Genomic DNA, 72,089 nt, shown 5'->3' with positions numbered 1-72,089 from the left:
ACCCATATCTTTCATGTCAAAATTCTTAGAGAGAAATTGTTTCATCTCATGTAGCAAACCTCGATCATTGGCTGCAAGTAAAATATCATCTACATATAAAACAAGAAAACATATATTACTCCCACTGACCTTGTTGTATATGCATTGATCCATGGAGTTTTCATCAAAACCAAATGAAGAAATTATCCCATGAAACTTAATATACCACTAACGGGAGGCTTGTTTTAAACCATATATAGATTTATTAAGCTTGCAAACCAAATGCTCACCGCTACTAGAGGAAAAGCCTTCAAGTTGTTTTATATAAACCTCTTCCTCTAAATCACCATTAAGAAAGACTGTTTTCACATCCATTTGTTGCAACTCAGGGTCAAAATGAACAACTAATGCCAAGATAATACGAAGAGAATCTTTCTTAGATATAGGAGAAAAAGTCTCTATGTAGTCGATTCCTTCTTTTTGAGTAAATCTCTTAACAACGAGTCTTGTCTTGTATCTCTCAATGTTGCCTAATGAATCCCTTTTGGTCTTAAAGACCCATTTACATCCAATGACCTTTGGCCCATTAGGCAACTCTACAAGGTTCCAAAATCCATTACTCTACGTGGAATTCATCTCATCCTTCATGACATCACACCATAAATTTGACTCTTTACAACTCATGGCTTGATCAAAAGTTTTGGGATCATTTTCAGCTCGAATATTATAGTCAGATTCTTGCAAATATACAATATAATCACTAGGAATAGTTGATTTTCTTACTCTAGTAGACCTCCTTAATGCTGCATCAACATTTTCTTGGTGATCATGTTGTTCAGCTGGTTGTTCATCATTTTTAGGAATTTGATGATCAACTTGATCTACTGGATTATCAGCAACAGGTTGTGGAATGTCAATCATGTGTTGTTCATCATCCCTTTGAACTTGAGGGATATGAATTATAACCAATCTTTCACTTGATGTGGAAGGTTGAGACTTTATATAATCAATTTTAGAACCTAAGTCCCTTAATTGATCACTTCCACTAATCAAGTCATTTTCAAGAAACTTGGCATTTCTTGATTCCACAATCCTAGTAATATGATATGAACAGTAATACCTATAACCTTTAGATATTTCGGCATATCCAATGAAATACCCACTAATAGTACTCGGGTCAAGTTTCTTCTCTTGTGGGTTATATATTCTCACCTCAGATGGACAACCCCAAACGCATATATGTTTCAAACTCGGTTTCCAACCTTTAAACAACTCAAAAGGTGTCTTTGGGACAACCTTGGTTGGAACATGGTTTAATATATACATTGTCGTCTTTAGTGCTTTAGCCCACAAGGATTTAGGAAGATTGGAGTTGCTAAACATACTCCGTACCATGTCCAATAATGTTTGATTCTTATTTTTGTCACACCATTCTGATTTGGAGAACCAGACATAATGTACTGGGCAACAATCCCATGTTCTTGAAGAAACTTTGCAAAATGACCAGGTGTTTGTCCATTCTCAGTATATTTGTCATAATATTCTCCACCTCTATCTAATCTCGCTATTTTTATTTGCTTGCCACATTGGTTCTTAACTTTAGCCTTAAAAACTTTGAAGGCATCTAATGCTTCATTTTTGTTATTAAGCAAATAAACATTCATATATCGTGAATAATCATCTATAAAGGTGATAAAATATTTCTGACCACGTGCATCCATATCTGGACAACAAATATCAGTATGAATTATTTCTAATATGCTTGAACTCCTATTAGCACCTTTCTTAGACATGTTGGTCTGTTTACCCTTAATGCATTCCATACAAGTCTTAAAGTCAGCCAAATCTAGAGTATTGAGTACCCCATCTTTCACTAACCTTTTAATCTTCTCAATGGAGATATGTCCTAATCTCCAGTGTCATAACATAGAGGAATTCTCATTAATATTACACCTTTTAATACCAGTTTGAACATGCATTGAACTATAAGTGGCATAATTTTGTAAACTAAGAAGATAAAGACCATCAGACAAGATACAATTCCCAACATATTCAGAATTATAAAATAACTCAAACGATGTATCTTGAAAATTAAAGGAATATCCAAAAGGTATGAGTCTAGAAACATAAATCAAGTTTCGATAAAAAATTGGTACATAAAAGGTCCTTTCTAATTTCAAAATAAAGCCACTACTTAAAGTTAAAATGCAAGTTCCAATAGCCTCCATAGGTAAGCCTAGCTTATTGCCTGATAAAATGCTTTGCTCACTTCCCACTGGATCTACTATCCATATCCTGCAAAGAATTTGCAATATGGATAGTAGATCCAGAATCAATCCACTAGGTGTTAATATTAACACTAGTCATATTAGATTTATAACATACTAATGAGATTGATTTACCTTTCTTCTCAAGCCATTTCTTGGAATCTGGGACAATTCTTCTTCATTTGTCCCTTCTTCTTGCAAAAGAAACACTTTGCCACCTTCTTAATATCAGCTTGAGGTGGTATTTTACCATTCCCCTTCTGATTAGCTTGAGACTTAGCTGTTTTGTTCTTCCCAGAAGCAGTTGTCAGCAATGCACTCTCACCCATCTCCATTACAAACCTTTCTTCTTCCTGAACACACATGGTCGTTAATTCATTGATAGAACATTTGTCCTTATATGTGTTGTAGGAAATCTTAAACGGCCTATATTCTTGCGGAAGGGTGTTCAAAATGAAGTGCACCAAGAAGGACTCAAACATATCAACCTCCAGTTTGTTAAGTTGAGCTAAAATACCTCACATTTTCATTATGTACTCACGTACACCTTTCACACTGGTGAGTCGAAGAAAGGAGAACTTCATGATCAAGGTGCTTGCTAAAGCCTTATCTGAAACGATGAACTAGTCATCAATGGCCTTAAGCAAGTCTCGGACCTTTTCATGCTGGTCGATAGAACCACATATCCCAGTCGAGATTTTGGTTGTAATGAACATCACGCTAAGCCGGTTGGATCGCTCCCACCGCTCATATAGTGCAACATCAGCTGGGCTACTTTCATCAATGATTGAAGGTGGTTCATCTTTCCTTATAGCATAGTCTATGTCCATCTACCTCAATTGCAGAAGAATTTTGTCCTTCCATATCTTATAGTTATCTCCTTTGAGTTCGGGAACATCACATTGAATATCAGAAAAACTAATAGTTTGAGAAGCTGCAAAATCCAAAGGCTTATGTCAAAATTTGAGGCATATTAATCTTAATTGTGTCTTTTACCAATGTAAACATATAGAAAATTGAATCTTGTGACATAAAAATCGCTTGTGGGCTAAATTTTTAATTCAATAAGAAACAATTAAACCTTATGATAGAATAATCAAATTACATACTCAAATTCATACTTTAGAGGTACATCATGAAAATAATTTAATTTTCTATCGCAAATATTTATTTTATGATAAAATTGACAAATTATACATAGCTCATGATCTTGTGGGTAAACCATGAAAAATAATGTGTCATTTTATCCCAATTAATTATACAAATATAATAAAAATTCATGTGGGATAAAATTCATTATATAAAGTACAATTAATCACAACATTATGTCTAATTCCTTATATGATATTTGAACAACTTAACATATAATTTTAATCAAATTATAGATGTTGTGGCTAATCCATAATCAATCAAAATTTTAAAGATCACTCAGACATAAAACTTAACCATATGAGAATAAATCATATTATGCATTTCAAGATCAAGATATAATACAATGATGAATAAAATTTTCATATATAATTTCATAATTAAAACATAATATTATGCATTTGATTTCATATATATATGCATAGAATAAAAATTTTCCAGAATATATTCATGCATAAAGTAAATCAAAATTTCATAAATTGTAAAGATAAACAAAATAAGGATATAATATATGAAAAATAAATATATATAAAAAAACCTTTAATGATCTAGTGGCTTGTGCATATTATAGTATCTTAACAATCATGGGTTCAAAATCTAGCTAGCACAAAAATGGTATATTTTTCGTTTTTTTTTTTCGAGCAAAACACTATTCATGATCTTCAACCTCTAGCGGGTCAAACCCAACGGTTCTCACTCATTTGGGTACTAAACCATTGCCATGGCAGCAAGTTCGGGTTGGGTTGAGAGGTTGGCGGAGCTGGAAGCTCCCTTCGGCGTCGAAATAGCGCACGGAGAAGCTGCTGCAACTCTCCGAGCTGCTGACAACAACACTGAGACCATAATTAGTTCCACAATGCTTGCTCTGCTGGTCGGAACCATCTTCAGAAGAAATGTTCCCCATTGTTCCTCATAAATCTCACACACAGATTTGATCTCACATTGATTTCACACAATGTCGTTGCTGCAACAGTGAGTGAAAATTTGGTAAAGTGAAAAATAAAAGTGAAGAAGCAATGGTTGGAGAAGTTGGAGTCGTGGATGGTTGGAGAAGTTGGAGTCATGAAAAATTAAGTGACCTATCAAACTTTAATTGGTGGGACACCAAGTGAGACATGAAAATAAATGAAACGGATGATTTTGTTTCCATTTTGTGATGTTGAAATGATAAACTTGAACATGAAATACTTTATTATGGCCTCTTTAATTTTTACCTCTTGATCAATTTTCTATTGTTTCTCACAAAATATACAATGCATATATTCTATCTTATTCGTATTCAAGTGGTAATCCTTTGATTCAAACATGATGAAAAGTTATTGAAATCACGAACAATGTCTTCATGAAGTGTATATGAGTACTATCCTAAAGGATTTATTCTCGATATCCTACACAACCCAGGAACATAGTAAGAATTGAAAATGAAAGGAGTTGTGTGTTGTTTTTGTTTTGGTCTTCATAGAATGTTATATATAGGGATGATTTTACAACCATTAGTGACAAAGACAAAGAAAATTTAATTGATTAGCATGAATAAAATCAAGTTTTAATTGAAATAAACAGTCATCACATGGTTGCACAACCCATTGTCGGAAGTGTCAGGGGCAAACCAGTAAATTTGCACTATGCCAAACTCATGTGTGTGAACTTTCATTCCTTACTAGTCACGTAGAGAGCTTATATCATAAGTGTTAGCAATTTTGGGTCATACACACACACACACACATATAGTCCTTGGCTGCATGGATCTAGTGCTTGCATTAAGGATTGAGAAACCCCCTTCTCCGGCTGATTCCAATACCTCTAAATAGGGGAAACTTCATGAGAACTGGGATCACTCAAATCGCATGAGTCATGAGTCTTATGATCATTAAGCGCGGCATTCCTGAGGTCTTTAAAGGCACTGTTTCAGATGATATAATTAGTGCCAAAGAATTTCTTGCTAAAATTGAAAAGCGCTTTGCAAAAAGCGATAAGGCGAAAACAAGTACTCTTCTTTGGAACTTGATTTCCATGAAGTATCAAGGAAAAGGAAATGTCAAGGAATACATTATGGGAATGTTAAATATTGCTTCAAAATTAAGGGCACTAAAGCTTGAGCGGTCAAAAGACTTGCTTATTCATTTAGTGTTAATTTCTCTACCTTCACAGTTTAGTTAATTTAAGATCTCTTATAACTATCAGAAGGAGAAATGGTCTCTTAATGAGCTCATTTCATACTGTGTGAAAAAAGAGGGAAGGCTGAAGCAAGAAAGGAATAAAAGTGCTCATGTTGTGAGTACCTCTAAAGACAAGGGCAAAAGAAAAAGAACCGAGGAGCCCAAGAATGAAGCTGCTAAGGGTCCAGCTCAAAAGAAACAAAATCAAGGTGACAATTGTTTCTTTTGTAGTAAGACTGGATATGTAAAGAAGAAATATACCAAATATCATGCTTGGCGTCCAAAGAAGGATATGTTTCTTACTTTGGTCTGTTCTGAGATCAATTTAGCTTCAGTACCTAGAAACACTTGGTGGTTAGATTCTGGTGCCACTACTAACATCAGTGTTTCAATGCAGGGTTTCCTAAGCTACCAGAAGCCAATTGATTCTGAAAGATGGATCTTTGTTGGAGATGGTAAATCGGTGGAGGTGGAAGCTATAGGGCATTTTAGATTATTATTATGTACTAGTTTTTATTTGGATTTGAAAGACACTTTTGTTGTACCGTCATCTAGATGGAATTTGGTTTCGGTTTCTTATTTGGACAAATTGGGTTATTTATGTTCATTTGGAAACAATGTGTTCAGGTTGACTTTTAATTCAGATATTGTTGGAACTGGTTCACTCTTGGTTAATGATAATCTATATCTACTTGATACTGTAGCTTCTTATGGTGAATCCTTTAATGCAGAACTGTGTGGTACTAAGCGTAGAATTGATAATACTAACTCAAGAACATTATGGCATAAGCGCTTAGGTCACATTTCTAAGAACAGAATTGAACGACTTGTGTCAAACGGAATCTTGAATTTCATTGATTTCACAAGCTTTGATGTTTGTGTTGAATGCATTAAAGATAAACAGATCAAAAGCAAGAAATTAGGTGCATATAGAGCTACAAATGTCTTGGAATTGATATATATAGATATTTGTGGGCCATTTCATACACCTTCATGGAATGGTCAACAATATTTTATATCATTCATAGGCGATTACTCCATATATGCATACGTGTTTCTTATAGATGAAAAGTCACAATCTCTGGATGAGTTCAAAACATTTAAAGTTGAAGTTGAAAATCAACTCAACAAAAGAATAAAGTGTGTCAGATCTGACCGTGGTGGTGAATACTATGGCAAATATGACGGTTCAGGTGAACAACGTTCAAGGCCTTTTGCTAGGTACCTAGAGGAATGTGGAATCGTCCCACAGTACACCATGCCGGGGTCACCTAGCATGAATGGTGTGGCTGAAAGACGAAACATAACTCTTAAGGATATGGTAAGAAGCTTGATTTGTCATTCTAACTTACCAGAGTCACTTTAGGGAGAGACACTAAAGATTGCAGCTTACATTCTAAATAGAGTGACAACCAAGGCAGCTGTCAAAACACCTTATGAGCTTTGGGTTGGGCAAAAGCCTAGTCTGAAACATTTTCATGTATGGGGATGTCCAGCTAAGGCAAGGCCTTATAAGCCAAATGAAAGGAAATCAGACTCCCGAACAGCGAGCAATTACTTTATTAGTTATTCTGAAAGATCCAGGGGCTATAAATTTTATGATCTCAAATTAAAGACAATTTTTGAGATGGGAACTGCCACATTCTTTGAGGATATTGAGTTTAGGGGGAAGAATAAGGTTAGAGACTTTGTCTTAGAGGAAGAATCAGTAACAATTCCAGAACCAATTCATGTAGTTGCTTTTGATAAAGCAAATTTGGAACCTCTACAAGATATTGTTATTGAATCTCCCACTCAAGATAATTTGGTTGTTCATGAAGAACAAACTCAAGATCCTCAAGAACCTATGCTTCATGAGCTAGTACCTTTGTGAAGATCTACAAGAGAAAGGAAAAGTGCTATCCCAGATGATTATGTGGTATTTCTCCAGGAACATGAGGAAAATAATGGTATGATGGAAGATGACCCAGTCAACTTCCATTAAGCCATGCAAGATTCCAACTCAGAAAATTGGATTGAAGCAATGAATGAGGAGTATAAGTCCATGCAAGACAACAAGGTTTGGGAACTTGTCCCATTACCAGAAGGTGTGAAACCCATTGGTTGCAAATGGATATTTAAGACCAAGCGGGTTTCCAAAGGTAATGTTGAGAGGTATAAGACTCGTCTTGTGGCGAAGGGCTATACCCAAAAGGAATGGGTTGACTTTAAAGAGACTTTCTCTCCAGTTTCATTGAAAGACTCTTTTAGGACAGTCATGGCTCTTGTTGCACATTATGATTTGGAGTTTCATCAAATGGATGTCAAGACGGCATTTCTCAATGACAACATTGATGAGACAATTTATATGGTGCAACCAAAAAACTTTGTGTTAGGAGACCCAAAGAATATGGTTTGTAAACTGACAAAATCCATTTATGGGCTAAAACAGGCATCTCGTCAATGGTACAACAAATTTCATCAAGTAATTCTCTTATTTGGTTTCGAGATGAATCTTGTTGATGATTGTGTGTATCACAAATTCAGTGGGAGCAAGTATATTTTCCTGGTCTTATATGTTGATGACATACTGCTTACCACTAATGAAATAGGCATGTTGCACGAAACCAAGAGATTTCTATCAAGAAACTTCAAAATGAAAGATCTTGGTGATGCCTCCTTTGTATTAGGAATTCAGATACACCGAGATCGATCTCGAGGTATTCTAGGATTATCACAAAGAAGCTATATCGAAGAGGTACTTAAAAGATATGGCATGTATGAATATAAATCTGGGGATACTCCAGTTGCTAAGGGAGACAAGTTTAGTCTTAAACAATGCCCAAAAGGAAATTTGGAAATTCAAGAAATACAGAAGATTCCCTATATATTAGTTGTAGGGAGTTTGATGTATACCCAAGTATGTACGCGTCCGGATATAGCATACATAGTTGGAGTATTAGGCAGATATTTAAGCAATCCAGGAATGGATCATTGGAAAGTAGCCAAAAGAGTTATGAGGTATTTGAAGAGAACAAAGTGTTATATGCTCACATACAAGAGGTCAGATCAGTTGGAGATCACTGGGTATTCTCACTCGGATTTTACAGGATGCCTAGATAGTTTGAGATCCACTTTGGGTTACATTTTCATGTTAGCCGGTGGTGCGGTTTCTTGGCGCAGTGCCAAGCAAACCTTTACTACTTCATCCACTATGGCGGCAAAATTTGTGGCATGCTATGATGCATCAAATCATGGAATATGGCTAAGAAATTTTGTCACAGGGCTACAAATTATGGAAGGAATTGAAAGACCACTTAAGTTATATTAAGACAATAAATCAGCTGTATTGTATTCTAACAACAATAGGAGCTCGACCAAGTCGAAGCATATTGACATCAAGTTCCTAGTTGTTAAGGAAAGGGTACAAAGTGGACAAATTTCCATAGAACACTTAGGGATAAACTCCATGATAGCAGATCCTCTTACTAAGGGACTTCCACCCAAGGTCTTTCATGAGCATGTTGCTCACATGGGTGTTTTACAGTTCGAAGAATCTTTGGTTGTGTGGGAGTTAGTCACTTTTATGTATTTTATGTTCTATGTTAGATTTTATGTATGCATACATTGACTTTTGGATGTATTTGGTTATATATATATGTGTGTGTGTGTGTGTGTGTGTGTGTGTGTGTGTGTGTGTGTGTGTGTGTGTGTGTGTGTGTTTATTATTCAGTTATTACACTTTGTACATTAGTGTTATTAAATGATCTCATTGAGGTAAAGTAGGATCAATCATGCTACACATTTTATTATGAGTCTATGTCATTTGATTCTGTTAGCATTAGTGATCATTGATGAGTTTAGTTGTGATTGATACAATGAAAATTACTTTGGTTCTACATGCGGATCTAATCAATGGACAAGATTTTTGGAATATGCTCAAGGCATGTAATGGTAAATTTTGAGCTCATAAAGTCTAACACATTCATAAGGATGGTAAGGATATATATATATATATATATATATATGTAATTTTCATGCTACACATTTTATTATGAGTCTATGTCATTTGATTCTGTTAGCATTAGTGATCATTGATGAGTTTAGTTGTGATTGATACAATGAAAATTACTTTGGTTCTACATGCGGATCTAATCAATGGACAAGATTTTTGGAATATGCTCAAGGCATGTAATGGTAAATTTTGAGCTCATAAAGTCTAACACATTCATAAGGATGGTAAGGATATATATATATATATATATATATATATATATATATATATGTAATTTTCATGCTACACATTTTATTATGAGTCTATGTCATTTGATTCTGTTAGCATTAGTGATCATTGATGAGTTTAGTTGTGATTGATACAATGAAAATTACTTTGGTTCTACATGCGGATCTAATCAATGGACAAGATTTTTGGAATATGCTCAAGGCATGTAATGGTAAATTTTGAGCTCATAAAGTCTAACACATTCATAAGGATGGTAAGGAGAGATATATATATATATATATATATATATATATATATATATATATATATGTGTGTGTGTGTAATTTTCATGCTACACATTTTATTATGAGTCTATGTCATTTGATTCTGTTAGCATTAGTGATCATTGATGAGTTTAGTTGTGATTGATACAATGAAAATTACTTTGGTTCTACATGCGGATCTAATCAATGGACAAGATTTTTGGAATATGCTCAAGGCATGTAATGGTAAATTTTGAGCTCATAAAGTCTAACACATTCATAAGGATGGTAAGGATATATATATATATATATATATATATATATATATATATATATATATATATCACGTAATTGAATGAGTTTGGGCCATTATATTATTAGTCAAAATATTAAAGTGGTCTAATCAATATATAATTATGGCTAAGGGCATATATGTCATGAAAGGCTAATTGTATAGATACCATTAATGATATTATAATTTGATAAGGGATCAAATTATAATTACCAAATTTAGGGTAACTGATGGCAGTTACCAATAGAGATTATGGTGAAGAAAAAAAGGTTCTCTACATTTGAAACATCATACAACCAATCTTACATGCATAGAAAACATGTGGTTTGGATTGATGATTGTCTATTAGAATCAAATGATTGATTGAATTCCAACAATAAGATGATAGATATAGAAACACTTGAGTCAAAGCTATTCTAGATATTGTGAGACTTTGCCTTTTGAACTACCCTTCAAAACTCAAAAACACAACAAGTCTCTAAACCTCAATTTTAATGGTAATATTTTTTCCTTAATTCCTTAATCAAATCTATATCATTCAAAAAGAAAGAAAGAAATATTTCATAAATTTGGTTTCAGAGTGAGTGAGTATAAATGACTTTGGGTAACAAATACCAAATGCTCAGATTCCAACAAAAAAATGTATCCTTTCAAGCAATCTTCACATATTCTTGAGTCAGCCAATTTTAATAGATTCTGCTTCAGTTGACACTGTTGGAATATACCTGCTTGAGAAGGAAGAGGGGGTACACAAGAAAAAGAAGCTAGCACAACCAAACTCCAAAGTCAAAGCAATACTTACGAATGATTTCGCTGCTAGTGTTCTTTTCTGCAAAAAAAGCTATACAAGAAAGGGAACAAACAGTCACAAGTTAAAATTTAAATATCTACTGGTTGCAGACTAAATCCTTCAATCAAGCCTCACACTTCTAGACTATAAATTAGATAATGCGTTTGTGCTTGATAATTTGTTATGATAAATGAATTTTGTCATTTCTATCTCTAAGCAACAATTAGTACTATTACCATTAGTCATGACTCACAATACAAAATCTGGCACACAATTACAATTGAAGGTCTATTATGCTGCTAGCAAACACAAAATAACCAGTGAACTTGTAAAATGTCGTAGACTCATAGTACATTACTCTAATCTTTGAAGTAGATAAGATCATAAGACTCTTATGTCAAGAACACGGTCCACATAATGCATGAAAAGTTATGATTATATATGGTTGTAACTTAATTCTAGATTAATTCTTTAGCAAATTATTCCTATAATTTGAGAAGGTAAAACTAAATGCTTCTATACCCCTAGCCAATTTTTGAGAACACGAGAATTTTCTGCCACAACAGAATCAACAAGATCTTCTTCAATGGCATGAGTTAATCTACTAGCACATTTGTGCACCCTTCACCTAAGGTATGAGTAATGCTCAGGGTCGTGTTTGCTTTAAGGCAAATTAGACAATTGCCTTACGCCTCCTTGAAAATTTAGGACTCGTTACTTAATATCAAGACCTCTTTAGACAATTCAACAAAAAAAAGGCCTCTTTAGACAAGAACCTTGGGTTCATTAGCATGTCACATACTCATAAATGCTTTATTTAATTAATTTAATCTTACTTACTGTTATACTTGCAAGGATGGTATGAATAATAAATATAAGAATTTTATCCTATATAAAATTAAATTGTGAACTATTTTCAACGTATTGATTGATTATTTATTGTGAACTATTTACAATATAAAACCATTTTTGGATTTTTAGTTGAATTCAAAAAATTTAAAACTTTACATGAAGACAATCTTGTAGATGTATATAAAACTGTATAAAAGAATTAGACATTTTTTTTTCAAAAGTCTAAAGTGAAAAGAATTTTTTTAAAATTAAAATTACTTAAATTCTATAATTTTATATGTGATCAACAATGTTATAAAATAGATTAAATAGACTAATTATCTTATTTATTGAGAGTGAAATATTAAAATTATTTTATTATAAAATACTGATAAATAATTTTGTAACTAAAATAGTTAGAAGATTAATATAAAAATTGATGATTAATATTAGATTAAGTATCTTTAATTTTTTTTGCCTTAAGTTCCAAAGTTTCTAAACACGGCCTGGTAATGCTAGCGCCTACATTGAAAGTATAAGTTGGTCAATATTAGGCATTCACATGAAGACAAGAGTCTAATGCTTCAAGCAAAATCATTTTCCTGTTTAAAGAGAAAAGCACAGTAGATTTATAACTCATGTTGCAACATGGCGTAAGATTTTTCTGAATAAATTGAGTGCAATTACAGCCAGTGTAACAAGATGAAGATTTTTCTGAACATCTTATAATTTCGATTTACATAATTAATTACCAAGTCATTATAAAAGATACTTCCTTACCAAAATATTTTTCAGTTTCTTGCAATGATTACTAATGAGTGGCTAAACAAAGGTGAGTCATGAATATGAAACAAAGAGCAGAGAACATAAACCGCTCTGGTGGAGTTCGTACATTGTGTTGTGTGTAGAGGACCAGTTATGGATGTGAATTTAGATTTTTTTTTATTAAAAAATATTAATTATTAATTTGTTAAGAAGAAAATCGAATTCATGATTTTTTTTCTTTTTAACCACCAAATCAATTTTATACCACAGGATTTACATATGAAAATCAATTAATATCAAAAGTCACGTAGCCTATCATTCCTTCACAGGCACTGCAGACTGATACACATGGGGCTCTCACAATAATACAGAGGAAATAATGATATGCTTCCACGATGAGCCATGACTGTGATTTTTCAGAGTGCCGTGTCCTCGTATGTACATATCAAACAACATATCCATAAAATAAAAATAAAAAAAAAAAACACGTCAGTGATCAAGAGTGCACGCCCATTATTTTATCGTGGAAAAATCAATACAATTTAAGGGTCAACCTTAAATTAAGAGTTCAAAATAAATACCACTACTCCGACAGAAATTCCTAGGCTGTTTGAATTTCCATTTGTTCACAGTTGAACACCAATGACCAGTGAAAGTGGGATTGCCATAAAACAGTCTTACTCTTTAAGTGCCATAAAACATTCTTACTGGTTCAACATGCTTTCATTAATGGTTCCTACTGAATTTTCTAAAATGCAAAATCAACGATCATATGGACCGAGACATCCGTGCACCGTTAAAAGCAAGGTGAATGTTAGACAAAACCTTGAAGGATTCTAATAATAAAATGAGATTGTTGTTTTAGTTTATCATATGTCTACTACCACGAATTCCACCATGTGAGATTACAAGTTACAATCATCTTCAAAAGTACAACAGTCAAATTTTGCTAAAGGAACAGTAAGGACAATATAATGTGACATTCTCCGATAATCCAGACAGGATTCAGAGAGAGTTGAGATTTATGTGTGCACTAAAAACAAGAAATTGAAGACATGTAATCGGTATCTCTCACCATTTGGAAAGACCCCTTGTCCCCATATTATGCACAAGACACAGATTTACTAATCCTTACAATATCCTTACATTTTCTGGAATCTTAGATTTACTAATCCAAACACAGATTAAATTAAATTTAAAATAGCATAATAAGATTTAGATCAAACTTTTACCGGTGGGAGTATCACTCTAATAGTACCTTAGAATTTCTTCCTGACCTCAATCTAAGCTGTAAATTTCCTGTCCAGCTATCTCTACGGCCAGCACCATGGCATAAAAAAATGACTCTTAAAATATGACGGCCACATAGCCTTTCCAGTATTATAAGTTTGTAGAAGCCAAAAAAGCAACCATATTAATTAGATTAGGAAAAACAAAAGGTTATATGAACAAAAGGTCAATTACACAACTAGTTCTCTCCAATATTGTCTGGCACTGGCGGCATTTACTTAGGGTTCAAGTATTCTGCATCAACGGTCATAAATTCTTCAATCCATCAAAAGGTTCATGGGGCTGTTGTATTGTAGGTGGCTCACTTTTATCCTTTTTCCACTGTTTGGTCCACCACAACGGTAACTTTTTCATTCACTTTTAGAGCATACCAAGAACAACTTTCTGCTCACTTTACGCGTTTGTTTTTTCTTCTTCTAAAAAGCTTTCCCAAATTGACACACAGATCATATAAAAAATAAACGAATCAATAAATAGATAATATTTCTTATAAAAAAACAAAAAACAAAAACCCAACCCATAAACAAAAAACGTGTCATAAAATATGTGTTTATCACATAATCTGATCAGAAAAGGATGGGAGTCGCCGGAAGAAGTTTGCAGGGATAGACGGCATGTCGTCGCGGAACCTCGGGTGACGCAGGTAATAGAACCCAGCCACCAGCACAACGCCCCTAAACGGCACTGCGTAGAACAGTAACGACATCACCAAACACAGCACCGCGAATAGCCCCGTGGCACGCGGGTCCCGCCAGCTAAACAGCGCTTCCAACCGCTCCCCCTGCGCCGCCATGTCACCCAGCAGCGTCTGCGCCCTCCCCGCAAGCGCGCGCACCCTGTCGTACCTGATCCGCACCACCTCCGCGGGACGCGTGGTCGGAAACCCGTCGAACTCCTCGTCCAGCTCATCCAGGCTCACCATGTCCACGTACGACATCCTCGGATCCATGTTCTGTGGGACCCTCTGCCGGTAACGGAACCTCAGAAGCAAAATCAAGAAAGCATACATGAAGACTGTTGGGAGCACTAGGTATGGACACAACACAATCGCTGAAAGCAGCACGTGCACCAGAACCGTCGTGGGAGGGTGCACCCACGTGCGAATCCCATCGACCCAACCCAGTAGTGTCGCCACACGTGACAGGCATCCCACCACTCTGAACCAGTTTGCCTTGCTCCGCCGCATGCTCCACACGTGCGTGTCGGAGTCCAGCATGAACTGCACCACTTCCTGACCCAACGCCGGTTCAGACCGGGCGAGGCGAGCCGTTACAATCCTCATAGCCGTTTGGCGTAAGATGTCTTGTTGGGCCGGGCCGAATGGGCGAACGTAGTGCATTCTTGGTAATATTGGGCTTGCGTAGGCCTGCATTAAACTCAACCACGAGGAGCATGAGAATCTCACTGCAATCTCTATCTCTCCCATTCTCTTGGCGCCACCTGGCAGCAAAACGGTTAACGAGTACGAGTTTACGTACACCCGGTTGGTGTCCAGTGTAGACAACCGCACACGAATTTTCCCCACCCTGCAATCTCTGTTAGGTTTTCCATCTTCCCCTCGCTTGTATCTCCCGTTATCAAACACTCCAATGGTGAGAACCGTGCAAGGATCGTATACATCCCACGTGTACTGTTCGTTCCACCGCGGGTTGAACCGGTCCATGATTGTTCGGGTTCGGACCCACTTGGGTCCGTATTTGGCCACCACGTAAGCGTCCGTGGTGCCACGTGTCCCGTCCTTGGTCTTCACCGGAAGAAGGTTTGCCGCGCCGCGAATCCCAACTTCTAGCAAACCAATTGGGGGCTTCGCGAGTTGCTTCGCCGAGGCTCGAACGTCGCTTGTCACGTGAGCGGCTTCGTCTATCACGTGATACCCACCTTCTAAGCATACTCTGACGTGGATCCTACCTGTGTACTCGTCTTCGCTGGCTAGGTTGAACCATCTTGACTTCGAGTCCGTTCGATCGTCTGTTCTACGTTCGATGGATGACACGTGGACTTTCGCGTGGCCAACGGTTTTAGAATTTGACACGTCCTCCACTGTCACCACCAGAAACGGCTCAAACGGCTCGGCTGCTACGAACACGAGGTCCTCGTTCCACGTTGGGTTAGCCGAGCCGGGTGAGGCTCTTCCTGTTTTGAATACCTGCGCGCCGAGCTGAGCCTTCACGTAAAGCTCTGGATTCCGAGCCTTAGCCTCGGGTCCCTCCGAACCTAGCTGCAAGTCCTGGGTTTGGATGACCGTTAGTCTAAGATACCAGAGCTTGGGAGAAAGATACACTTTAGCTCTTGTCTCCGGTATCAAGCCGCCGGAATCGGACTGCCAAGCCTCCTGAAAGGCCTCGTCGGCCTGAGTCCCGATCCAAACGGCGAGCATGACGTCATTTGCCGGCGAGGTTTCGGATTCGAGAGTGTACCACTGCGGAGCCAAAGGACTATCCGGAGGAACTCTTTTAGGCACCTCTTGCAGATCAAACGACACCGTTCCGAGAGAACTCTCGCTTTTCTCATCCCCTTCTTTGACCTCCTCTGACCAAACGGAAATCTCCAATGACGTCGAATTGAGGCCTTCTTTATCGAAGGCGAAAACCTGATCCCAGTCTTTGCCTTCACTCTCGCTTCTTGTCTTCACGCTGTGAGTTCCAATCACAAGCTTCGAGTAAACGGTCGAACCGGTTTCCGGTTTAGCTCGCTTCGCCTTCACAACGCGAACGTATAGAAACGGCATACGATCAACGAGGTCGTAGGCACTCCGGCTCCGATCGCCTCTCAGAGATCGCAGTTCGTGATCGCTAACGTTCAGATCCGCACGCTTTTGCACTTCTACGTGCTTTTCCTTCGGCGGCTTTGGCTTCTCTGTCTGCGCAATCGGTGGGTTCTCAACCTCCGGCGGCGGCACCGCCGCCTCCGGAGCCTCCTCCTTTGGTTTTTCTTCTTCTTTTGATTCTTCTTTAGGTTTATTCTCATCTTCTTTCTTTTCCTCGTCTTGCGTTTCCTCTGCCTTATCTTCTTTCTTCTCTCCTTCTTGCGAATTCTCCGGCAGCTTCTCCTCCGTTGCCGGTGGTGCTGACTCTGCTTTCTCCTCTCCGGCGTTCTCTGTTTCCGGTGGATCCTCCTCGACGTACCAAACCTTGAGACCGAGCTCTCCTTTGATCTGAGAGAACACGCTCCTCTTCTCTAACGGATAGTACACAATCGCTTCTGAACCGGATTTCACAAACGTGCTTCCGGATATCTTGACTTTGCCGAGAAAAGTGCTTCGTTTCCCTGTCCTCTTGTCGTTGTAGAGATTCACCTCCAGCGTTTCGGAAGTCATGGAGTCTTTGTCGTGGACGATGAACTCGAGCGTCTCGTCCCATTGAGGATTGAGATCTCTCGATTTTGTCTTCGTTCGCCGTCGCTGGCCGTCAAAGTCAACGATCGCGTAAGCACTCGCGGTTCCTTGACCGTCCTTCGGCATCAGGTTTTTCGCGTTGCAAACCTCCACCATCAGCCTCCTTCCAGAACCTTCCGCCATAGATGAATCTCGTGTAGCTTTTGAGAGGAAAGAAAGTGGGAAACAGAGAGGTTTCTTCTTCTTCTTCTTTGTGCGTTAGTAACGTGTGTTTCTTGTTCTTATTCGTTACTACTATTAGGTTTAGTGGAGAATAGTGAAAATGAGTGTAGATGAGAGGGGGAAAGAACGTTTTAAAGCGAGAAAGTGAGGAGCGGGGACACGTAGGACGTGAGTGTCACGTTGCGGAATCTCGAGGCATGACATAACTCAACGGGTGTTTTCTGTGGTACATGTTCCCTGCAGTCACTCTACCACCGTTGGATTTGCTCCTCTTACACTCCCAGCCCTTGATTTGCTTTGTCAGAAAAAATAGAGAAAAAGAAATGCAAATAGAGATAGATAGATATGAGTGACTGCAGAGGAGGATTAAGTGCAGTTGCAATAGTATTATTTTAAGAAATTCTAAAAGGACTATTGTATAAAAATTTTAATCAATTTGATGAAACTTCTCCTTGAAAATGTACCTGCCTTTTCTTTACTACATAACTGACTGCGGAAATTTGAACGTAAGAACGTTTACAAGCTAAGTGTATGGTTGCATTGATGGGTTTAACTTATCTTAGTGGGGCTTCTGCACTCTGCAATCAGTTCATTTCAATTGAAAGGATCTTTGTTTCATGACTGGTGTCATATTAATATTGGCTTGTATGCTGGAAAGAAAGTGACGAATTGGAAAGGCCATAATGAATTGGAGAACTAGAGATAAGGGAAAAATTAATTTGAATGAGATTTACCTTGTTTTCCTTTTTTGAAACTTCATATTTTGATGACTGATATGAGATGAAAAGTGATATGAATTAACCTCAACTTTTGGATTCTCTTGATAGAATTTTGTTGTTTGATTCATTTAACTAAATCCCAACTAGTGGGGAGGAGACTAATTGTTTTTGTGGTTGTCTACTATGTCTATAAAAATCTCTAGATTGTTTTCTGAGATCATGCAAGATTTAGGTGCATAATGAGAGTTTGCATGAGTCTTTCATAAGACAAAGAGTGAATTAGTGGCTATTTTGTTGACTAGTTCGACAGTCTATGTCAGAACATTGAGGCCAACCTATTGACTTCATTTCTTATGTTCTACCAAAAGTTTTTGGTGATGAGTTTAAAGAAAAAGACTTATAATTCTATGCTTCTGCCTGCTGATCTGGATACTGCTGCACGTACTCTGACTGTAATACTAAATAACCATATCTATGAAAAATATAACCAAACAAATTGCAAAATTCAATAAGAAAACTCACTTAATTTTGCTGAATTTGTCATAAAAAAATATATAAATATGAATATTAATTAGCTTGTTATTTATGCATTGAAATAAAAGGGCCTCAGTTACAAAGGCCAACTTTCAATAATTTTTTTGCAGCCTAGTAAGCACCACATCTGTCTAGTGGCTGAGAGGAAACATGTTTCATGTTGATTGTATCCCAGTTCAGGGCTCATTATACTATAAAATGATTGTAGTAAATAGGGAATGAGTAGCAAAATAATCTTTAAGACACTCTGGAGTCTGGTTCACATCATGTAATTAATTTGTTTGTAGAATCTGGTTTCATAACCCTACTTCTAACTTAGGCTCCTTTGAATTTTATTTTACACATCATTTAATTTGGAGATTTTTTTCAAACCTCATAGGGTAGGAGATGTCTAATTTGGATAATTTTATCACAGTACCATGTGCTTGTTTGTGTGAGTCACTGTAAATCAACTTCAGGATATTGTCTACAATTAATTAATATTGTAGCCAAAGATAATCATGAAATTCAGTTCCTCTGCATATGATTCTTTATTTATTTCTCATCAGTCTAAATCCTCTGTTATTTTTTGTTTTTGTCTTTTTTGGTTTTGCACACACTGTCATGTCCATTGTTTTGATAATAATAATAATACGAAACCCACTTGCAGCAGCATTCTGCAAATATGAACGTTGCTTTGTTTCTGTATATGTTTCATGATAGCTATCTCGATCGGGCAATGCGTAGAGGAAATCAGGAAAACATTAAAGAAAAAAGTTCTGAACTTTAATGTGCTCTTACATGTTACTATTATATGTCGGTATGCATTAACCGCTATATGTACGGTACTGAAAAGATGCACCCCACTATTATTTAATGCCACTTGGCAAAAGAAAATTAAATGGAGTTGCAGGATTATGCTTATGTTTCAATTTAATGTTCGTCAGCGTCTAAGATGGAAACTGGAAAATTTTGATCTATCATGGTCCTGTTATTAACGGTCGGATATAATCATGGCTGGGATAAATTTAATTTAGTATCTACAACCGATTATATATATTCTGAAAATACAATCTGTCGTACTTTCATTTCGTTAAAATTGCAAATTAATCACATAAGTAAGACTCGATTATGCGGCTTAAAATAGTCTTATTCAGTTTTGAACTCAAGAACTCACAAGAGAAAAAGAATGAAAGACGTGGGAGAGATTTATCTGTAAAAAACTTGTAATTATGACGAAAAAAGAGAGAAATTCTAAAACCATATTAGACCAATAAGGAGAAATAAAAAGATATTCAATCTAAAATAAATCAACAAAACTAAATCAAAGTAAAAAAATTAACATTATACAAAATATCTTTAATATATTTATATGACCAAATTTTATTTTGGTCTTTTGTTTTTAAACTTTTTTTATTCTAAAAAATAATTGTCCTAAAGAACTATTTAAATAACTTTTCAGAGCATGATTTAAACAAATTTGGAGACAAACAAAAGAAAATATTCCTTAGGAACCAAAAAGTTAAAAAAAAAAACATATTGGCAACAAAAACAAATTAGAGAGGACTAATAACATATTTAAATTTAATAAAGAGTAGTCAGTTGTTTCCTACGTTAATATTTTTTTCATATAAATAAAGTTAAATATGATTTTAGTCACTTAAATTTGGAGCGCTTTTGGTTTTCATCCCCAATTAAAGATTGTTCTTTCATGTCACTCAAATTCGTAAAATATTATTTTAGTCCCCCAACTTCACTTTTGGGAGACAAAATCTGCTTTTTTTTTTAGTCCCTAAAATTTTCTTTGGGGGATTGAAAATAACATTTAACAAATTTGAGAGACTAAACAGATTTATGAAAGCCAAATCCAAGATGTATAAGCATATTCTTCCCTTAATGTCATTTTTCTTATTCCATTTAAATGGGAAAACGAGAATTACGGAAAGGGAAACTAATCTCAAATAGAAGGGAATGTTCAATTCTCTGGGATTAAAAGAAGCCTACAGATATACAAGGGAAGGATATTGACATTTTTTCTCAATACACTATAAATATGCAATACATGCACTACAACACTACGTTACAAATTCGTCGTTATGATACTGTTTGAGCCCGTGATATTTGTCTTGAGAGACAGGAGTCTAGATTTAATCTCGCTAATCAAATGGAATATATCATGCTTCCAGGACCAAGATGGTTCATTCAGAGCACGTACGGAATTGAGACAGACAAGCAGGGTTCCACCTTCATGTAAAAGAACCTGCATGCATAAACAAGAGACATGATTAAAGAACCACCGGAAAAAAAAAGTTTAAAAGAAGCAATCAAGCAATTAAGGTAGTGGTATCACTCAAAAGCTAAAGGACAACAAGTTTAAAAGAAGCAATCAAGCAATTAAGGTAGTGGTATCACTCAAAAGCTAAAGGACAACAAGTTTAAAAGAAGCAATCTTACGGATGTAATAATTTACAGGAATTAAAGCCAACAAGTTAAGCTGAGTATACTTAAATGATAGAGGTAGCACCTATCAAATTCGATTTACTTTTTTTTTGCCCCCGGGGTGGGGAGTTTTCTCGGCTAAGTGATACTGCTATGGCCACAGCCCAAGTGGGCAATCTTTACTAAAATGATCATGATTCGTGAGGTTTGTTATCACAACCAGTAAAAAATTCTTGCTCAAGTCATCCACTACATTATGACATAGTGCCAAAAGAAAAAAAAATGTTCTACAGCAGAATGACAGAAAGATTCAGCATGAAATTTAAATTGAATTTTCATACCGTTAACCACAATGGCAGAAATCCCAAAACTGATGGAAGGGAAGCCATGAGAATGGACGTCAATGCTAAAGCTACATTTTGTTTAATCTGCACGTGCATTCACATATAAGGCAAAATCATCCAAGAGTGACAAAATTATGTATTGTAACTGTTGCTATTAAATTACCAGTGAAGTTGTTTGGCGAGACTTGGCAATACAAAATGGCACTGCAGAAATGCTTTCTCTAAGCAACAATACATCGGCAACAGCGATGGCAGTTGCACTAGCTCGGTGAGCAAGAACTATCCCAACAGTTGCAGCAGCTAGTGCTGGGGCATCATTGATGCCTTCACCGACCATAATTAAGCCTCCCCCTGTCACAGAAGTATAAACAAAATGTCTTAAGAGCACATAACGTATGTGTAAAAGACATCATGCAATTTAGTCAAAATATTATGAAGGAACCTGGTTAAGAAAATAGTCTCATCATAAAAAATGACAAGTGTTGTAACTGATCAACAAAGGTACAATAAAACAAGACTTGAAAGTGAAGCATGAAAAGGTAATATTATAGGCCATAGTTATTAGAATCTCATGATTTACGATTTGATACAAATCGGCAACCTACAAATTCATATGATACATGAATGTCTGTGCAATTTTGTATCATCAATATGAATCACACGATTCAATGATTTGTTATTTTTTCTTTTCTTTTCTTTCACCAACTCATGAAAAAATTGAAAAGTCATATAAGCTTAACTTGTTAAATGAAAAGGAATTGAAGGAACACTTCTAAATTTATCCTATTTGATTATTCCACTACTTTATTTGTCACTCACTTGTTCAATGCATGTACTCTATTTAGCTAATTAATTGCTTTGTTTCCATTCTTCTAAAATAAAGGCTTCACGAATCCCAATATAACTAATAATTTTCTTTTATTAGACTTTTGTTTTTTTTTTAATCTATTTCTGGTTCAAAAATTTTACATCAAACACTATATATCATCTATACAATAGATTTGGAAGTAATTTTTTCATTGTCCCTTTATCTTACGATTCAATACAAATTATGATTCACAATTCAAAAATTAGAAGTGATTCATGATTCAAATATCAATTTGGTAACCTTGTTTAGGCTTCAGTTCTGCACAATTTACTTGTACAGTTGAAGCAAGAAACTGCAAGAGGGCACGCACAAAACTTGTATTGTAAAGGAACAATTAGTGTGCAAGTACAAAAACAAAAATTATAAACATACGTATGCAGAATGCAGTACAAAAGTCAGTCCACAGTCCAAATATAATATCCTTGTTAATTGTTTTCAGAGACATAAAGATAAAGAAATGCTAATCAAGGAACTTACCCATATCTCTTGAGATATCCTTTACATGACTCAGCTTATCTTCAGGCTTCAGGTTGCAATGAAACTCATTGATGCCCACACCACTTGCAACTCGCCTTGCACTAGACTCATGATCACCAGTTAACATCATCACACGTAACTTTGCTTCATCTTGCAATTCTTGAATAACATTAACAACCCCAGGACGTGGCCTATCCTCTAGATGAATCAATGTTACCTGCATCAAGAGATCAGTCACTTAGGTTCAGGTGGAGTTGAGAATGAGACAGGAGCATATCATATGAGCAAGGCTCAATGTGTTTTATTTGGGAGGAAGGGGAGGTGGGGGGTAAACAGGGCAAAGGAGTTAAAAGATTTGGCTATGTAGCCTGCTTCTCTAGCTGGATAGGTCTATGAAAATGCTTAAAGCATTACCACTTCTGCCCTTCCCAGAAAAAAGATGAGTAGATAACAATATACCTTCTGATTAACTGAAAGGGCAGCATGAACATATTCACTTCCATAAGAAGATGTATTAACAGCTTCCTTGATCTTTTCTGACTCATCTTCAGATTGACATAAAGAGGTGATGAAATCTATTGACCCAAGTGATGCTTTCAATAGTTTAGCACCTCCAGTTCCTGACTATAATAAAACAAAAATAAACTTGAGTCATTCTACTTGTCATTTCACAAATAAACTATATGAGAAGAAAAGATATGGCTCAGCCAGATACTCAAGCATCACAATTATTCTATTTCCCAATATTAGTAATGAATAGTGGTAAAAAAGGACCAATTTCTTCTCAAGACATTTCACCTTTTTTCATCGTGTGGGAATTAGAATTAATTCCCATTTATTTACTTTTATCCATGTGGGGTGAAAATAAATGTTTGTATTCAGCTACAAAGTTTATTTTTTACACAGTAGAAAGTTCTATTTTTTATTAATGGGAATTCTGGGTATGATTTTTTATTAAGGTCTTGTTTGGGTAACCTTCTCCATAAGTACTTGTAGGAGAAGAAAATAAGAAAAAATGAATAAGTTTCTCCCATAAGCTAAAAGTAGCCTTTATTCAGAAGTTAAAATCAGCTTATGGATAAGCTAAAATAGAAAGCTTCTATAAAAATAGCTTATGCACAAACTAATCTTAACTCGGGGGAGAAACTTATTTCATTTTACCTTCTTGTGTTCTTCTCCTATAAGTACTTATGGAGAAGTTTATCTAAATAAGGCCTCAATTTTAAATCATTAACTAAACAACTGTATCACATGACATTGGAAGTAATATTCCATATGGGATTTTTTTTGTTGTCAAATCACCAATTATATCCTTAAATGGTTACTAGACACCCATGAAGAGGCACATTACAGAACTTATATGCTTTTAGCTGAAATATTATTAAAAATGGGAGTATATAGGTTGGTCCAAATTAATATGGAATTACTGTCTTGTGCTCATTTTACATATTGCCCCTAGTTAATGCTACGAAGTTCAGTTCAAATAATCTATGCAGCTTCAATATTTCTTAGTCAATGTAATTGTGAGATTATGTTTTGATATTATTCATGATATTGTGTTTATTATTAGAATATTTTATTTCCTATTAATCAGTAATTGATTGATGTTGTAATCAATATTGATTCCTTTTTCCATATTATAAATAGCATGAGGTGTGGTCTACATTGACACACAATATTACAGTAAAACACCGTTATATGGTATCAGAGCTTAGGTTATTCTTGACAGAGGAATAACGAAAGTCGTTCTCCACCTAGGACCCATTGTCACTAGTGGACCTCTCTGCTAGTCGTCCTATTTCTAGCGACCTATTTCCATGCCCCCGGTGGACCTTTATACTTGCCGAACATTTTCTAGAACTTGCTTCCGCTTTACTCTCAGTTTTTGGCGATTCCCCCCTGTTTCGGCACATTTCCGGCAGCTGCCACTGCCACCTTTGAAGCTCCAACAACCTCTCCGACCGACAAACCCACCATCAGGAGCGCCCGCAGCTGATCTACCGAACACCATCAATGGCGCCATTGTCAGACACCAAACGCGTCCTCACACGCATTTCCTAGGCTTGCCAAACAGCATCAGCTCCAGAAGTTCTACCGGCACATCTAGCCGCCATTCTGGCTGCGCTTCCAGCAATCAGTTCGCCCCTACCTACCCCTAAAGTTTGGGGTCATTCCATGTTGATTTAACGGTTCTCCTTTGTTTTCCTTTTCCACACAGCCCCTCTTCCTGGGGAATAGTACCGTGCGGCTACTCTACCCTGGTTTGGAAGGCTTCCCGATGCCTTTTCGTCAGAGCCTACCTTCAACCCCCGTCGCCCATCACTGAAGACCATCACATCGTCCCCATGCACAGCCAACTCAAAACACCACTGCACGCAACCCCATGCAAGGTCCTGGCACATGAAGTTCATGCACATGATGCGTGACACATCTCCAGCTAGGGTCACCCTAATCTTCTCTCCCTTCGCCTCAAGGCATCCCTGGTGGACCTTTTTGCTTTTTTCACGGTTGAACAGTACCCGTTGCCATCGCCAAAGACCGCTATGTTGTCCACCTGTGCAGCCAACTCAAAACACCGTTGCACATGGCCCCACGCAGGGCCCTAGCGTGTGAAGTTCACGCACACAATGCATGATGCATCTCCAGCGAGCATCACACCGGTCTCCATCATCACTGCAGGCCAGGTCTTCTTTTCTATCGAGCTGACCACATTTGTAACAAGCTTAGTTCATATCACACATATGCTCCGGCTTGAGCGGGAGTGTGAGATCATGTTTTGATATTATTCCTGATATTGTATTTATTATTAGAATATTTTGTTTACTATTAATCAGTAATTGATTGATCTTGTAATTAATATTGATTCTCTTTTCCATATTATAAATAGCATCAGGTGTGGTCTACATTGGCACACAACATTACAGTAAAACATTGTTATAGTAATTTTTAAAAAGGGTAGTTTATTCTCAGTATCTCATGGGTTTCTTAATTACGAAAATTAGTTCTATATTTCATACTAGACTCAAGGGGTCTGATTCTTGATTACCCAACCTCTTCAAATCCATTTTTTGATTCTGTACGTTGCAATGGGTCACGACCATACTCAATGCTGCTATCTTTTGAGTTTCCTCCACCCACTTAGCCCCATGATGTATTACATTTTTCTCAAATGGCTGTTCATTCGCCTCTTCATCCTCAAGAAGAATATCCTGCATTTGCATCAACTGATGCAGCATGTGCTTAGGCTTAGAAATGCTGGACTCGCAAGAATGAGGCTGTAATCCATGATTTCTAGTTACCTCCTTCAAGAAACCCACCACATTCTCAATTACTTATCCAGTGAGTTAGACCAATTTGTTAGGAATCCAGAATAGAAAACAGAGAAAAGAAATAATGTTTTTTATTTCTTGATTTAAAATGAACAAAAGGATAAAGATCTCTCCAATGGTTTCCACTTTTTACGAGAGCTAATGCTCAGTTTTCAGTTGATACAAAACAGAATGCTGCTCCTTTCTACCCAGGGATGACAATGAAAGACTTTAGATAGGATAGTACACTATTTGTTCAGATACCTGGGTAAAAAAGAAAATGCCTTGGCTTCAACCCCAAAGTTAAGTGGATAGCAATTTAGTGTCCATGCCTGTATCCATACGCCCATACCTAACCCATTGTCTGCATTCAAGTAATTATCATCAATAAAAATGAAATATCTGAAAGTAAACCAGTTGGCAGGAGAGCCTTCCTAATCTACAAACATTCCTCATGAGTCATGAGTATGACCTTTTCCTTCATATATGAGACCTTTTCTTGAAGCCCCCTGATATACTTCAGAATGTGGATTATTGTATCTCAATGTCCTATAAAGGAAGATATAAGAAACAAACTTATCACACTAACTGCAAAAGAGTTACCCAGACAAGTGACGGTGAGATCCGAATCAATCTTTCGTACATCTGTGTTTAAAACTGACTCTGCTAACATGGCAGAAATTTGACGTTGGGATTCATAGGAGTTCCAACATGTAGGCATGGGCGGGTTGGGGTTGGATTTGACTCTCCCTGTCCCCGCAAAAGGCGGGGAGCGGGTTCGGGTTTATGAAAGGAGGAGGCAAAAAAGTAAAATTCAACCCCATCCCCATCGGGCTTTATCGGGTTCGGGAAAACAGTAAGGAACCCATCTCACACTTTTTAAAATTTATTTGTTCATGTACTTTAAATAAATCATAGATAAAGTTATTAATTACATCTTAATTCAAACAATATTTATAAAAATTAATAAAGAATCAATAATGTAAAAATATTTACGAACTAAATAATATTTTTATTTCAATGTATAGATTTTAACTTTGTTATTTAATTAGTATTATAATTATAATATTATTTATTTAACTATTAAATTAATTATACTATATTTTTAATAATTATAAAAATAAAATATGAAAATAATTGCATAATTAATAATTATTATATATAATATATAGTATATAATAATAGAATTATATATAAATGTATATTTATATTATTAATAATTATAAATATATACATATTCGGCCGAGGGCGGGGAGTCACATACCTAAACCTGTACCCGTTTTCCTAAGTCAGGAAAAATCCAAACGCAACCCACAGGTTCAGTTTTTATTGCCATACCTACCAACAAGCTTAGCGCTCATTAACCTTGTCTTTTCTTAAATTTCCATGGCATACTTCCTTGTCTTTTCTTAAATTTCCATGGCATACCTACCAACAAGCTTAGCACTCATTAACCTTGGTGGAGTCAGCCAAGATCTTTTATTAAAAATGGTGACAAAAAATCCTCCTTGACTTGAGTGAAGCCACCGATCACTACATGTAATGACAATGTTGTCGACACTCAACATAGATAATGAAGTAAATGCACCCAATAGCGAGGTGGCGATTTAAAATTAGGTAATTAACCTCACTCTGAGTCATACCAAACTATTGAACAATGGTGCTAAATCTACAAATACATGCTCTAGAGATTGTTTAAGACCACTTAACATAAGAACCTGTGAAGACTACCAAAAAGTTTTGAAGACCATAATTACCCTATTTACATTATTACTTTATTTACATTTTTTCCAACAGTATTAATTTATAAGTACAATATATTTTCACTTAAATTTATTATATTAAAAAATTAAAATATATGGGTCAGACGTGATGTATGTACTAAAATAACCAAACCTGCACTCATTTTGGCGACTAATTCCTTCATTGTGGGTATTCTTGTAGGTGCTAATCAAGTTTGAATCCAATTGTGTTCCCTACTTCTACACCTTCTCCTAAGCTAATTCTATGTCCTACCCTCTCTTATTAAATAACTAACTAATTGTTCTAACTTTTAACTAACAATAACTATTCATACTCTACTATAACTAACTATTGATATCTGGGAATCTCTAACATGGATCCCATTATAATATATAGTCAGCACTTGCATTAGCATCAATATATAAAGAAAAACAAATGCAAAATAATGAAACACAAATCTTTAAAAAAGTGCATGAGCAAACAATTGGAGATCTCTATGATAAATGTATGCAATATGAGCTTGAGATACTGACAATACATGACCATGTATATTACAAAACCTGACTTTGTCAAGCAAAATGAATATTTAAGTAATGGGTTGAGCAAAACACATAATTACAAAATACCTCAATGCTGTTAACAGTAGCAGTAAGGCCTCTACCAGGAAAGTATTCGAAACTTTCAACAGAAACAGATGGGAGGTCTTTGCCTTCACTATGGTCAACCACAGCCCTGCAATTCATTTTACAGAAAAGAAAATTGCATAAGGACAGAGAAGAGATAATCATGTTTAATATCATGCTTTATTTATACATTCGAGATGGCATAACTGAACATTCAAGAATTGAATTGTGTTGTGGAGAATCTCAACAACAACAACAACGCCTTATCCCACTAGGTGGGGTCGGCTACATTGTGGAGAATCTCATTGACAGGAATTAACATTTAAAGAGATAAGTTGTAGATATTGCAAATTGATTGCAATTTCCTAATTGCATTTGGATAGTTAGCTATTGTAGGTTAGAAGTAATTTCCTCATCCTCCCCCTTTTTACCTCCTATGCTAATACTTTCAACAAGTCTATTAGGGGCTCCTCAATTGTGTTAATTTGTAACAAGCTTTGTGCATATAACTTGAGGAGGATTGATAGTAGTATACTATAGTGGTACTGGGCTTAAAAGCCCATTAGTATAAGTTGTATACAAATATATTCTTGTACTCCTATTTTCATTAGACAAATAAAATTCAATTTCTAGAGAACCAATAACAGCCACAATTGTAACTAGTAAGAAGAGGGTTCACAAAATAACAAAACTACAGTCTATTTAAAATCGTACCTTCCAATAGGGTGAGTGGTACCCTTTTCCATTGCTGAAGCAACAGCAAGAGCTTCTTTTTCACAGGTGGGAATGCAACACGAAGGAACATTTGATTCGTTGTTTCTAACATGATGACCATAAATGGGCTCAATTGCCTTGAATACGAGTCCACCAGTGGTCAATGTCCCTGTTTTGTCAAATGCAATAGTATGACAAGAAGCAAGAGCATCCAGAACATGCCCACCTTTGAGTAATATCCCCTGCAAATTGAGGCAACTGTCACACCCACAATGAAAGAAGCATCCTTGGAATAATTTGATTAACTTTCTACTTCACTCAAACCAACAAAAAAACCATCTGAAGGACTTAATGGTGAAATCAAATTTTTCCATTCCATTCACCTTATTATTGACAAATCTCATGAAGAATCTTTAGTCTGGCAGTAAAAATAGTTTCATCATCTTGAAGACAATACTAGTTTCCTTGTTATAACATCAATCATGTTCATGGCTTAGTTTTTCTTCAATCACAACTCATAAGTCTGATCAAGTTTTAGCTCACATTTGGTGCTTGAAATTATTACTTAGAATAATGTGGGTGGGGTGATTGGCATTAGAAAGAAAACACTCTACTCCATATACAATAACCGATATACAAAGCTTTAAAAGATTGTTCTTTGCATGACAATTAATTAAAGTTCTTTCCTCTTTCTCAAAATGTATAAATAGAAATTTAGATGTTAATATCATAATGACCTAAATGAGTAAGATTTCATAACATTATTCACAAGATCTTAAACTTTGGTTAAGGGTGTAACTCAACCATAAAACCAGCATGTAAGGTGATTGTCCAAGTTTTATGAGGGTTACATTGGCCATATCTTTAGTCTATGTGGAACTAAGCATGCCCCCTCACACTCAGCAAAATGAAGATGCTCTAAAGAAACCGAAACTAAGGCGAGACACGGTGACTACAATTAAGGCGGCTTTCCAACACACCCTGTTACACCTAGGGCTAAGAGCCTAGAGCATGGCAATGCAGGTGACCCAACAATAGATCTAAGATAAGCTTTGATATTATCTTAGAATTTGGGCTTAAGACCCTACCTCAACCCCACAAAACCAACTTGTAAGGTGAGGATTGTCTAAGCTTTATAAGTTCTATTTAAGTCATATCTCTAGGTGGTGTGAGACTAAACATGCCCCCTTAAGACTACAATTAAAGCAACCCAAAGAGACCAGAATTAAGGGCTAAGGAGGGCTAGGGCCTAGGGGTAATCACAATTAAGGCAACTTTACAACACATCCAGTCACGCCCGAGGCTATTGGCCTGGAGCATGGCAATGCAAATAACCCAAAAATGGGTCTAGGATAAACTTTGATAACATCTTAGATTTTTAGCTTACGGCCTAACTCAAAAATCTTACTTACCAGTAAATTTAGGAAATTATAACTACAAAATCGATGCAAGTATAAGATTTTCAAAAGGTGTGGGATTATAATTTTTAAAATTATAATACTGAATACAAAAATGAAAAACATGAAATAATATTGACAGTGCAAATACTTCATAATTTAAACACTAGGATAACACTTAATTCTAGCAAAACGAAAATATAAAATTCAAAGAGCAATTTCATATATGATGTTAAAATTTAAAATATATTCTGACGTGTAGTTAGATACCCCCAAGTAGATAACTGTTACCTTTCTGGCACAGGAACTGATTGCTATAGCATATGCCAATGGGGCCACAGCCAAGGCACAAGGGGATGCTGCCACCATAAGCCCTAAGGCTCTGTAAATTGAACCTCTGCAAGCTACATCAATCAGGCACTAATAAGCGGAAATACAAAATGTTACATCATATATAGATAAGAAACAACATATTTTAGGATACTACATCCTTTTAACAAGAAGATTGGAGAAAACGTGGGCATTGAGAACTTTATAAATTGGTGAGATTGTAGGATAGCATTAATAAATAGGAGACTTTAGTACCACTTGTTAAACCTAAACCATGATACAGCCCTTGCCCAAGTCCATCAAAGACAAAGAAACAATAGGGCTATGCCCATAATAGGGCTGGTTCTGAAGGAGCAGGGAGGGCTGCATGCGTATGAAAGGAGGAATATAGAGGGAGATGGAATTGGAGGGTCTATCCTCACAGCAGAGAACAAGACAAAAGAGGCTGCTAACAACCTGAATAGCTGGTGCAATATGAATGAGGAAGGAAAAAGTGGAGTGTTTAAGGCATTAACTGAGAAGGTAGATAAATGTGAGTAAGAAGAGTGAGAAAGGTGTAGAAAAGAATTGAGAAATGGTAAGGTTTTGGGAAGCAGTGAGATATTCTGTGCATGTGCAGAATCTCCCTTGTAATCTTTTTTCTTTTTACTGCACTTCATTTGTGATTTCAGTAAGCAGAGGCTATCTCTGTTATTTCTACTTTAATTCGAAGTTTCTATGGAATTATTATAAAAGGAAAGTTGTGAATGGCATATCTGACCCAAAAAGAAAAACAAAATGACAACAGGATAAAAACATAATTAGTTATCAAATTTTAAAATTTATTAACTATATTATACAGCAACACTACTAGAGTAAAAGAATTCAAAAATTACCGGATGTACTAACGAATGGCCACTTAAATAAAAATGGCCCAATAACAGCAATAGCAATTGATAACACCACAACAACTTGGCTATAACGTTCACCAAATTCATCCAGCCACCTTTCAAGTTTAGGTTTATTTGACTGTGCTTCTTCAGTTAACTGAACAATTCTGCTGAGAGTTGATTCCTTCCAAGTTTTCATTACCTGTGATCAATTAATTTTGTATTATATGGCATGTTTCCAACAAAATCACACTTTAAACAAGACAAGCACCTAAATGACATAATCAGAAACAAGTGTTGACCAAGACAAACTATTACTGACAAACTAGCAATAGCAACAAAGCATCACAATCTCTAGTAAACCCATGCATATCTATGAACTTGACTCATTGCCCTAATTTTCAATCTTCATCGATGAAAATGAAAGACTAGGTGTGGTTAATGTCATGTGAAACTTGTAATTAACCACCAAAAATATAATAAAGATATCTATTTCCATCTGAAACATACAACAACTCTCACTAACTACCTATTAATAACCAACTTGAGCATCATCACAACCACTCCTACCAACCTCAGAACTAGCAGTTTAGTGTCATACTCCTAAAATAAAATATACTAAAACAACCAATAACCATAAGTGTAATAAGATTAATTATACAATTGCAGCCACTGCCACCATATTATTACTATTGCTTCCCACCCATTAACACCACCAATTTGACCTTGTTCTCTTAATTGTATCATCCATCACCATCATGAGCGGTCACCAATTCACCATACTATATCCATCACCACCCAAAGTAAGCTATTATTGTTGTCACTGCCTTTTCTGTTGTCATACTACCAATATAATTACCAGTTTACCGCTTTTCCAATGTAAATATAAATGCAAAGCTTTTAAATTTAGTAAAATATACAAAAATTGCTGAAATTCCGAAACATTGATGTACAGTTCAACATACCTCCACAATTATCCTCCCATCTAAGTTCCTTGAACCACCAGGAATTCTATCTCCAACTTTGGCTTCCAAAGGTTTGACTTCCCCTGTCAAGTGCTCGATGGTAATTGTGGCACTGCCTTGGAATACTTCACAATCTACTGGCACAGACTAATCACAACACCATCCCCATTACTTCAATAATCTGCTGTATAAAACTTGAAATTCCAAAATCGTGCATGTATGAGTTTGTATGAGTCTATGTTGTGTATTAGAATATACTTAAGGTTTGAAGAAATTAAAATATTCTTCTTTTTGCTCTTTTAGGGGGAAGGGGCAATGCGATAGAATCCTTTATTAAAAGAGAAAGGAGACATAGAACATGAGGACCAGGAATGCTCTTGAAACAACAAAAGAAAGAGACATTTGAACTTTTTAATAAAAAATAATATTGTAAGGGAATTGACTGAAAACAACTGCTGAACCATGTGAGAAGATTGAAAGGCAATCTTTCCAAAACAAGTTTTCCAATATTTGGTTCGTAATGTTTTCAGAACACAGTGATACACTTTGGTTAGACAAGTTGTGTGTACTCTGAATCAAATTAAGCTGCAAAATCAGTTTGGTAGTATCAATATCTTTCTATGCGTTAATAATTATTCTATGGACATTATAAAAAGAATTGGAATCATAATTTATTTATTAGTTACTGATTCATAACGCAGCAAAGTAACAAACCATATATATGCAAAGGTTAACTATGTCCAAGCCACCAAAAATTGTAATGAACACCAGTTAATGATTATAGTACAAAATGCTTATGCAGTAGAAAACCTCAAAAACATCACAATACAACAGTTTCATTGAACCAATTCAAACTTAGAAATTAAAGCGAGACACAAATTTACAAAAACCTACCTCGCCGGTGCCAACCAGAATAAATGATCCTACAGTCACATCATGCACGGGAACCCTCTTGTATGCCAAGTCAAACGTATTGGGGAGTTTATCATCATCATTGGTATCCAGAACAAGGGCGAAATCTGGATTATTTTCTTTCAACTCCCTAACATCAACCATCGACCGGCTGGTGAAATACTCTTCGGCTACAGAAACCATTCACACAAGCAAATCAAAATCATTGCACGAAACTTTAACCTACAAAGTTCACTAATTCAGCAAGTGTGTGAGTTGCATCATTAGCTCACCGATATGCGCGAGGTTAAACATGGCAAGAAGCAGGCCTCCTTCCAAAGAGTTTCCCATGAATATCGATGCAAAGGCTGCCATAGCCATCAGAACATGGATGTTCACCTTTCCGCTGCTGATTTCTATGAGAGCGTCAAGTGATGCAGAAACCTGATAGGAACACACATGGTCACATCCAGAGTGTAATGGAGATATAAGGTTGGCTTGCTGGTAAAAGTAGGAGAGAGGGAGGGATAGGTCGGGGGTTGGAGTCCACCCGCTAACTAAAACTAACATATTAACGAATAACATTTTCCCGAATAAAAAAAAAAAAACCATGCAGAGTGTAATAATAGTATTATAGAAAGAAAGAAAAAGTGAAGGCAGTGAGAGAGAGATTGTTGTGTTGCGTACCCCAACCAGAGGGAAGGCGACGAAGATGAGGGAGTTTTGAAGAGGCTTGACGAGTGGCTTGGGCAAGGTGTGAGGGCAAATTGCGGCGGCGACGAAGAGAGCGGTGGAGAAGCAGCAAAGATGCAGGTGCTCCCTCAGGATGTCTGCCAGGTCCATCCATCTGGTGGCTTTGGCGAAAGCGATGACAGCTTTTTGAGGCCCGGTGAGATTAGCACCGTGGGAGTGGTGATGATGATGATGGTGGTGGTGGTGGCCGTGGTGATGGTCGTGGTCATGATGATGATGATTATTGGAGGATTCAGCGACGCAGCGAAGTCTGTGGCGATGGAGAATGAGGAAATTGGGGGAATATAGAGGTTTGATTGAGATTGGGGGAGGGCGAAGAGGGAGGGATCGAATTCGTGTAACGCCGGTGTAAATATGAAGAGATGAGTGCAATTTGGTGGAGGGGATTGAATAAGGAATTGCTTCCATTTTGAGATTAGAACTTGGAAGATGAGCTTGTCATCAGCAGAGTGTGTTTCTCTGGGAGGAGGGGTGCTATGGCTCTGGTGCAGTGGTTGGTTACTGGTCTGGTCCCTAGACTGGTCGCTATGGAGTGAAATTGAAAATCAACCATTCAGGTTCGTCGTTACGTGGCTACGCCATCCCCACCACATAATGTATTCATTCCCATAGTTTGGGTACGCACGCTGCTGGTAGGGCCATGGTAATTCGTAAAATATCACACCACTATTATTAGTTGTAATTGATTGATACCGTATTTTTTTGTTTTATTTTATTTTATAATATAATACATTTCAAAAGTAATTCCTGAATTAAAAATTGAAAGATCCTCCTTTCATTTAAAAATATATATACTTTGGATTTTCGTATTTTTGAAATGTGACAAATTTCATTCTCAACTTGATACTTAATTTAACATGACTAAACACAAAATACAAAGAAAAGATCAAAGACTCGAATCAATTCTAACCAAATACTAAATCTTGACCTAAATTACATTTTACCCTTAAAAAAACATTTTCATTGGCATATTTGTGTGGGCTGACCAGAAAGAATGCATTACAGTGAAATTAAAATAATGCATGGCATACTTTATTTCATTAAAGGACAGATACAACTATTTTCATAATTGTTTCTATGAATCTTTAAAAAATAAGTAACTGTCAAAATAAAATAGTTTTAATTAACAATAAAACAAAATATAAAGGGTTTCTTTTAAAACTAAAGACCCTTATTTTTATTATTTCTTACACAAATTTTTACTAACAAAAAAAGCAAAAAACAATGACATTTTATGTTTGTATGGGAAACATAGTGGTTTTTTTTCCTTTTTTATGTGCAACATGGGTCATGCCAGCTCAACCAACTTTTCTTTCAGGCCACAAACATGCCTTTTTTTGCACATCCCAGACCTGAAGAGGTCACATAATAATATGTACCTGAGCCACCAACCGCTTCCATTGTATAATAGTACTGTGTAAGCTTTAAAAATTAAAGAATGAATTAGTCAATATTCTTACAACAACAATTGAGTTTCTTCCCTGAATTTTTCAAGGGAAAGATGACAGTCTGTCAATAACAATTAAAAATACAACAGGATGAAGACCAGGGATTCTATGTTTCTTCTCATTCATCCTTCCCCTTTCCTTTTCCTTCAGGGACTTTAGGGCCATCATATGCTGAAAGAAAGAAGGTACTTTGATTTTTCTGCAAAAACCTGCAATGAGTTTGTTTATTTATCAAACCATCGTCATCAGCAACAAAACCCTATGAAGAAACCAAACAATTAAATAAACATTACCCTGTTTAGCCTGACAGGAAAAATTATGCACTCCCCAACCAAAAGGAAAATAGATACAAATTACCTGGGTAAAGTACATGTTTTAATTTATTCACTTAATCACCAAAAGGCTACATCGTCGCCCTTGACACATAACAGTATGCGAACAGATATTAAAAATTGGATTTTTTCAGTTTTGTCATTATTTCAGCTGAGAGCTATAGTGCAGTATGTCACTTTGAAAAGTAATGAAATTCCAATAGTAATAGTATCTAATTTCTAAATATAATAAACGAGCTAGGTTTCAGTTTTTACTTGAGAAAGTCAAGTAATTTCTGCTGCAAGCGATTCAATGTTTCCTCCTCAATAGTTACATATGCCAAAAGCTCAGGTAACTTAACTGCAAGCACAAAAAGAAAAACAATACATGACCGTTTTGCAAAACATATTATGAAAATTCAGTCAGATATGTTGATCAAGGGTAACGTTCAAATGCTATACTCATAACAATATAACTATATTCCATCATCCTAATGGCTAGAAATACAAATACAAATAATATATTAGTGGGATTGGAACCCAAAACTAAATTCTCACAACTAGCCAGGAAACATTAAAAGATAAGAGATGTCGAAATTTTACAGGCAAATCAAAAGTTCAGGTAACTTAGTAATCAGCAGAGAATCTATGCTTATTTAGCGGATATCACATTAATGGAATCGGAACTTAAAAATTCATATTCTTACAACTAGCAATGAAACATTAAATGGTAAGAGATGTCAAAATTTCAACTTTCATCAAGCAAAGCTGACAGCTTCCTTTAATTACTAACTCAAAACTACCCTCGAAAGAAACAAGGATGAGAAAAAAATTATATCCCAAGACAGAATGCAAGCAGAGGTGTGAATGCACATAATATCCTCCTTTCATGCACACACTTAGAACCAGCAAAAAGTAAGATCATACCAAAGAGGCGTAATAAATGTTCAGCTCCATATATGGTTGACGGAGACACATTATCCACAATTGAATCATTATATTGCTTGCGTTCTTTTTTGTACAAGAGCATCATAGGCAATGCTTTATCAAAATAACACCTTATTCCTTTCAAAATTTCTCCTATTGAATCAGGTGCCCTGTATCACAGATAATGCACATGCTTTCATAGTTAGTATAAGGTGCCCACAGCTTACATCTAATAGCTGCAACTAAATGTACAAAGATGAATAAATAACAAAAATAAATAGCAAAGTAGAAAAGGAGGAAGGATATAAAATTTTAATTATCAATCTATTTCTTACACGCCATCCTTCTTTGATTTGTATTCAAGGTACTTTGTCATAATTTCATCAACAGTTGGTGAACGGGGAAGTTTTACAAGCTGCAGGCACCCATATCACAACATTAGTCACATTTAATTTCAAGGGAAAGGAAAACATAGTGACTCAAGGGTCTCTCTTTCAGGGGGCTATGGTAACCTTTACGAGAAGCATCCATTAATTCTAACTCTACAAATGTGCATTTTTAGCATATATGAGAGGACAACAACAAAGAGTGAATTTAATAATTTTCCATGTACCTTATCTTGCTGAGTAACAGAGTCCCAATCATCAACAAGTTGTTTCTTTAATGTTGCAGGAATTTGAATCTTGACAAGCTTTTCCACAGTCCCACTGCCCTTCTAATAATTAAAAAACCACACTTAGCAGAATATTTTCAATTAAAAGAGTAGTAGCAAAAATGAGAAATTCCAATCAAATCAAATCTCAAACAAACTCGGAGGTATTTTTTCATTTTTCATTTATAAATAATATTTAATATGCCATTTTGACTTTATCATATGAAATATATAAAATGAAAACAAGGAAGCAAAAGCAATTAATTCATTATATGAAGAGAATTTCGATGCAAATGATAAATCTTTCTGGATTTTAGAATAAAAGAACATGCCAAACCTCGACTCCCGCATCATGCTTTCTTTTCTTCCCTTTCGACACTGCACAGAGATTGATGTGTTAAACTTATTAGTACATACAAATTGTAATATGGCAAGCAAATATAACATTTTAAATAAGAATTTTAAGAGGTCCAACTTGTTAATTACTGCACTTAAATGCAGGGATTAAGGAAAATGAAAAGCATGAGGGTGCTTATTGTGTTGGGCTTTAATATATAAAAAAAAAACATTGGAATAGTGTGGGCCAGGCCTAAAAAAATGAGATGACCAAAAGCCTAATTAGAAATTTCAAAAACAAAATTAAAACAAAAAATAAAGATGTTACATAAAAATGCATATAAAAATGAAAAATAATACAGTTGAGGAAGCCAAACAAATTTTATGAGAGAAGGGACTTGAATAAAATCTGTATAATTATATTCCAAATATTCAATAAATTACAATGTACTTAAATACAGTATGGCTTGATCGGATTTTTTCATTCAGACCTGGCCCAAATTATATTTAGGCTAAAACAGTGATGCCCAAATGGAACTTTTCCGGGCCAGGGTTTGGTCAGGTCTCAAGCCCAATAATAGTGTCTAATGAATGGTAATATTATTTATCAAATGAAAGCAAATATAGTCTCTAATTCTCTATACAAAAGATCTAACTAACAAGGGAGATTGTTATAGTAGGGTTTAAATAGATAAAAACTCAGGTAGATTAGGATGTACATATCTGGCTTCCATTGATAACCTAAATGCATTAAGTATCATTGCAATCACAAATATTGAAGTTGAAGTTGAAGTTATAGTAGAAGCACATTGTAAACAAATAAAATGCACCAATAATTGTGTTAAAAGCAACAAGTAATGATAAGTGATACTTTAGAAAAGGAATAGCATGGGCAAGAAAGAATGAAGCCAAACAATACAAAAGGCTTCCTTAATCTGAAAAATCTGTATACTTAACAAACTGTCATAGTCCCCTCTTATTACATACAAATTATTGGTTGTTATCGTGGATATATATTGTGTGTAAGATTACAATCCTAATTCAAGAATCAGGAAGTATGTAATAAGCAGAAAAGTGAGCAACCTTTTCAGCAGGATATTAAATCTACAAAAAAGAAAAACCTGAAAACTTAAAGCCTCTGTTACCCAAAATGTTCTAAATTTACTTCCTGAAACAATTCTTACATGTGGAATTTATTATCTGAATATTTAAGACAATAGGAACTCAATCCTAGTGATTATGAAGAAAAAGGTTCATATCTGTATCCATATGACTATATCTACATAGATATAGATGTATAAAGATGTATATGCAAAAAGGAAAGTGAAACATAAAATTTAACGAATACCATTATTCTTGACATCCTCTTTATCCATTTTAGCATCTGCAGAATCCAAAGCAAACATAAATTATCAAGTTAACAAAAAGAAATAATCTAAGTTTTCTAAGTCCAACAGTTCCATAAAAAAAGAGCAAAATTAGGATTTGATCCAGCACAACTGTGTATACATTTGGTCAAGTATTTAAAACAGGGGAAAACTGATTTCAATAGCAAAAGGTTGCATATCCTGTAACAATTTCGAAAGGACAATATAAAATGTTTTTGTGCTTATACAGAAGGTCCAGAATTAATTTTGGTCAAAGTTACCACTCACATTTTTTTTCCACAAATAGTGTTGAAGGAAATTAAACATACTTTTGATGTTATTATTATCAAAACATGCTATATTGTTTATAGTCAATACTAGCACTTTGCATCCAAGCACCTGATAAGTATAGATTTTTTTATCTTGTACTCCTTTTCCCTTTGAAGGGTCCAGATATCCTTTTACCAATAAAAACCAACAATGTTCAAAATAGAATATTCACCAAAATTTTCAGAGCTCAGTTGATAAAGGGCCTATGCGAAACTCATTAATCATTTCTAATCACTCATTGAGAACATAAAAGAAGAGCCTTTGGTAATAAATAAAAAATAAAAAATAAAAACAGAGCCTTAAGGTGTCCACATCTGCAAACCAAATACTCTGGAGAGTAATACAAAGAACTGGTGGACTTCAAACCCCCTTTGCCAAGAGATTAGTTATGCACAAACTAGATAAGCAAAAGCTTCAAGAAACTGTCATAATAAATTATCACCGTTTCAAAGAGTGCATGGCTTACCCGTAGAAATTTTGGCCTTTCCTTGAGATGAACGCCCAGACTTAACATTCTTGTCTACATTTTGCTTTTTGTCTAGGGCCTGTTGTTTCAGCACATTCTCTTCAGTATGTTTCATCAAACGTTCCTCACCTACCCATTCATCCCAACTGTTGGAAATATGTTGAACCAATGATAATGATTCTTTGTAACCTTTTGCATCATTGCTTGTAATTATAATCATTTATTGCAAAAATATGAAGATGATTCTCTGTAAAATCTATAGATCAATTATCACAAAGGCCTTGCAAACAAATTGTTAAACAAGTTCCAACCATGCACCACTTTCATTGTCATTTAAAATTAGAGTTTCAATTTGGAAAATCTGCAAGTATTAACTCTGTTTTTTACTTGTGGCTTTTTTTTAGCAATTTTGAATCACACCATGTATACAAGAACAAATATAATATTCCAGAACACATTGTAAACTGAAAGATTGAAGCATCCTCTCATTGAGACGTTGTCATTTCCTGTTAGTTGAAACGAAACAAACAAAAGATAAGAAACTCACTTTTTACTCCAGCCCTGCAAAACAGCAAATGAAACAACCAAAGTCAATAGCATCTCCTGTAATCACTTGAAAGTTTCAAATATTTAACATTTCAAGTCACTCAATTTCGAATCTTTCAAACTAAAACATTAATTTAATTTGAAAAGTTAAATCAAGGAACACTCCAGAGATGAGGTAACCAATAGAAATGACTAAGTCCTTATAGAATGCAGTAAATTAGGCCAACTGCAAAAGTAACATTATGGTTGAACTTACAAGGTAGTGAACAAAGTATTTCCATTCACTCTTTCTGATCTCAGTCTTTTGCACCTGACAATCAAAGCATGCAGTAAATTAGATCAGAAGTATAAAAAGACAACGGAAAAGAGCAGTATAAGACGCACTCTGTCTACAGTAAATTAGATCACAACTACAAAATTACAAGGGGAAAAAACAGTATAAAACGCACTCTGCCTGCAGTAAATTAGATCACAACTACGAGAAGACAAGGGAAAAGAACAGTATAAAACGCACTCTGTCTAGAGAGTGGTTAATTATTATTTACTACGAAGCCCTACATTAGACAGACAAACGTAGTAGAAAAAAGACTAGTTGAAATAACCCTAAAAAATAATCTCAATTTCATAATGATAAGAAAAGTGGATATGAAAATCCCAGGAAGAACACGAAAGCAATCACACGTTAGAAAAATTACATGCCTTGCGATATAGATTAAAATCACCAAAAAAAAAATTACAGATTAAATTGGACAAGAGAAAATAGGGTAAATGATGAGAAACCGTAAAAGACCTTTCATAGTTTCTCCGTAACAAGGAAAAAGTGCTGTTAAGTCACAATTCAGTCAAAGCAAGGAAAATTCGCTAATTCGCTATTTCTTTTTCACAAACTAAAAACAAACGAGAACACGAAAAACACAAGCCAAATAAATCCCTAACACAGAAAACTGTGCGGAACGGTTACTGAGCAGTTAGCAACTGTAAAGATTTCGTTAACGGTAGCTATAAAATTCCAAACGAAAAGAACAAGTGGAACCGGCAAATCAAGAGGAAAAAAAGAAGTTGAAAGAGAAAATTGAAAGAGAACGGAAGGAGAGAGAAGTGAAAGATGCCTTTGCTTCGTAGATGCGAGGGCCGTGGTAGGCGAGGACTTTCTCGCCCTCGGAGTAGACGCCGGAATTGGAGGGCGGAATGTCGCCGGCGGAAGCGTCGGCGGAGGTGGCGGAGTCGTTGTCCTTGGATGAGTTTCCCATGGGTGGGAGTGAGAGCGAGCGAAAATGGAACTGGGCGGGAACCAAGAAAATGACGCGCTGTGTGTGTTTGGGAAGAAAGTGAAGTTAGTGAGAGTTTGAACCGTTTTTTGGATTTTTCAGTTTTCGATGTTCGTCATTTTGTATATATATATATATAATAGTGCATAACAGCATAAGACACACGGTTAGGGAGGCATTTGAATCTGCACCCCCTAAACCCCTAATTTGTATCCTAAATCTCCCAATGCATTTTGGAATATTTATCTTAGTCTAAAATGTAAAATTGCATTTAGAAATAGATTTTCCGAACTACAATAAGATGCACTGAATTCAATAGGAAGAGTACACGAAATAAATGCAGGTTAGAGACCGTGGGGTAATTTGTTTTAAATTTACCCATTTCCCGACCCTCACTATATAAAACTAATTGGATTGGCTCATCCACGTATATGTGGTCAAAAATCAAATTCATTATTAAGAAAAACTATTTAATTGCATCTTTTGTCTTTTATTTTGCACATTTTGTTCTTAAAGTCTTTTTTCGTGAATTTTATTTCTAAAATAAATTTTGTAAATCTTGTTGATTCGTTGGTTGATCATCTATTCTTATCAGTCAAATCCAATCTAACGAAGATCTAATCATATACGCGTTGGATAATAAATTATTTTTTAAATCCGATTTAATTCTGTAATTAAATTTATTATTATATAAATTAACTATTAAATGCAAAAATACATTATTTTTAATTCACGTAGTTTATTAAATTATTAAATCAATCACCCATAAATTTTTCTTTTTTAAGTTATTGTTTTTATCTCTATCTTGATGTTGCTTATGTTTTCTCATGTTAATACAATACTTATTTTTATCTAAAATAAAATATTATATTAGCATTAAAATCATTAATCATATTTATTAAATATTATCACAATTTAATTTATTTTGAGTGCATGTAATCATCTACAAACCTTAAAGCAAAAATAATTTATTATTCTAAAAAAATATTTTTTAGAAAAAAAATCAAATATTGAAACCCGATTAACTCAACTTGACTTAACTTACTTATGATCAAGTTGAATTAAGGTGGATATGTAAAAAATAAAAAAATAAAAATAAAATAAAAAAATAGGTAAATTCAATTTAATCCAACCTATAAAATTTTGATCAAATTAAATAATAAGTTTAGATAAGTCTAATCAAACATGATCCATAAACACTCGTATCATATGCCATATGAGGATCATAAATTTTATATTAGTATAGATAAAAGGAGGAAAAAAGTATAAAATTAAAAAAATAATTTAAGGATCATAATTTATATTTTAAATTATTCAATGCATAAAAATTTACGTACCCAAAAAAGTAAGACCGAACCATGTTTATGGAGTCCCACTCAAATCAAGGTGCCAAAACTTATATTAATAAATATATATTCATTAGAAGTTTAGAACTATGGGATAAACTTTTGATGCGAAAAAAGTAAAGAGGTGAAATGATTTATTTATAAATTAAAATTGACTTATCTATTTATTTTTTTATAGATCTTTTAACCAACTTTTTAAAAGTTAAAATACGTAACATAATTTCAATGTTTTAAATAAATTTGGTTAATCTTATTTTTATATTTCTTCTCCTTACGGAGTTATGTTTCTAGCGTGTTTTATAGGGATGGCTTATGTTTTTATACTGTTGCCTTTTGTATAAGGGTTGGGGGTACCCTGCTACCCTCTTTAATATTATTATGTGTAAGCAACAAAAAACAAAATGATCATGTATAAATAAAATGCTTAAAGCGGAAGCATTAACAAATTGAAAAAGAACTTTCAGCTATTCTAATTGCAAATGATTCACATCCTTCCAAGTAAATCCATTATGTCATATACTCAACTAGTATTAGGCCTCATGAGCTTTCTCATATTCACCAGCTTACTAGATTTAGTTTGGGTGACTTTTCTTTTAGATATTTGGGTGTTCCCCTTTTATCATTTAGATTAAATATATGTCATCATGCTCCCTTGCTTTTCAAGATTACTGGCCTGATTCAGGGATGGAGTAAGAAGTTTTTATCTTATGTAGATAAGTTAGAGTTGATCAGAACAGTTATTCAAGGGATTGTGAATTTCTGGATGGAGATTTTTCCTTTGCCACAACCTGTTCTGGACCGGATCAACGCTTCGTGTCATAATTTTCTATGGGGCAAAGCGGATATTGGCAAAAACAAACCCTTGGTTGCTTGGTCAGTAGTTTGTTCTCCGAAAAAAAAGGGGTTTAGGACTTTTTAATCTCAAGGACTGGAATCTTGCGCTTCTTTCCCGTATCCTTTGGGACTTTCATTGTAAGAAATATTCTTTATGGGTTCGGTGGGTTCACCATTACTATTTCAGAGGGAGCGATGTGTGGAATTACAATACTTCTTCATCAGATTCAGTTTTGATAAAGAAAATCATTCAAATAAGGGACTTTATTATCTCCAAAGAGCTAAGTATGGAAGAGGTCAAAAAGAGGATTCAATCTTGGAGCACCAATGAACAATTGCTTGTTGGCAAAGTCTATGAATACATTAGAGGTGTCAAGCCTACTATTAGTTGGTGTTCTGTTATATGGAACCCAGCAATCCCTCTAAGATGTCTTTCATTCTGTGGCTTGCTAAAAGGAACCGGTTGCTTACTCTTGACAAAGTTGCTTTTTTGAACAAAGGTTCCCTCTACCCTTTATGTTCAAATGAGGCTGAGTCAAATGCTCATTTGTTCTTTTCTTGCAGGAAATCTTTCCAAGTTTGGGCTCACATTCGTGATTTGGCTCCTTTTCGCAGACGTTTCACTTCTTTACAGCGCATTACTGACTCTTTAATTAGGGGCAGATCCACATCAGGTGTTCAAGGAAAATTACGTTGTCTGGCTATAGCAATTACAGTCTACTGCATCTGGCTATCTAGGAACAAGCTGATTTTTGAAGATTATCAATTTTTTGTAATAGAGGTTATTAGCAAGATTAAGTTTCTTATGTATAGACAAGCGCACCTGTTGCATTTGTTTTAGCATCTTGATATAGGTCTTCTTGTATTGGGGAGACTTTTGATTTTACCTAGCTGCGGGGTATGCCCCGTTTATTGTTGTATCATTTTGGGTTTAATATAATTTACATTTTTCCCAAAAAAAAAAAATTCATTCTGCCTCAATTCTAAACCTTTATTCTTTTAATGTCATAGTGTTTGTTCTGAAAGAAGGAGTAAGGTTAGTGGCCCAATACAAATAGTAGCACGTCTTACATAGAGAGAGTTCTACTCTTTATTGAGTTCAAATGTGGAAATATTAGTGACCCAAATAATCTCATTTTGAACATTATTGATAATGGGTTTGAATCTAGGCAGAAAACAGATCATGTATGATAACAACCTTTCATATAGTTATTTCCACTTACTTGAACAAAAAATAGAGTATGCGTTCGTTCCACAAATATCGGAAACAACCAACATTTTTTCACTTGGTTCATTTACCCCATTATCTATCATAACAAGAAAACAAATATATGAATAGATCATCTTAATTAATAGGTGAGTATTATCTCCCATGTATCACAATATATTAAGTCTTTTAACACTAGCTCTTAACTAAATCAATAAACCACATGTTTATTCTAGGTCCAAACTAAATGATATTTCTCAAAAATAAATTAGAAAACATTAAACTAAATAAAAGTTTCATCAAAATAATAAATGTACGTACAATGAATATCACATCATGGAACCGAGTCTCATTCGTACTACATGATCCTTAAAAGTCTTTGGTGGCATGTCTTTAGTTAAAGGATCAATAATCATCAACTCAATGCTAACATGTTCAATGATCAGTTTCTTTTCTTTAAAACATTCTCTTATGGCTAAATATTTAATGTCAATGTGCTTACTTTGACTTGCACTCTTGTTCTTCTTAACCATAAATACCACATCAGAGTTGTCATAATACAACTTTAATGGCCTAGAAATAAATTCTAAAACTCGAAGCCCAGATATAAAACTCTTCCGTACACCATGAAATGTAGCCTCAAAACAAGAAACCAACTGAGTCTCCATAGTGGAAGTAGTAGTCAAAGTATGCTTTGCGCTTCTCCAAGATACAACTCCACCAGCTAAAAAAAACATAACTAGAAGTGGATCTCTTGGTATCAATGCAACTAACATAATCTAAATCAGGGTAGTCAATCGCCTCCAAATCATCAGTTCAATTGTACATGAGCATGGAGTCCTTTGTTCCTTAAAGATATTTCATTACCTTTTTTGCAGCTCTCTAATGATCAACACCTAGATTACTCTCATGTCTTCCCAAAACTCCAACAGCAAATGAAATGTCAACTCTGGTGCAAACCTAAGCATATATAAGGCCCCTAACAACTAAAACATATGGAATATTTTTCATGTGTTCCCACTCAAGATCATTCTTCAGGCAGTGACTCAATTCAAGTTTATCATCCTTCATAATGGGAGCTGCACTTGGAGAACAATTTCCATGTTAAACCTCTCTAAAACTTTGTTGATATAGATCTCATGAGACAAACCCAAAATGCCTCAAGATCTTTCTCTATGGATCTTAATGCCTATGACATAATATGTCTCTCCCATATCCTTCATATCAAAGTTCTTTGAGATAAACTATTTCACCTCATATAGCATACCCTGATCATTAGCCACTAGCAAAATATCATCTACGTATAAAATAAGAAAACAAATCTTACTCCCACTGGCCTTCTAGTATATACAATTATGTAAATCATGCAAGTTTTGATGATACCAAAAAGAATTTGCTTAATAATGATTGTCATCATAAAAAAGGGATAGAATGTGAATCATGCAGGTTTTGATGATGCCAGAAAAAATTTATTTGATAATGGTTGTCATCATCAAAAAATTAGAGAATGTAAATGTATGAATACAGGTTTTGATGATGCCAAAGTATAAATCAAATAAGATTGTTTCAAGAAACATTCAAGGATAAGCAAAGAGAGATTGCTTCAAGATTAATTCAAGGTCAAGCAAACAAGATCAAGAAAAAGATAAGGTCTTAGTTTATTTATTAAAAGAATCTCATTGGTTGATAAGTTTTGGCCTCAACAAATTATTTTCAAACAGCTCAAAGGTGCTGGTAATCGATTACCAGGCATTGTAATCGATTACCAGAGACAATTTGCAAATGGGTTTTTCAAAAAGGGTTTTGAAATTTGAATTTTGAATCTTGTAATCGATTACCAGATGTTTGTAATCAATTACTAGTAACGACACTTCAGAAAACACTTTGAAAAGTCATGACCTTTCAAAATATAACTGTGTAATCGATTACCAAAAAACGCAATGCATTATACTCCACTAAAAATGTTTTTATTATATTATTTCATTTCCTTAAATATTAAATTAGTGGTAGATTGTTGAAAAAATATTTTCTTATAATTTGAAATTTAAAATTAAATTAGTGGTAGATTGTTGAAAAATATTTTCATTTTCTTATATTTTCTTTATCAATTATGTTTTTTAAAGATAAAATGCTTTTAGAATTAGTTTCCATGAAAAACTAAAAGCATCCCACTACTTCCATTCTTGTGTTATGAAACTATCTTTTATTTGGTCAAATTCCTTTGTGAATGTTACAAGTCTTTAAAATTAGGAAGTTTGTTGTTTGGTTTTTATTTTCTATTTTTAACGTTATTGTTGCAAGTATTTTGTTGCTACATGTAGGTGACTGGTTGACTCTATATATGTAGCTCCTTGCTAAAAAAATAAATAAATCAACATGTGAAAATACAACACACAAAGCATTAAAATGAACACTTGGGTGAAGCTTTATAGTCTGCATGTCATATTCTTAATAGAGTACCTTATAAAAAAAATTGAAAAAAAACCTTATAAGCTACGGAAAAAAAGAGAATCAAATCTGAAATATCTTAAAGTGTGAGGATGTCTAGTAAAGGTTAACATCATTATTAATAAGAAAAGACAAATTGGACCAAAAACACTTGATTGTTTGTTGGATATTCTTTGCATAATTCTACTTATAGATTCTTGGGTGTTAATTTAGAAGTGTCTGAAATTTCTAATGATACTATTATGAAATCTAGAGATGTCACTTTCTTTAAAAATGTTTTTCCTTTGAAAAATAAATGTCTAAATCTATTTGTGATACTTCTTGTTCTAATTTATCATCTTATAGTAATGTTAATAAGGACATTGTTTTTGAACCTAAGAGAAATAAAAGATCTAAAAAGGTTAATGATTTTGGTTCTGAATTTTGCTCTTTTTTACTTGAAGATGATCCTAAAACTTATGGTGAGGCCAAGAGGTCTATTGATGCACCTTTTTAGAAAAAAAAATTATTAATGATGAAATGAGTTCTCTTAAAACTAATAAAAATTGGATTTTTGATTCTGATGAAACAAAATTGACAAGTGGTTATGTCTTTACTTTACCTGGTGGTGCAGTATCATGGAAATCTGCTAAACAAACTATTATTTCACGTTCTACCATGGAAGCAGAAATTATTGCTTTAGATACTGCTACTAGTGAGGCCGAGTTTCTTAAAAATTTGTTATGTGATTTGTCATTATTGAATAAGCCTATGCCTCCTATTTTAATGCATTGTGATAGTGAAGTTGATATATCTAAAGTTACTAGAAAAAAATTTAATGAAAAAAGAAGACACTTAAGAGTGAGACATAAGTCTATCATAAATTTGATTTCTCATGGTGTCATTTCTCTTGACTTTGTTAGGTCAAAAAATAATATTGTGGATCTGCTTACAAAAGGATTGGCACGTCAACAAGTACTTGAGTCGTTGAGGGAAATGAGACTAGAGCTCATTATTTAGTTACAACAATGGACGCCCGTCTCTGTGTAATTGGTGATCTCATGAATGGAGTTCGACAGGTAACAACGAAATTGCTTGTTGACTAAAGTACACCAAAATAAAATTTTACGAAGTTGTTCCGTTTCTCATTCCTATGACAAAGTGTATTATAAATTGTGACAATATTATGATTGAGGTATTTATATATGTGTATTTTTGGGGGGGGGGGGGGGGGAATACCTCTTAATGAATCCGATGACAATTATTGTAGGGGTGGGGGTCACAAACCACTCTTTGAGGATTCACCCAGTGAGTGTCGTGGTGGGACTGTCATTGTGAGATATGGGCTAATCTCTAAGTGACACTCACGATATAAGATACATGCACAAGGCCGTGTAACGCGTTACCATTGATTAGAATCTAAATGAACATCAATATTGTAGGGATTGTGTACTAAAGTCTGGTTAAAGAAAGTGTAGTTCAAGACAATTAAATCAATACATTTTAAGTTCATAAACACTAGATATAAGGCTCAAAACCCGGAAGGTTCCTTATACCAAAATATAATATCCCATGCTCTTTCTTTTACGTTTCTATACAAATTATTATTATTTTAAAAAAAATTAAAAATTTAAATTATGTGGGGAAATGTTAGTAGATAATTGTTTTATAATTTAAAATTTATAAAAATATGTTACTCATACTAATTCTGTTTTTATAAAATAAACTATTTGTTTTAGGGTCTGTTACGTAAAATTAGAATGTCTATCTTTCCTAAGATTTTGCTTTAATGGGTCAATACAATTTGTTACGTTTGTCTTGATATCGGTAAGTTGTTATGTTTGTTTTGATAAATGATCAGATTTTTGTTGTTGCATAAAGGAGTTTGTGCCCATATATATCTTTTTCCTCCTCTCTAAAAAACACAAGAAAAAAAATAATTTTGATTTCTTTCTTTCTAAATTTTTCTCTTCATTCTCTTATAAAATCTTATTTTTGAAAGCAAAGACATTGATGTTCAAAAGGTTCGAGGATTCTTTCGCTACACACAATCGAAACCAACGGGTTATCGTATCTTGAAAGATGAGTGTAATTAGATTTTCTTACCCGTGAGGCGTTTTCTCTCTTGAATTATTTCCTTTATGCTTATTGTATAATATAATATATTGTTGATTCATGTTGAAGTTATTTTCCTACTGTTGTTTAGTTTAAAACTTTATATTTTCTTTTCATTTATTTATTTTATTTTATTTTAATTTCCTAACAAAACAACCAGCATTATGATCTCTTTCAGCTGTTAAAAAAAATGTTTCTAGCGTGTTTGGTTTCACTCTATTATGCTTTGAGTGTCAATAGTTTTCACGTGGACTTTTGTTTGAAAATCCAAACACATTGCATCAGGACCTATATACCAGTCATTACGGTTACAAGCAAAATGATTGGTCAACTTGAATACAATAAATACTCATACTCGTGAATTGCATTATTCTGTCCTTTACCATTCACACTATCTCAAAAAAAGACAAACTATCTGAATCTGAACTATAGTACATCAATAGGAGTAGTATTACAGCATGAACTGGGAGTCACACAGAAAAAAAAAAAAAAAGAAGAAGAAGAAAAAAGTATTACGGCATGAACAATAAAGATAAATAAAAAAATGTAGACAGGAATTAAAGAAATGAAGGAATCAAATCAATTAACCTGAAACTTATTTTCCAACTATAGTATTTTTTTTTCTTGTGAATTATTGCCAAGAATAAGGGAACAAAATGAGATGCAAGTGTGCTTGGGTTACCGTTCAATTCAAAGTAACCCATGTTTTTATGGATTCACCAAGTGTTGTTACTTCTCCGTTCTGTGCATTGGAATGCGCAAACAAACATTTAGTGCCTCTCAAACAATAATTCAAATACACACTTAGTGTCCTTGGCCAGGGCTTGGACCTGAGTCCTTCATCTCACCAAGGGTCTCACTGTTGGTAAATTTGTGACCCTCTCCTCCGGGGCTAGGACCCGAATTCTTGATTCCACCAAGGGTCTGGCTGTTAGTAAATTGGTGACCTGGCCCCCCGGAACTAGGACCAGAGTCCTTAATCCCACCAAGGGTTTCACTATTGGTGAACTTGTGACCCACACCTGGACTTGGCCCAGAATCCTTCATTGCTCCAAGAGATAACCAATCAAAGAAATCCACCACTTCCCCTCCAGTGACTGATTTTTCCGTCTCAATGATACTCAATGGACGGGCTTCTGAGCCCATGAAAAAAACAAAGTTCACCAATAACATGAGAACTAGTAAGGCCTGAGTTTTCATCATTTTAATGTTAAAAAGGGAAAGTGAATTGTGGTGTCTTTGGTTTGGGAATTTGAGAGACAAAGAGAGAGAAAGAGAAGGAGGGATTTTAATTTGTGTTTGATGTTTGTGAAGCATGGACACCTTTTTATAGCGAGGGAAGTTGTCGACTAAAATGAATTTAGCATGCACATTCAAATGTGGAATATGACCAAAAAATTGTGTGTATATTTTTTTCTATTGGATTCAAACTTCAAACACGATGAGTATATGTTTTTTTCTCGCGGAGGAAGCAGCTTAGGAGGTTCCGAAAGATAATAGTCAATTTGGATTTTAGATTTAGAGAAAGGTTTGCATCACAATATTCTTATTCAAGAAAAAGAGCAAGAACGACTTAGAAAATGAAAGAAATTACGGGTCCAAGTTGTGTAAGTTGGTAAATAAAACTCTTTTCCTTGGTGCCCACTGCTTTGGATTTGTTGGGACTTGGGAAGTTAGTATATGCTGCTTCAAGTCGAAGACCAAGACTATATAGTAACGTAATACTTGAAATTCAAAGACCCAAACGAAATTAGCACGTTGGAATTTGGATTATATATGGGTGTGTTAACATTAACTCACTGATTTTTTTTTAAATATGCTAACAAATTAATTATAACTGCAACTAATCTTAAAATATACATACTCCTTTTAAATAATAAGTGAGTATACATGTATAAATACTTATAAAATTTATTGATATACATCCATTTCTTTCAGAGAAGAAACATAACAAAGTATAACTACAATTGATCTTAAAATACATATGGGTATGGGTGTAAGTTGTTAATGTACTTCTTAAAAGAACCAAGTAGATGTAGGTTGGTATATCCCATACAACAATAAATTTAAACTGTACATTAATAAAAAAATATTTTTTTAATAAAGTTGAATTCATGGAAAGTTTTAATGTCTAAGATGTAGCTTCTGTCATGATTTGAAAGAACAAAGAAAATTCAATTTGAGTCTGCTAAATAATTGAGTGTAAATGTGTAACATAAGAAAATGAAAATATATGCGGAAGAAAAGAGGGGAGAGGGCTGCGTTCACAGATGTTGCAATGACCAGTCAAGGAATCGTCTGTACTCTATTAAAGGCAAATCCACGTCACAACAAACACGTCACTGGGAGTCGCTGTTGACACTAACATAATTGCTAATGACACTACTCTCGTAATTGCCTTTTGGTTGTATCACAAAATTATCCTTTTAATGGAAACACATGGGGAACGTGTTTTTGTAAATGGGAGGTAAAAAAATAAAATACAATATAAATATGATTTGGTTGTACAAGTGTGTAACATAATTATGTTTTAGTTGTATTTTTTCCCACCCATATAGGCAACAAAATCATACTTCCATTCTTGAGTTGGAAAAAAAAAAAGAACTGAAATACGATTTTATTGTATAGTCTAGGCAAAAATATCAATTGGGATCCCTTTTACAAATTATTTATCTAAATGGATCTGTTCTAAAATTATTTACTTTGTGGGTCTGTTTTTTTTATTACAATACGCTTCTCCGTTGGATGCGTTTCCCATAATAGCAACACATGACATGACGTGACTAGGTGGTAGGGAAGGTGGGACAGGGTTAGGAAGTGTTGGTCTGCTAGGCGCGACCAGACGTGCTGGTCTACCAGACACTTCCTTCCACGCTTCCCTATAATAAATAATTGAACTCATTTTTCAAAAATATACCTACCATAAATAATTAATGTTGTCAACAAACAATAATATAAAAAATATATTAACATAACATAAATTATTAACCTAAAATAAATTAACATCAACAAATTACTCAAAATAAATTAAATTAATGTGAGAACAAATTATTACTTCGCACACTCATGATGCAAAATAATCGGCATTTATTTTTAACGTCTATGTAAATTTTGCCTATTAAAAAAATATACAAACAACATAAATATTTATGAGCTGAACTAATAATAATAATATTAAAATACAACACAAAATAATTAAATATGTGGTGGACATAAAAACTACTACAATAAATAATTATTGTCATCAACAAACAAATATAACATATATAAACACAACATAATTATAACCAAATATTAAATTATTAAGTTATAAAAAATTACTATTTATCACACAAAAAATATAAACAAAATTACTATTTCATTTTATCGTCCGTATCAATTTGTCTATGCACCTACAAAATATAATCATTATTATCATCAACAGAATAAATATTAAATAATGCTATAATATATTGAAGATAAAAACATTTACTAGTTTTGAGCAAAATTTATAACCGGTATAACGCACTTCAACAATGATACATACAACAGCAAGGAGTGAGACTCGGCTGAGCGTAAACCACTTCAACGATTTCGTAGTTCAAATGGAACGAAGGAGGAGGAGGGATTTTATGGGAAAGCGTGGAAGGAAGTGCCTGGCAGACCAGCACGTCTGGTCGCGCCTAGCAGGCCAGCACTTCCTAACCCTGTCTCACCTCCCCTGCCACCTAGTCACGTCATGCCATGTGTCGTTATGACAGGGAACGCGCCCAATGGAGAAGCACATTGTAGTAAAAAAATAGACCCACGAAGTAAATAATTTCAGAACAAACCCATTTAGGTAAATAATTTGTAAAAGGGACCCCAATTGGTATTTTTGTCGTATAATCTACGCTAAAATCATACTTCTCAAACTGAATCGTATTTACCTTGTTGGTCTTGCAACCCTTGCTCTCCCCAACCCTTCCTCCCCTTCCCTACAACCCCAACCCTTCCTATTAGACCAAACCAAAACATCCCTAAACCAAAAAGATTAGCTGTAAAATTAATCCAATCTTAACATGATGCTCTCGAGTCATGATAAATTTGTTACCATTTATTAGGAAAACAAGATATAAAAAATCCTAGAAAATAGTGAAAAGTGGTTAAATTGTATAGATGATGTTGAAAACACTAATAGTACTAATTTCAATCAAGAACAATTAGATAAAAAAAAATGAAGATAATTGCTACAATTATTTATGATCTCACACAATGGAAGAATACCCATGAAAAATATAGTAATTTAATGATAGAAAATGGTTTGAGTATATATATGATGATAAATAATATCCAAAATTTAGGCCTTAATTTGCTGGAAGGACCTCCCTTAGAGTGTTACTTCCATCTTTGGGCTGATTGTATGAGAATTAAGCTCCCTCGTAGGGTAGTGTAAGGTCTCTTGTATCATCTCCGTATATAAAAAAAAAGTAAAATCAATTCAAATTTTCATTAATATAAAACTTATTTATTGATATTTTGTTTTGTTTTGATATAGAACTAATTTATTGATAAAAAAATGATAGATAATTGAATGTGATTAATTTTTATATAACTATAAAATTAATTTTGATAATATCAATTTCATGAAATCAAAGAAGTTTGTATAATCAAATGAAGTTACGTAACAAAATCCAAATAAAAATAATAAAAAAATGTTTTTATAAAAAATAACTCATACGTTATTTCATTATAATCACTTTTATGAAGGGGAATCAAACTCGTAACTTTTCTCTCTCTCTCTCTCCTTCTTTTACAACTCAATCAACCTTAGAACTCCTAAATCAGTTTCTTGTTATTTTGTGTTGAGTTATAGAATTATGTTTTCACCCAAAAAAAATTATATAATTATGCCATTTTAAATTTTTAATATATGAATAATTTTTACTATTCCCCCCAAAAAAAAATTGATCAAGCTCTGTCACTAATTACAACATGGATGATTATTAAGGATTATATAAAATACATAGATCTATAGTTGATCTTGATCTAAGCATTCTTTGACAATGGTTGCAAGATCTTTGTAGTTATTCATCACAAAAACAAATAATGACATTGTGGTTCTTCCTCGATCGGAGTTTCTTTATTCCTCAACTGGACTTTCGTAATTCTTCAAATAAGGAGAAGAGAAATTTTGTACGAATGCTCGGTATATTGGGGACCATAGTCTTCTTATAACATGTTAACTTAATAGGATTTTCATTATCCCCTAAAAGGTTAATACTGACTATGTTCATTTAATCACATATCATTTTATTTAGTAGTCTAACGAGCTTACTTCATTTGAGCTCATAAAATAAAGCCCGCTAATGATAAATAACTAATATAATTAATTGTCTTATAATATTAGTCCATATTAATTATTGGAATACAAAATTTCAACAATCTTTCTCATGGGCTACATATTGTAACAATTATATCACAATTCCTTTGATGTGCATCCATATGTTATTTATCTTTAGACTTTCATATTGACAATCTAATCCATCTCATGTATCAATAACAGAATCATTGTGACTTTTGTCACTACAACAAATGTGACTAGATCTGAATGATCACCACATCAATACACTCAATAACATAGATCAATATGGATGAGTAGCATGGAAATTACATGTAATGTGATATGAGTCATGTCTATTTCCAATTGGTCCAACTTAAGTCTTTAGCAAGATCAATCTTAAGTCCTTAAGTACAATTTAAATATTGCACATAAATAAGCAAGTTTCATAATAAACTTATATTCCATAATCTTTATTTATGTAGAAAATCAAATATATGAAACCTGAATCCAAACATAGAACATAAAGACTCCCACTAAACCAAAGCAACAACTCACCATATGAGCAATATATATGTTCACGCTTTAAGTGTCAACCATTAGTTAGTGGGTTAACTAACATATTGTATTTTCCTATATATGTTCTACAAAAACATCTTTATTTTTTGAATTCTTTCTTTAACTACTAAATTCTTTGTGTTAATAACGTTTGACCTGGTTGAACTCTTATTATTGTTGAAGTATAACACTACCAAGTTATTGTCACAATAAATACTTAATGACATCTTAATGTTTGTAAAATTAGGCAAGCCAATGACAAAATTTAGTAGTCATATCATATGGTTCGATGCCTCAAATCCATCATCATATTTAAACATGTATCCTAATGTGTATTCTTTACTATTTATGTATTTTACAAAATTAGAGTCAGAATACTTTATGATTTCTAAACTTTCATATTTCTAATATGCAAACATGTAGTTTCTTGTTCTCTTCAAATAGTGCACTGCGTGCTTTACTACCTTTCTAGTACTGCATATTATGATTACTTATATATCTCCTTAGGACTCCCACTAAAAAACTATGTTAGGACAAAAACAAACTTATGCATACACAAGACTCTCCATAACTAAAACATAAGGAATTATTTGCATCTATTTTTTTAAGATTAATAATGAGACACTATTGAGACTAACTTATCTCCTTTAGCAATGAATGTATCTTTTGGTTTACTATCTTTAATATTGAATCTATCCAAATTCGTATTGGTATTTGTAATTATAAAACTATATCACGACTATCAAGATGTCATCAACATATAATACCAAAAAGATAAATTTACTCCTACTAAATTTTTGGTATTCATAATTGTCAACCAAATTCAGCTCGTAACCATAAGAGATGATAATTTGATGAAACTTGTAATACCATTGGTGAAAATCCTACACGTCATAGATGGATTCCTTTAGTTTACATATCATAAACTTTGAATCACCTTAACAAAGTTTTATGGTTGTACCATATTGTTTCATCAATGTTGTCATTTAGAAACATAGTCTTTACATCCATCTAATGCAACTTTAAATCAAAATGAGTTATAGTGCCATTATATTCCTAAGAGAAAGTTTCTTTATAATCAATGTCTTCCTTTTAAGTAAAGCTTTTGGCAACAAAACGAGCTGTGTATATCTCAACAGTACCCTTCAAATCTCTTTCGATTATATATTTAGATTTTCAACTCACGGGTTTCACACCTTCAAGCAATTCAACAATATTCTAAATGTCATTGTCAATCATCATTTTTATCCCATCATTCATGGCATCAATCCATTTATCCACTTTTAAGAGTTAGAACATTGTACGACTTAACCAAAGTTGATTAAATCTTCTTCAACCTAGTGTCATATTCATCTTCTTAAAAAAAGCATCAAAATAATCCAAAATTTCACTTCTCTTTTCTCTAGTAGATATTATAAATAACACTTCCTGAGGTTGTTGAGTTTAAACTATAAGTGGGGCTTGAGGAGGAATCTTAATATTGTCTTATCCTTGAATGATGTCATGAATAACATTGTTATTAATTACCAGATTTGTTTCTTGAACAATGGAAAGTACAAAGACTTATTCATTGTCAATAACAAGGTTATTTTTTAAAGACAATACTCATTATGTTTCCTTTTCCTCCAAACTCAACTTCCCCAATGGATCTTGCATTTTCATCTCAAATAAGGATCTTGTAGTAGGATGGTAAAACTTACACTTGCGAGAATGTTCAATGTAACCAACAAAGTAACAACTAATTATCTTTAAGTCGAACTTACCTTTATGCGACCTATAAGGCCTTGCTCAACTAGACATCCTCAAATATGATGTTCCTAATGGGGGGTTTTCACAGTCCACAACTACAAGGTGTGGTTAGCAGCTGGTTTACTTGACACCCTGTAAAGGATATAAACTACAATCTTTAATGTATTTTCCCTAAAGTGACTTTGGTAAAGAAGAATCATACTTCTTACCATATCCTTAAGATTTCACTTTGGTCATTTTTAAACTTTGTTCATAATGGGTTTGTCCAACATTGTATAGCATAAAAATTTCATATTTATTGAAAAAAAAGTGCAAAGGGCTCTAGATGTTGTTCAACTTATTTGTCATATTTATAATAGTATTCATTGTCACAGTCAAATTTGACAGCCTACATTTTCTTTCCCAATTGAAGTTCAACTTCAGCTATCAAAGACTTGAAAACATCTAGAGACTAAGACTTCTCATAAATTAAATAAAGAGTAATTATCCAAGAACATGATAAAGTACATTTATCCATTCTATGAATCCATATGGAAGGGACTACAAATATTTGTATGTATTAGTTCTAAGACTTTCTTAACTCTTTCGACACCTAAATTCTTTTGGTTTGTTTGTGTTCCCTTAACATACTCAATACAAGCTTAAAAGTATAACAAATCTAAGGGTCCGAGAATTTCCTCTAGCATAAGCTTCTGAATTCTCTGTATAGAAATATGACCTAAATGTTTTCTACCATAAAGTGGTGAAATTCTCCTTTAATTTATGTTTTATACCACATGGATCTATTTGCAATAAGAACACTTAATATCAATTAAAGACTTCTAATCAAGAACATTTGAATAATAAGAGATACTAACTTTATTATTTTCAAATGGACAAAAATAATCGGATTAGTCCAAAAATAGAAACAAAATTAAATTCGGTCTAATAGACGGTGCAACATATGTTTCAATTAAATTCAAATAAAAAGTCTTTAAAAATAACCTAAAAGTTTATATATATATATATATATATATATATATATATATTTCAACTGTAACTTCATTGTCATTTCTCATATTGATGAATTTTTTTAGCATCACTTGGCAAATGACTCCATGGGCAACCTTGTATAAACATACTTATATGTGAGTAGTAGCACCAGAATCTACCCACCAAGTGTGTGTTGCCAAATAAACTAAATTAACTTTATAACTAACAAAAGTGAGAAATTTACCCTTCACCAAATAGTGTATTTAGAGCATTTTTCTCCCCTTACAAAATTAACAAGTATAATTCTTATCTTGTTTTTTTGTTTTTTCTCTAATTGAGAACAACTTTATGTAATATATTCACTCAACTCTCTTCTTTTTCTTATGTGAAGAATGACTTGATTTGATCTAGGATTACCATAAAGAATAGTTTAGTTTGATATGACATCATGATAAATAAAGCCTCATTAGAGTTTTCTGTAATTAAAGAAGACCAATTTGTCCAATTCCATGCAATTGAGAAAAATTCTGAATTGGCTCCTTTAAAAAAAACAACTTTGGGATTCCAAAAAAAGTTTGCTAATAAAAAAAAGAGTGATAGCAATAACAACTAAAGAAAAAAAAATAATAACAATTAATCTTTATGATAAATTTATAGACACAAACAAGATGTCTAACGCATCATTAATATAATATATTTTGATTGAAAAGACTAACGACAAGTGACACCCTCAATGTAATGACCAAATGTTGGTGATAATATAAGTTCAGTCAAATAATAGTTGTCTTCGAACACTATATTACTCACATGAAAAAATTAATCTGATGATTACTCCTGTTAAATAATGATTGTCTTTGGGCATTCCATTATCCACATGAAAAATGAATCCTTGTAATCATTACACATCTACCATCATAGACATGTGATTATTCGACCAAATTATATCTTTCTTTAACTGAACACCATTCGCATGAATAGTTATATATAATATCTATATAAATTCAATCAAATTAACCCACACATCAAAGGTTATTTGCACAACTTATTGTTTAAGTTAATTCAATAAAAAAAATCAAACAATTTAATTAAAATAGAAAGTCTTAAATTTAGAGAAGTTTCACATGTAAACACAAAACTTAAAATTGTATTCCTTTATCATTGCCTAACAATCACATGACCGCTTAACCGTCCTTAAATGAGAGAAATATCTCATTTTTTTTGTTTAATTACAACCCTCAAAACTTTTCATACAGGTTGGTTAAAAAAATTGAATCATAAATAACCTTATTACAAATTTATATTATAAATAAGACTATCAATCATTGATTCCAAAATATACTATGTAATTAGCATAAAATAACAATAAGCAATATATTCCAAATTTCATTATGACTTAAAAAAAACAATTTGTATCCCATTATAATGAAATCACAAATCAAAGGATGTCAACAATCATTATCCACTGATTCTTAAATACCAAAAGAAGCTTTCCTTAATTAACAAATCATACATATTCAATCTACCATATATTTTTCATGATATTTAAAATCTAAACAGCTTTATTGGAAGAAAAAAAACCAAATTGCCATTCCGAACAAGGAAAATACAATGTCATTATTGAGAAAAAAAATATTTTGTTTCTGTGGACATTCATGAATATACGTAACATTCATAATTTTTAATTGCTTAAATTGCAATCAAATAAGATATACCATATGCCAATCTTCATAATTTTTATTATAATTTTTAAAGAGATTAATTATAAGTGAATATTTCATATCAATAACATAATTATAAAAAAATAGATTGATGAATATTAAAACAATGAAAATTAAATTTAATTCCATTATAATATGTTAATTAATATTTGAAAATTGAATTTGTTGTAAATAATTAGTATATATATGACCAATTTCATAATTCTCATGGTATTGGATTTGAATTATAATTTGTATAAAATTCTAGATTCAAATATCATTGTTTGTACTAGGAAAAAAAAGTTAAGGCATGATTATTTATACTAAAAAAATATGAGAAAATTCAGCCACTATATTAAGTTATAGGGACTCTAGAATGGTAACCTGTATATTTCCAGATGGCAAAAAAAGAAAATCTGATATATTTCCAAGAGAGTGAATCTAAATTTTTTCCTTTAGCGTACATATCACGTCTGGGTCAATTCGTAATAAACCATTTTTCTTAAAATGGATTGAATTTAGTCAATTCACATTCTCCTTCGAAAACAGTTTTTTAACGAAGTTATTTATATTTGGTCAAAAAGGAAGTTACTTTTTTTAATAAGAAAGTTATTTACAGATAAGACAAATATATAATCGAAATAAACAATAAGAAAATATACTAATTGTGAGATTTATTTTCCAAAATTAATAATTCTTCATATATATAATGTTTTTCTATGTACAATAGACATTATTGTATACATATATAGTGTTCATATATTGTACACAAAATAAAAGTTACTCTTATAGAACAATATTTTTTATTCTAATTATATAAGAATAATTAAAATTTCCTTGAAAAAAATAATTAAAAATAATTGACTATTAAATGTTGATAAATTAGTTATTTATTTTTTATAGTAAAAAGAAAGGTAGAATATTTTTTTTCTTATTTATCTTTTTGTTACATTAACTCTAGGCATTGAATCTTAGTTGTGTAGACCAACTTTTCCTTATATATAGTATCCTTTGTTCAATCTCTCCAACACCAAACCTTGGCGTTACACCACCGTTTCCTTTCCCTCACACACTCTCTCCATTTACCATTTTGCTTCTCTCATCATCACTCACTGAAATCATGTCGGTGGATGAAAGAGTGAACGTTCTAATGGTGTCAATGGCCTTGCAAGGCCACATGAACCCCATGCTAAAGTTCGCCAAGCACCTTATCTCAAAGGGTGTTCATGTCACCATCGCCACCACCGAAGATGGCCGCCACCGCATGCTCAAGAAAACAAAACCCTCAAACGCCAACAGCAACAATAGCAACAACAAAAACAACCTTAAATTTTCCGACAACTCTGGCATCGAACTCGTGTTCTTCTCCGACGGTCTTAGCCTCGGGTTCGACCGTTCCGACACCGAGTCATTAGTCAACACCACCCGAGAAAAAGGCTCCACAAACTTCTCCACTCTCCTCACCGGCCTCACCAAAGTTCGTAAATATGCGTGCGTTGTTGTAAATCCTTTTGTGCCTTGGGCTATTGATGTGGCTGCTGAACATGGCATCCCATGTGCAATGCTTTGGATCCAAGCCAGTGCAACCTATTCAATTTACTACCGTTACTTAAAGAACATAAACTCTTACCCTAATTTGGAGGACCCAAATGAGAAGGTGCACTTGCCAGGACTACCACCATTCGAGGTTAAGGACATTCCTTCTTTCATTCTCCCTTCCACCCCTTATCATTTCAGGCATCTCATAAGGGGTTTGTTCGAGGCTTTGAACAAGGTGAATTGGGTTTTAGGGGCTTCATTTTATGAAATTGAGAAAGAGATTGTTAATTCCATGGCTTCACTAACCCCGATTTACTCTGTTGGACCATTGGTGTCACCTTTTCTGTTGGGAGAAAACGAAAAAAGTGATGTTAGTGTGGACATGTGGAGTGCTGAGGATATTTGCTTAGAATGGCTTGACAACAAGCCAGATTCCTCAGTTATCTACGTGTCATTTGGCAGCTTGCTTGTGCTGTCACAGAAGCAAGTTGATAACATAGCCGCAGCATTGAAGAACAGCAACAAGGCTTTTTTGTGGGTGGTTAAGCCTGGAGGGTCCAATGATGATGATGTTGTTGCTGCTGAATTGCCAAATTGGTTTTTGGATGAAACTAATTATAAGGAGAAGGGTTTGGTGGTGAAGTGGTGCCCTCAGGAGAAGGTGCTGATGCACCCTTCTGTGGCTTGCTTCATAAGCCACTGTGGTTGGAACTCTACTCTTGAGACTGTGGTCACTGGTGTCCCTGTGATTGCTTGGCCCTTTTGGACGGATCAACCAACCAATGCTATGCTTATAGAGAACGTGTTTCGAAATGGGGTGAGAGTGAAATGTGGAGAAGATGGAATTGCTAGCGTGGAAGAGATTGAAAGGTGCATTAGGGGAGTTATGGAAGGGAAAAGTGGTGAAGAGATTAAGAAGAGGGCTATGGAGTTGAAGGAGTCAGCACAGAAAGCTTTGAAGGATGGTGGTAGTTCTAATAAGAATATCAATCAATTTATCACTGACTTGATTGCTTGGAATTCAGCTAGGGCTTGATCGTTCTCACTAGCTGCTGCACTGTGTTAAGTTGTAATATGTATTGGTCGTTCTTGATTTTCTTACTGTGATACAGTGCAATAATGCATTATATGTATTGGCCATGCAATAATAACTAGCAAGTTCAATTACATATGTTACTGATTAATTTGTTGTTTATGTAGTAATAGGCTGTGTTGTGTAATTTGGAAGTGGTAGTGATGTTTCCCAATCTTATTTTGAACTTTGTTCAAGTATAATGGAAAGTTGACATATTTAATTTTGTTGATTCCTTTTTGGTTATTTCCTTGATTTTTTTTTTCATATGCATTTATAGTTAAAAAAAAAAAAGAGAAGTAAAATCGCTAGTGGAATGTTCTACTCTATTTTTCAGAAATATTAAAAAATAAATTTATCTAAATAAGTACGTTGTCTAACTAGTCCTAAAATTTTCCTGTCGAATATAGAATACAAGTTACAACATGTTGAAGGGAAGTAGGGGTAAAATGGGAAAGGAAAAATCGGAATGTCTGAACACTTAGAATAAATATATACAGACATGCACGAACTGAGAGAGTGATAAAAGAAAAAAAATATATAAGTATTATAAATAACTAGCTGGAACGATATCGGTGTGATTGCAAGAATCATATTAATTTTCACTCATATTTTAATAATATAATTGTTCAATAGTATAATAAATCCCTTCTTATTTAATATATATCACTCATATTATTATTATAAATTATCTTATTTGATAATTATTCATTTTCATCCCTTTTATTTCATATTGTCCAACAATATATAATATGCATTTACTTAAAAATATGAATTATTATTAAAATGAATTTTCAATAAATTATTATTACTATAAAATTATTATTGTTAAATATTTAGTTGAGATATTAATGTTATCCATCTGTATATTGATAGAAGTAAACAGACAAAAAAATTATAAAAGAAAAATTGGCACATTAACTTGTTAGGAAGACTATTAAGAATGAAAGTATAAAAGATAATGTTATAAAATCATAAAAATAAATATTTCATGCATTATTAATAATGTAAAGTTATTCTAAAATTAAAAAAATAAACAATACCGTGTCTTGAATTGAATAATAGGTATATAAAAATTTAGCATCAAACAAAAAACTAAATTGACACTATTCATAATAAAATTATTTTAAATGTATTTTCTTTACTTGACACTTGTTAATAAGTTTCTTAATTCAAGAAATCTTAATATAATTTTACTTAAGTTATTTTATAATTAATATTTTTTTTACAAATTTTAAAAAAATAAGAATAAATAATTTTTTAAAAATTATGTTGAATTAAGCATGTTATTGATTATTAATTATTATTTCTATCTTTATTAAGTAGAGAATATATCTTCTTTAAGAATTAATTAGAGTATCTTGATAATAACATAAAGAAAAAAATTGTATTAGATAACAAATAAGTATGGTTATTACATATAAAAGAAATATTTATATTTATAATATTGTTTTTTAGTCTTTTCTTATTACTTATATATCATATTATGAAAATAAAATTATATATCAGATGCAGTTTAAACGAAACCTGTAAGATTCACTCATATTAGAAAATAACGTAAAAAATAAAGAAAGAAAAAGAAAAAGTAAGGAAAGAAAAAAATATAAAAAGGAAAAATAAGAAAAAAATGTTAAAAGAAATAAAAATTTTAAAAAAAAACATGTATATATAATATAATATAAAAAAACAAAAAAATATATGACTTGTTACATTAGTCCTGTCACGTGTCATTACTTTGTGAGACAAAGTGTCAGCATTTTAGAAAGTTTGATTTTGTAAACTTTTTCAGTTTTTTTTCCTTTTAATTTTTTTTTCATTTGGCAGTTTGATTCGGGAGTTTTACTAAATGGGGTATTTTTCCGATTATTTTAAAAAAAATATAATATATCAAACAAACCCATAAAAATTTATAAGATATTAAATAAAATTAATAACAAGTAAAATTAAAAATATCTATTTAATAATTAAATAAATAAAATTATTTATAATTTTGAAAAAAAAAAACAAGATAAAACACAAGCAATTAGTAAAGTCTAAAACATGTAAAATATATAAAAATATTAAGTCGTAAAACATAAAAAAAATAAAATAAAAAATAGCTTATCACTTTGAAACCATAAAATAAAATTGAAGTCGTAAAATAAAAATAAAAAATCATAAATAAAAAATAATTTATAACTCCGAAGAAGTCGTACTACTTAAAATAATTTGAAATTAAACCCATATGGAAAAAAAAAAAAATACCGCCATAAAACTCCTGTATGATTCTCCATAACTTTGTTAGCTAGCAACTCGGGTTCTCTGGTTACTATGGCTTCACTGCAAGTCTTCATACATAATTTTTTGTGATTTACCATGGTTTGAACATTGCTTGAAACAATGATATTCGATTTATGATTTGCGAGTCTAACTTTATGATGACCTTGAATCTGATCCAAAGCAATGATACTCAGTTTCATCTCTACAATGCTCTCATTGAGAAGATTCCACAGTATAAATATAAGTCGTGGCAGCTTTGATTTCAGCATGTAGTAAGAGGATTAAGAATTATTCTTATTTGTTAAATCTTTTTTTCTTTCTTTTCTTTTTTTCTCTTCTTATCTTTTTTTTCTATGTCACGTGTCAGTATTTCAGAAACTTTATTTTTACTCTACTTTTTTTAAGCTTTTCTTTTTTATGTTTTTTCTTTACTTTTCCTTTTTCCTTTTTTATTTTATATAGTTTTTCTTTTAACATTTTTTTATTTTTTATAGTTTTTCATATATTTATACTATTATTACATTATCGATTTATATATTTTATTTATAAAATTTATATTCTTGAAATACTTAATATAGTAATATGCTCATCGTTACATAAAAATATGTAATTGTTTATATTAAATAAATAATACATTTATATAATTTCTTATACAAATTAATTATAATTAAATAAATAAAATTTATATTAATTAGTTAATTTATTTACTACAAAATGATATTTATATTCTATATTGAATAAGTTTACATGTGAAGATTTTATTATTAATATTTATTCAATAATGTCAAAAAAATTACATAAATACATAATTCTTCCATTCTTGATTTGATATTTAAAGTTATTTAATTTAAAGTCACCATGCACTTTTACTGTAACTAAGGTAGATGATATAAATAAAATAGTCAATACATAATAATTTCTTAAAAATATCCATTTTAAGGACAATTTTAAAGTTAAATACATTATGTATAAAAAAAATTCTTTCTTCTTTTCTCTCTCACTTTTTTTAAATTTCTTTTCCTTTTATTTTTTTACTACACATTTTGTATTATAACTAATATTTTCTTCAATTTATATTGTATTATTTTATTTATAAAAAATTATATTCTAAAAATTTATATTCTATAATCGTATAAAGACATTTGAAATAATTTCATTGCAAATAAATAATCTTTTGAATAATAATAAATTATGATGTTGAATTTTTATACTAAATTTTTAAAATATAATTATTTAATATGTGTATTAAAAATATTTTTTAATTATTTTAAATAATTTCATATGCACAATTTTTTATATTAATATTTATATGATAATGTTAAAACATTTTACAAAATAATAACAACTTAATTACACTTTTAATCCTTGAAGTATCATAAATAAAATTACTTGAAATATGAACTAAAAAATTCATTAAGTGCCAAATAAAGAAATAAATTTATAATCTTTTTTTAATAATTTTATTACGAGTAGTTCCAAGAAAATTTATGCAACAGTCTAATTTCCCAAATACACACACGGGCAACATTAATATCTCACCTAAATATTAAATAAAATTACAACAACTATTTAACTCTTTCAGTAAAAGTAATTTTATATATAAAAAAATTACTTCTACGGATATTTATATAAAATTGCAACATTAATATCTCACCTAAATATATCAAGGAGTGGATCTTGGATAATTTATCCTCTGCTGAACCATTAGGGAATCATGCCATTTAGAACTCCTTAGTCGGTTTCCTCATCTTATCCATGTGCCATAAGCATAACTTGGGAAGTTTAGCAAATTTGGAGAGACAAGCTTTTGTATTTGACTTAGTACAATATGTAGCGGTTCACATAAACTAGACAACACTAATATTTGGCTAGATCAAGTTGTAAATAGATGGTTGAGTGAAGGGGCATTGCATAGTGCATCTGCAGATTGTATCTCAACACTGGCTTGAAGGTTAGGTAATAAGGGACTATTGTTGAAATATGACTCCCAAACTGTAGTAACACGTGAAGAAAAAATGTACCCTAACACATCCATGTAACAACATTGTTAAAGTTTAGAAGAAATAGAGTGATAATGATAAAGACTTGGAGACAAGAACACTCTTATGGGGTTCACTCTTTGAAGAATGGCTCAAATGAATGTTTAATATTTCTTACTAAACTTAATGTAACTGTGTCGCCTTCATATTGTAATCTCTTTCTTAGTACGAAGGCCCAGTAAATCTTGAACACAATAAATGAAATTTGTGAATTTCCCGACTCCAACAACCTCCACCATTTTGTTTATTATCCTCTCTCTCTCTCTCTCTGAAATGAGAAGAAACGTGATTCTTCACCCATCCCTTAATCGCCCTTCCCATCGACATCCACTTCTCACCTTCCTCCTCTGCCGCGCCTCCCATCGCCTTTCCCCTCCATTTGTGCCTCCCACTGATGCCATGAGAGTTTGGTATCTGAAAGCATAAACATGTGTTCAGTTGGTGTGAAATTAAAGTTTGTGTTATTAGATGGACCAATGACTTAGATCTATGCTAGTGTTGTAGCAAACCAAGCTATATGGAAGGCAGCATAAGTTTCAGCCAACACTTGACGTGGTCTCCGGTAACTCTAGGTACACGCACGAGAGGGAGAACGAAGACGGATGTTGTGTGACAGCCATACATCAACGACATATGATAGGTTTCTCAAACGTAGTGACCTCGACGGCGCGTGAGATCCTCGTCAAACGCGGGTTAAGACTTCAAGTATGGGTTTAGGTGTCAGAACTATTTTGTGTTCAATGGTTAAGACAATTGAAACAAGATTGTGATTCATACATTGAAGCATAAGAGAAGAGAAGAACAAAAAATTGTCCCACTGTCGGCCATCGCCGAGGATCACCTACGACGCAACAAATGGTGGTCAACAGTGGTCTGTGGCTGGAGAGAAAGTTTAGGGATATTATATGGTGTATTAGGCATATGGTATAGCCCACTATGATGGATTAATCTAACCACTAAAGTTTATTGTCCATGTCCATGATGGACCTCTCCGTAAGTGGTCCACCCGAGTCATGGCCACAATATAACTTGCATCAATTATTAAATCATTTAGACTTTAAATATGTTTTCATACTTAAAAAATAGGTCATTTTCATATTATTACCTTAAATTCATTTTTTGTCAATTAAGTACTTGAAAAAAATTTCTTTCAACATAGTATCTGTCATTAGTCTTAGTTTGTTAAAGGATGACATGACAGACGAAGTACCACATCATTAAGCCACATCAATGCCATTCATTTTTTATTATTTAAAATATTGTAAAAATTATCATCTCCTTCTTCCCCTTCTTCTCGATTGTGTCATCGTCGTCCTCCGCCTGAAACCTCATGCATCGTCTCATTATTCTTCTAGCTCAACATGAAGAAAATATTAGTCCTTTGTGGCCAAGAACAAGACATAGCCAATGAGACAAAACTCTACATATTTTACTCCCCGTGATCTTATATTGTAGTCACTGCTACACCCTTTGAGAATCTACCTTTAGAGATAATCAATAACGCTCCCTTTCATGTGTTGTGTCGCCGTTTCGATCCTCCTCATGCCCATCAATTGCCTCTTCGTGTCTATCCTCAACCTCGGAATCAAAGGCATCACGCTAAGCACTATTATCACAAACCTCAACCTCGTAGGGTTGTTGATTATTTATATAGTGGTTTTAGGCATGCACAAGAAAACATGGCCAAGTATTTCTCGCTAATGCTTCAATCTAGTGATTCCGAGTTGTGTTTTCGTTTGTTTGGAATGGTGACGGTATTTAATTATGATTTTGCTCTACGGATTATTGGTTAGCCCTCATGCAAGTGTTGCATCAATGGGGGTTTTGATTCAAACAACAACTTTGATATACATTTTTTTGTCTTCTTTGAGTTTCAAAATGTCCACACATGTTGGTAACAAGTTAGGAGCTCAGAATCCTCAGAGGGCAAAACTCGAGACAATTGTCGACCTATACTTCAATTTTGTGTTTGGCCTTTCTACATTGGCATTCGCTGTTCACGCTCGATGAGGAAGTCATTGCTTTGACAACGATAATGTTACCGATTATTGGGCACTACGAGCTTGGAAATTGTCCCCAGACAACGATGGCTGCTCTATCCAAGAAGTTGATGGTCAAGAGGGTTTCGCTCTCGTTAGGCTTGCGCGATGGCATGCCACAATCAATGATTCCCCCCTCCAGACCTGGATAGTGCATCTCAAGACAAAGGACGACAGTGGCACGATCTAGGAAAAGGGGAAGAAGGAAAAGAAAGGGAAGGACAAGAAGGAGAAAAGAATTTTTTAAATAATAAAAAATGATATAATACTCTATCTACCACATCATCACTTAATAAAATAGAACTAACAGTAGGTACTACATAGAAACATAAAAAATTCTTGGATACTTAATTGACAAAAAATGAATTTGAGATAATAATATAAAAATGATCTATTTTCCATATATGAAAAATATATTTAAGTCAATCATTTAATAACTTCTAATTAAATAATTTTATCTCAAAACTAAACATTAAATGAAAATTCATTTCAAATTCATAAAAAATCATATTACTAAAAAAAATATTTGATCTCCTTCATATATAAAAATTACTAGATTTAAATTACTACCTTATTATTATCATTATTTTTTTCAATTTTATACAATCACAATAATTATAATTCAATTATATCAATAAAATTAATATATTACACCAATATAATAATCCAACTAAAACCTAAAATAGAATAGCATTCTATTTAGCAGATTATCTTGTAGGTATCATCATAGGATAATATAAGCATCCTATCACAATTATTCAAGTTCTTAATCTTATCATATCTGAGCCTTAAGGTTTCAATTAGTATACAAGAAATCAAATAATAAATAGAGGTAATAAAAAAAAAAGAGTAAAGATACTATCGAGGGACTAATGCAGATAATCAGAACAATATAATGATCTCAAATAATAAAAAAAAAAAAAGATAATTTCAATAAAAACTTAATCAGGAGATACATTTTCAAATTGCTGAAAGCTATGATATCAAGCTCCACTTTCAAAAATAGCCACCATTATAACCAGAAAGATACTATCCAACGACTATAGTAGATAATCAGAATAAAATACCCCTCCACAAAACTGATGTTCAAAAATAAAGCAGCAACAAATTTGTTCTTAGGATATGGTTGGTCAGCATAACATCAAGGCTTTGTCTTGGGATTTGTTTTTAGGTTCGGACAGGTGCTGCTGTGCCAGCAGGACGAGGTGCTTGACCAGGCTGACCGGGCCTTTGTGCATCATCCTGGCAACGAGACAAATAAACTCATCAAACAAGAGTAGGTGTTACGTTAATGATTCAGAATAAAGATACATAAAATAAAACAATTAATCAACTATTGCTTAATGCTAACATGTTTATATCCATATAATCACACAGTTTATTCACACAAATAGAGCACATTTTCCTGTGTTAAACGAATTGCCTTTGTTCATTCAAAAGAGACAATAACTTTTCTTTAACCAATAACTAACTAATTGGAATTTCAATTTTCTAGCAAACTAGAGAAGCAAATACAAGTCTGTATATTGAGTTCGGGATCATACAGCTCAAATGTAAGAATAGAAAAAAGACACAAGTTTGAAAAAATTAGGTTCAAATCCCAGACCTTTCCATTTTTGTCAAACTTCCATCCACAGTATCAAGAATAAACCAACAATTTGACCTCTAAAGTATTACCTTCTCTCCTAAATAATCCCTACTAAAGTAATGAAATTATTTAAGTAATCCCTAAAGTATTTAATATAAAACATTTTAAGTTGATGTAATTTAGTCAAGTTCAAGACCCCAATTTGAAGGGTTTTTCAAATTTGGAGACTACTTAGCATGATTTGTAATACTTTTAGGATTACTTAAAAAGTGTTGTTTTACTACTCTAACAAATAATTAGGAGAGAGGGTAATAGATAAGGATAAAATGACGACTTACTCCAATATCAATGGTCAACCCGGGAAGGTAAGACTCAACTCCATCAAGGAGCAAAACATGGCAAGCTAGTGTTTTAATATAAAAATGTTGCTTGCAGATTAATGTGATTGTACAATTGGGAACTCATTTAAAATTCAATCTGTACCACAACAATTTACTTTTAAATTCTTTTAACAGCAGAGTATATCAAATTCAGTTTCGCTGCATTTCTTCCATTACTAAGCTTTTGAGTAACTAAATGTCACTCTCTATATCGTCTCCATTTGTTTTAGAGGATCCATTGCCGTGCATCAGTACAATTACACAAGTTTTATCCAAACTATCCTCAATTCAGCCAAAAAAAAAAACAGAGATGGCTATAAAAAGTGTTACCCTGCGCCTGATGAATCGCTGTGGAGGGTCACGCTTCCTCCTGTCAGTGCGGGATCGAACCCTCACAACATGAGAGTGGATAGCACAGGAAACACAGTACTGCATCTTCACATAGAGTTTCGGAAGCGTGTACTCTACAAATCAACAATTAAAAAACAACGAAATAAATAACACTTCTAACAAGAGGGAGGAGGGAGAGGTTCAAATCCTCAAGCAACATTTCTAACAAAACTAACAAACTACATTTGCCGATAAAAAACAACACAGGTGTGAAATTTTCCTTTTAAGAAGGTAAATATAAGAAAATTATTATTACGTTCATAGACACAGGCTTCCTGCACATCTCTGACTGCAGCCTGTTCAACAATGTTCCTCACAAGAAACCTCTTGATGGCCTTGTCCTGTTTCACAGAGCGAGCACAAAAGGTTAGTTGTTGAAAATTGAAATGCCTCGCACAAATCTGAAGGTGGAAGAAAGAAAGCGAAATAATGA

General features: G+C 33.5%; 6 protein-coding genes across 9 annotated transcripts in view; 1 reads left to right on the top strand and 5 right to left on the bottom strand.

Moving 5' to 3' along the window:
• Positions 1-14,246: 14,246 nt before the first annotated feature.
• LOC100783437 (FT-interacting protein 7) lies at positions 14,247-19,311 on the bottom strand. The gene has a single exon (XM_003549986.5). It carries the CDS (start codon positions 17,501-17,503, stop codon positions 14,540-14,542), a length of 2,964 nt encoding a protein of 987 aa, XP_003550034.1. The 5' UTR covers positions 17,504-19,311; the 3' UTR covers positions 14,247-14,539.
• A 1,371-nt stretch (positions 19,312-20,682) lies between these two features.
• LOC100776309 (probable cadmium/zinc-transporting ATPase HMA1, chloroplastic) lies at positions 20,683-35,069 on the bottom strand. 2 transcript variants are annotated; one of them, XM_003550946.5, is made up of 13 exons: positions 34,430-35,069; positions 34,036-34,186; positions 33,746-33,933; positions 32,852-32,998; positions 31,893-32,088; positions 30,979-31,091; positions 29,291-29,532; positions 28,580-28,685; positions 23,362-23,526; positions 22,903-23,119; positions 21,721-21,908; positions 21,555-21,641; positions 20,683-21,034 (listed from the first exon to the last, which is right to left on the bottom strand). In XM_003550946.5, the coding sequence occupies exons 1-13, from the start codon at positions 34,901-34,903 to the stop codon at positions 20,855-20,857; spliced, it is 2,454 nt and encodes an 817-aa protein (XP_003550994.1). In that variant the 5' UTR covers positions 34,904-35,069; the 3' UTR covers positions 20,683-20,854. The 2 variants fall into 2 exon arrangements, with proteins under 2 accessions (XP_003550994.1, XP_040866964.1); XM_041011030.1 differs by lacking the exons at positions 32,852-32,998; positions 33,746-33,933; positions 34,036-34,186; positions 34,430-35,069 and having other exon boundaries at positions 30,979-31,084; positions 31,893-32,018.
• An 802-nt stretch (positions 35,070-35,871) lies between these two features.
• On the bottom strand, positions 35,872-42,314 carry LOC100782900 (protein MRG1). Of its 3 annotated transcripts, none has more exons than XM_014770162.3 (11): positions 41,988-42,314; positions 41,135-41,188; positions 40,880-40,893; positions 40,333-40,478; positions 39,518-39,553; positions 38,171-38,211; positions 37,795-37,893; positions 37,517-37,596; positions 37,182-37,351; positions 36,531-36,615; positions 35,872-36,152 (listed from the first exon to the last, which is right to left on the bottom strand). In XM_014770162.3, exons 1-11 carry the CDS (start codon positions 42,126-42,128, stop codon positions 36,062-36,064), a joined length of 957 nt encoding a protein of 318 aa, XP_014625648.1. In that variant the 5' UTR covers positions 42,129-42,314; the 3' UTR covers positions 35,872-36,061. The 3 variants fall into 3 exon arrangements, with proteins under 3 accessions (XP_014625648.1, XP_003550033.1, XP_040866963.1); XM_003549985.5 differs by having other exon boundaries at positions 37,795-37,896; positions 41,988-42,306; XM_041011029.1 differs by lacking the exon at positions 35,872-36,152 and adding an exon at positions 36,237-36,300 and having other exon boundaries at positions 37,795-37,896; positions 41,988-42,311.
• Positions 42,315-50,422: 8,108 nt separating this feature from the next.
• Positions 50,423-51,376, bottom strand: LOC100782360 (uncharacterized). Its single transcript, NM_001252830.2, has one exon. The coding sequence runs from the start codon at positions 51,276-51,278 to the stop codon at positions 50,880-50,882; it is 399 nt and encodes a 132-aa protein (NP_001239759.1). The 5' UTR covers positions 51,279-51,376; the 3' UTR covers positions 50,423-50,879.
• Positions 51,377-61,387: 10,011 nt separating this feature from the next.
• LOC102660440 (UDP-glycosyltransferase 84B2) lies at positions 61,388-63,056 on the top strand. Its single transcript, XM_006600869.3, has one exon. It carries the CDS (start codon positions 61,471-61,473, stop codon positions 62,923-62,925), a length of 1,455 nt encoding a protein of 484 aa, XP_006600932.1. The 5' UTR covers positions 61,388-61,470; the 3' UTR covers positions 62,926-63,056.
• Positions 63,057-70,232: 7,176 nt separating this feature from the next.
• LOC100781822 (40S ribosomal protein S26-1) overlaps positions 70,233-72,089 on the bottom strand; it is a 2,267-nt gene continuing 410 nt past the window's right edge. Inside the window, exons 3-5 of the mRNA XM_003549983.4 lie at positions 71,913-71,997; positions 71,597-71,730; positions 70,233-70,540 (exon numbers count right to left, since the gene is read on the bottom strand). Coding sequence (XP_003550031.1) covers positions 70,466-70,540; positions 71,597-71,730; positions 71,913-71,997 — 294 coding nt within the window. The 3' untranslated portion in view covers positions 70,233-70,465. The remainder of the gene's footprint in view (positions 70,541-71,596; positions 71,731-71,912; positions 71,998-72,089) is intronic.

This window comes from Glycine max, chromosome 17 (genome assembly GCF_000004515.6).
Source record: "Glycine max cultivar Williams 82 chromosome 17, Glycine_max_v4.0, whole genome shotgun sequence".
NCBI lineage: Eukaryota > Viridiplantae > Streptophyta > Magnoliopsida > Fabales > Fabaceae > Glycine > Glycine max.
This window is presented reverse-complemented; position numbering and strand designations above follow the sequence as displayed.

Coding starts and splice junctions, on each gene's coding strand:
- LOC100776309 (XM_003550946.5), bottom strand. CDS start 34,903: ATGGAAGCAATTCCTTATTCAATCCCCTCCACCAAATTGCACTCATCT. Junction 32,089..32,851: donor ATGGGAGGATAATTGTGGAG/GTATGTTGAACT, acceptor AATTGATCACAG/GTAATGAAAACTTGGAAGGA. Junction 21,909..22,902: donor GGATATCTCAAGAGATATGG/GTAAGTTCCTTG, acceptor CTTCTGTGACAG/GGGGAGGCTTAATTATGGTC.
- LOC102660440 (XM_006600869.3), top strand. CDS start 61,471: ATGTCGGTGGATGAAAGAGTGAACGTTCTAATGGTGTCAATGGCCTTG.
- LOC100782360 (NM_001252830.2), bottom strand. CDS start 51,278: ATGATGAAAACTCAGGCCTTACTAGTTCTCATGTTATTGGTGAACTTT.
- LOC100782900 (XM_003549985.5), bottom strand. CDS start 42,128: ATGGGAAACTCATCCAAGGACAACGACTCCGCCACCTCCGCCGACGCT. Junction 41,189..41,987: donor CTCGCATCTACGAAGCAAAG/GCATCTTTCACT, acceptor TTTGATTGTCAG/GTGCAAAAGACTGAGATCAG. Junction 37,352..37,516: donor AAATCAAAGAAGGATGGCGT/GTAAGAAATAGA, acceptor TCTGTGATACAG/GGCACCTGATTCAATAGGAG.
- LOC100783437 (XM_003549986.5), bottom strand. CDS start 17,503: ATGGCGGAAGGTTCTGGAAGGAGGCTGATGGTGGAGGTTTGCAACGCG.